General features: G+C 51.1%; 2 protein-coding genes across 2 annotated transcripts; one reads left to right on the forward strand and one right to left on the reverse strand.

Annotated features, from left to right (window-relative positions):
* Nucleotides 1–6,077: 6,077 nt before the first annotated feature.
* ABCD4 (ATP binding cassette subfamily D member 4) lies at nucleotides 6,078–31,599 on the forward strand. The gene is made up of 19 exons (XM_065403268.1): nucleotides 6,078–6,103; nucleotides 7,588–7,715; nucleotides 7,873–8,000; nucleotides 9,472–9,611; nucleotides 12,772–12,888; nucleotides 13,205–13,330; nucleotides 14,383–14,433; nucleotides 16,631–16,725; nucleotides 17,792–17,913; nucleotides 19,461–19,552; nucleotides 20,384–20,473; nucleotides 22,814–23,034; nucleotides 23,382–23,473; nucleotides 23,733–23,769; nucleotides 26,080–26,129; nucleotides 26,571–26,623; nucleotides 27,141–27,217; nucleotides 31,136–31,251; nucleotides 31,504–31,599. Exons 1-19 carry the CDS (start codon nucleotides 6,078–6,080, stop codon nucleotides 31,597–31,599), a joined length of 1,857 nt encoding a protein of 618 aa, XP_065259340.1.
* Nucleotides 31,600–33,280: 1,681 nt separating this feature from the next.
* On the reverse strand, nucleotides 33,281–50,411 carry LOC135877688 (acetyl-coenzyme A synthetase 2-like, mitochondrial). Its single transcript, XM_065403223.1, has 14 exons — nucleotides 50,099–50,411; nucleotides 48,235–48,331; nucleotides 47,808–48,007; nucleotides 46,519–46,694; nucleotides 44,448–44,600; nucleotides 39,196–39,343; nucleotides 38,398–38,535; nucleotides 38,055–38,147; nucleotides 37,458–37,570; nucleotides 36,675–36,801; nucleotides 35,824–35,951; nucleotides 34,338–34,401; nucleotides 33,611–33,732; nucleotides 33,281–33,457 (listed from the first exon to the last, which is right to left on the reverse strand). The coding sequence occupies exons 1-14, from the start codon at nucleotides 50,409–50,411 to the stop codon at nucleotides 33,281–33,283; spliced, it is 2,049 nt and encodes a 682-aa protein (XP_065259295.1).
* Between the last annotated feature and the right edge of the window lie 12,906 nt (nucleotides 50,412–63,317).

A 63,317-nucleotide genomic window follows, 5' to 3' on the forward strand; every position in this document is an offset into this window, starting at 1 on the left:
GAGAGGAACTAATTAGGGTGATACCAGGGGCTGGGACTGAGGGTAATGGGATGCAATGAAAGAAAGAAGGAAGGGGAAACCCTTGCTCGGAGAGCTGGCTCAGGGGGGAGACTTGTCCCTCCAGGGAAAGGTGAGCAGGAGGGGGAGGCCCCATTACTTGAGTAATTTCAGAGCAGAAAATGCACTGGTCCATGTACAAGAGGGACAGTCCTGCCCTGGGATAATAGAGATAGGACCCAAATGGCTTTCTCATCACTGCCTCTGATTTCCAATGACATGCTCAGGGCTTCTGCACGCTTAGGCTCCCTGCCCTCCTCGCTCAAGGTACCTGCCCAGTTGGGTTCCCTTCTCCCCCACCCCTTTTTTGCACAGGGTGCCTGCCATCGGACTGATTTAACCCTGGTCCTGGGCTCTGTTTCCTGCTCTGGGGGGGCTGTCCCTAGGGGTGACTGTGATGCACACAGCTCAGTTCCCTGCTGTTGAACAGGAGGGGGAGATGCCAGCTTATCCCAGCCCATGTCCTGTAATGCTGGGCAAGCTCCTGGCAGCAGGTGGTGGGGGAGGGGGAGTTCTGGGAACTGCCAAAGATTCAAAGTCAAGATCAAAGTGTTTCTCTTCTGATCCCCTCACACTTTCCTTCCCTCCCGCATGCACATAAAAGCATTCAACCCCCAGCAGGCTCTCTGTGGAAGGAGATGGGGGCTGCTTTTCCCCTTGCTTTTCCTGTGTCACTAATAACTCTACCCACAGTGGAGACTTGGTGAATGTCCCCCACCCCCAGTGTCAGCGGAGACCTGATGTGAGTGACTGATTTCCTCCCACGCTTGTGCCAAGAACTCTCATGGAGCCTCGCAGTCCAGGCCTTCTTTGGGTGGGTCCCAGAAGATCTCCTTGCTACCCCTTTCCCAGGAACAGGGGCTGCCAGTAGGCCCTGGGAGGAGCATGGGTGGGAGGTTAGTGGTAGACGGTGAACCACAAGGAGAGATTTGGAAGAGGAGAGCAAGGCTGCTTGGCCCCCTGGAAGAGGAACGTTAATCCAAGCATAGTGAATGGGGTGAGAAGAAGCAAAGTCATTCAGATACTAGGATGACAGGCACCAACCTATACACATAGACTTGAGAGCAAGAGGGAGACAAAGGGGGTGGGAGCACAGGGGTCGATAATAGGCCCAATTATATTTAACTTCCTCATTAATGATCCAGAAGGGGGATTGAATAACCTGCTATGACACTTGCTGATAACACTAAATTGTTGGCAGCTGCCAACTCCAGGGAATACAGAGAACTATAAAAGGGCCTAGAGATTAGACCCGTGGGCAGGAAACAGCAGAGTAAGACTCAACTTTGGAAAGTTTCTGCTGATATGTCTGGAGGAAGATAATCCCAAACTCAGCGGCGAACCTGGGAAGCAGGAATGTCTGAAAGAGACTGAATGTGGAGACAGGCAGCTTGCAATGCAGTGTGGCTGCAAAGAAGCCACAAGTACTCCTCGTTCTTTTTGCTGATACAGACTAACACGGCTACCACTCTGAAAGAAGCCATTGTCACTCTGTCAAAGAGAATGTATGGTCACTGTCCATACAGCTCTGCCTCTGTTGTGCTGCATTCAGAACTGTACCCGCAAACTGGAGGGAGCTGGAGAACAGCAACAAGAATAGTTCAGGGGCTTGAGAGACTGACTGACTGATGAGGAAAGTTGAATAGAGCTAAATCTGTCTAGCTTGGGTATGGAACATCGGGCTGAGGGGGAGAACAGGTAGGAAGATTGTGGGAGGCATGCAAGGGGTTATAACTGAGAGCAACAGGATGGACTGAAACCTAGGAAAATACAGGCTGAATCTCAGGCAATTTCTGAATGGTGAGATCAGTCAAGCTCTGCACAGAGAAGGGAGTGGCAGCCTTATCTCATGGCTCATTGAGAACTGGACTGGCCAAAGCCTTGCTTATACACCGAGGGAGGGGGTCAGCTGCTTGGGGCCAACTAGAGCTCTTCCTTCTCTAACTTCCGAATCAATAGCAAATCCCTCAGCCAGGGCCCTGCCATGCAGAGAGGATCCTTTGGAGCCTGTCGCCAGAACAGCAGATATGAAATGGCCTGTGGTGTAAACAGTGCAGCGTATCCCCAGAAAATCTGATTCCAGGACTCAGAGTAGCAGCCGTGTTAGTCTGTATCCGCAGACTAAATAAATTTGTTAGTCTCTAAGGTGCCACAAGTACTCCTGTTATTTATTCCAGGACTCACTCCCCTCCCCAGCCCTGCCCCGAGGCACGTCCTGGAATGGACACAGCCTTTGCTGGTGAAGAAGTGTGAGAAGTGGGAAGGGTGTCATAAAAGATGTAAATGTTCAGTGCTGAGAGCGGCTCCGACTGTCTAGGACACGGGCTCTGGGGGGGAGGGGGAAGAGAGTTGATAGAGAGGCCCAGAGTATGCGCTCCTCTTTTGTTCTTGATCTTGGCAGTGTCAGGAAGGGCTGGGGAAATTCTTGGAACCGATACACTAAATGGAGCTCACAGCAGGTGCTATATGAGGCAGGGGGAGGACAAAGGGGTGGTGGGAAAGGGGTTGGACTAGACAATTGCAGCCCAGCATGTATATGTGTGTCAGATCCCCTGGCTTCCAAGAATTCAAAGTGGAGTCCAGTTTATAACAACCCGGACATGAATATTCTGTCCCGGCTGGGAAGCCACTTAATCTTCCTAGGGGGAGGGAGAGCGAGGCAGATAAATTCCGGTGATTACTGACATGACATGGTTCACAAATGCCACCTCTTACAGACTGCTGTTCCGAGGGGGTGGAACTACCTGGGCTGCCATCCTCAGTTTTTGTGGCAATGACGGACATTTATTTCTGTGATGTTATAGCCATAACTAGGGTGATTATACATTCCGTTTTGGTCGGGACAGTCCCTTTTATAAGCCCTGTCCCGGATTTTTGTGGCAAAACTGAGCATTTGTCCCATTTGCTCTTGCCAACTGATGATCAGTTGGAAAGAACAAATGGGACAAATGCCCAGTTTTGCCAGAAAAGTGGGGTGCAACCCCTAGCGGGGCAGGAAGGAGCGTGCGGGAGGAGGGAGGGTTTGGGCGAGCAGCTCGGGCTGGGCTGGCCCCGCATGGGTGGGAAGGGTGAGTGGGGTGGGCTGGCCCCATGTGGGCAGGGGGGACCCTTGGGCTAGCCCCAGGCAGTGTCCCATTTTCCCTTTGGGGAAATATGGTCACCAGGAGCCATAACATTCCATGCTAGTGGGCTCAGTGTTTGACAGAGATGGTCTGTGCCCTTTGGAGCTTGACCTTTAAATATGACTGATAAAGCTGTGAATCACAGCAATTTGTGGTGGGAGGGGGCTGAGATGAGAATCAGGGGATGGAGAGAGTGATATTTGCAAGGAGACGGATTGTGTGCATTTTAATTGATTATGTAGAGTCTGATTTTTGTTGTTGTTTCTTTTTAAACTGATCAGGCTCAGGAACAGTGTCTGAGCACAGACGAGTGTGGGGAAGCAGCCAAGAGGCGTGAGCTGCGAGGAGGGATTGGACGGGACATGAGAGTGAGGTTGGTTGGTGTGTGGCCAAAGGGAGCCTGCTGTGGGCACAGGGGTTGTCTGTGTGCGAGGAAAGGCCCAAAGGCGCAGTGGGAGAAGGGATACAAAGGGATACAAAGAGAGGGCCAAGTATGAGGAGTGATTATGAGGAAATGAGGGCCTCAAGCCCAAAGGGGCTCAAATCCCTTTACAATCAGATTTTCCTCAAGCAAAAAGGTTTCCTAACCCAGAGTTAAGATGACAGTTGCAAAAACAATAATTTTAACTGACTCCAGCATTAAAGATGAGATCGCTGAAAGGCCAGGAAACTCAGTGGTAACTTAGGTTCCAACACAGACCCTATTCTGCCCCCTACTTCCCCTTCCTACCACAGACCCTCCCCATTTCGCATCAGTCTCACTCTGCCTCCCCCTTCTGCTCTTTCACCAACCTCCACTCTGACCTCTTGTGTTTATCCTTTACAATAGGGGGTTTCATCGCAGGATCTTGGGACACACGTGGGATTATACTGTTCACCACCACCTAGCTACTGTGTCTTAGTCTAATGTCTTCTTTGCTGGCCAACATGCTGTTTGCCCCATGTTGTGTGATCCTGGAAAGAGAAACCTGTTTGAAAAGAGCAACATCACAAAAGGTTCTGGTTACATGGGGGGATGCTTCTCTGAAACTTCTGAGGCCCCCCTCTATTCCCACTCCACGAGTCAGCAACCCTGCTGTTCTCCTTCCCTTCCTCAGCCCCTCTGGCAGTAACACACTTGAGAGGAATGCTTGCCACTTGCAGAGGCCTTCTCTCAATCAGTGGGGATCTTCATGGGGAGGGTCAGGCCTTTCTGTGGCTCCTTGCTCCCCCAAAACAAGTGGTAGTGCCCATTTTTGAACTGGAGACACCAGAAAGCTTTGCTGACAGCAACAGCCCAGAATGTATATGTCAGAGGTTCTCAAACTGGGGGTCATGACCCCTCGGGGTTGTGAGGTTATAACGTGGGGGGTTGCGAGCTGTCAGCCTCTACCCCGAACCCCAATTTGTTTCCAACATTTATAATGGCGTTAAATATTAAAAGTGTTTTTCATTTATAAGGGGGCTCACAGTTAGAGGCTTGCTGTGTGAAAGGGGTCACCAATACAAGTTTGAGAACCACTAGCATCCCTGCGTTGGGCTTAACGTGACATTGTGGACTCCAGACTGGTGCAGCCAGGGAAGCTCCCGAGAAGAGTTGTACCGGCAGCAGACTCAGATTGCGTCGGCAAGCCATAACATTGATGGTACCTGTCCTGGCTCAGACAGAGAGTTTGGTCAGGCTTTGTTTGAGGAGATAGGGTTTGGCCAAACCACTTCCTATTTGTAAGGAGCTGGTGCTGGAACATCAGGGTAGAGGAGTTTGTGGGTTGGTGTTGGAATTATTACTGGGAAGTTCCTGACTGGGAACATTTAAATTCCCAGATATAATGTCATGGTAACTTGAATTGTTTGTAGAGGGAAGAAATTCTCAGCCTTAGCTTTGTGTGCTAGATGGAGATTTCTTTGGTTTCTCTGGGAAAGATATGTAACTGCTGTAGGTTGTCAGAGAGTGACTCAGCTGTGAAAAATGTAAGAGATAAAAAGATGACAATCAGTGTAAGCTTGCCCTATATTCCTACTGCTTTATTGTTCTTTAAGTGGAATCACTGCATGTTCATCTTTGTACAAGGGGCTCACAGTGCAAACACGCGATGCGGTTCACGTGGAATTGACCATAGGAGAGTTATATTCTCTGGCTGTACTATTCACAACACTAGGCTTGGCAGCAGGATGTGTTTTAAGGGATTTGAGTGAAGAAAACTGTATGTTGCAAATCTTTGTGAATATTATTAGAAGAGCTGCACATTTCTACCATAACTCAAAAAGATCTCCTTTATCATGTCCAGACTTCCCTGAATAATTCATCTGAGCATGAGCCTGATATATGTCAGGGGAAATGTATTTCTGAAAAGGAGGAGGACTGGAAAAAGGAGGGGAGACCCAAAGAAAGTCCAGGTGCTACAAGGAGCCATGTGGTGACTCGATAGGGGGCGCTGTGCCCGCTAGCACCGCTCTCCCCAGTGTTGCAAACAGTGGCGCTAGGGGGCGCTGTGCTATAGGGCGCGGTGGTGGTGGTGATTCCGGACTGTGTGGGGCTGCAGTATCTTCTTATCCGTTGGGTGGGAGTGTAAGAGGAGCAGCAGCAGAGGACTTGTGGCCCTTCTAGCCGCTCCGGCGAGATGTCTATGGTATGGGATTTGCCTTGCCTGCCGCCATGTTGACCGCGTCCGCTCCCTCCCTTTCCCGGAACTGCTCTATCTCAGCTGTCGAATTCTATGGTCCCAGCGACGCCTGTCTGCATCGCGGTGTAGAGACTCTATAGTTCCTTTGGTGGGCGGGCTGAGAAGAGCATACCATGAATATTCAGAAGAATTAATGAATATTCATGTAGTGCCCGGGGCAGGACGCTGGCGAGGTGACGGTCTCGCTTGGACTCTGGCCCGGGCGGCGGGGCCCGGCTCGGGTTGCCCCGGACTCATGGCTGTCGGGAGCGCTGGCGGCCGGTGAGTGGGAGCGAGGGCAGCCGGGGGATCGGGGTGTATTGGGGAGGGATATGGGGGGCGCGTTGGTTGGTGCAGTGTGCGGGGGATATGGGGGCACGTTGGCTGGAGGGGGCGAGGGGGGCGCGTTTTCTGGCGGGGCATGCAGGGGGTATGGGGTGGGGGGCACATTGGCTGGAGGGGATATGGGGTGCTTTGGTGGGTATGCGGTGGGGGCACATTGGCTGGATGCCCCCCCCATACCCGCGGCCCCCCCCAGTGGTTGGCGGGGGCATGGGGTAGGGGGCACATTAGCTGGGGCACATGGGGGGCATAGCTGGAAGCAGGGAGGGAGGGAGGAAGAGGAGAGGGAAGTTGTGTGGTGTCCAGGATCCCAGGGGCCAGTCCAGGGCGGTGTGGGGCTGACTCAGCTGCCTGTGGGGGACTGGAAAGGAGCCTAAGTGTGTTCTGATATTACAGCGATGAGGGCCATACAAGTATCTAGATAGCTAGGGAAGGGGAGCTGGCAGAGCATGGGTGGTGAGGGGGGGTCCATTGGGTAGCAAAAGGTGGTTGCTGGGGGAAGAGCTGAGAGAGCCTGGAGGCTGATACCCAGGGTGGGAATGTGATGTAGGAGATGTGAAACTAGCGAAGGGAGTGTGACCCAGAGAGGGGGGGAATGGTCGGAGAAACAGAACAGGAAGATGGCTTTAGCCTCAGCACTTTGGTTAGACTGTAGGATCCAACTCAAGAGTCAGGTGGGCCAGTTTTCCAAGGGATTGTGGGCTTTACCCCTCCCGTAGATGGAATCATCTCTTTTTCCCAGTTCAGGTATTTCATTGGCAGGACAAGTTAGATGCATCTTGCCAGAATGTAAAATAGCCACACTTCTTGGGCATGCGCTGGAGGTAGATCTAGAACGCTGGAGCAGCAGCTTCTCTGATTCACACTCAGTGGGTGGGATCAATCCCACCATCCAACCATGGGGCCTGGATCCTGCCTGCCACATGAAGCATGATGTGGGGCCAAGCTTATCCCAGCGTGTAGAAGGGACGGGAAAGGATTCATATTCTCCAACATGAGGAGCCATCTTGGCTTCTTTCCTTTGGGACCCTCCAGCACAAAAGCTCTGCTGTGGAATCCCTGACTAATGAATTCTTATGAACACACTTGACCCCTGGCTGGCCTCGGACCAAGCAGGTGTATGTTCTATGTGGCAGCTCTGCAGTTCGTTCTCTTGGCATGTAGAGTCCTTTATTTTGAGGATCACTACACTCCTGGTGCCCCGAGGCTAGTCCCTGGCCTCTCCTGCAACTGTCACTGGGGATATGAGGCTCCTCCATTGAGGTAGAGGAAGAGTTGATAGAGTCTGGTTCCAGGGAAGCAGGCTCTGGGATGGGGTGGAGCAGAGATGGCTACTTCTCTGTAAAAGGCAGATTACATAGCGCACCTTCAGGAGGCCAGTGCCTGCTGGCTAACCTCACTCTCCTGCTCTTTCTCTCTCTCAGCAGGCCCCAGCCCCAGCTGGACCTACAGTTTCTGCGACGCTTCGGGAAGATCCAGGCCATCTTGTTTCCCAGATGGTCCTCCCAGAATGTGCTCATGTTCCTGACCCTGCTGAGCATTGCCCTGTTGGGTGAGCTAGTGAATGGCTGGTCTGGGTTGGGCTGGGGGACAGAGGGGAGGGGTGCAATTCCAGGCCTTTCATTGGGGTATGCTTCTTGCCCCTCCTCCTCCTCTACTGTGCCTCCTCAGCCCTTAATTTTCCCTCTGTGTTTCTTGTTGCCTCCCAGAGCAGTTGGTCATTTACCAGGTGGGATTGATCCCCAGCCAGTACTACGGGGTTCTGGGGAGCAAGGACTTCTCTGGGTTCAAAACCCTGACTACGATTGCTGTGATACTCATCGTACTCAATTCCACGGTAAGAGTGGCATGTGCTCGCAGAGGGCTAGGGAGAGCAAAGAGGGATCCTATGGTAAGACAGTAACCACCTCCTCTCCTGCCCGCACCCTGTCTGCCCTCTTAGGGTGGGGAGGAACAGAGAGGCACCCTATAAAAAAGGAGAGTCCTCCCTAGGTTGCAGCATGTGCTCTCAAGCCTGGGATCTGTTGGTCAGACCAGGGATCCCTTGTCAGCTTTACTCCTGGGGGGATTCTGCACTACTGCACGTGTGCATAATTAATGAGCCATGCATATTTTAAACTTTTTATGCAGAAAAAGCTTCTGCTGAAATGTTGCTGCAGTTCTGCCTTTTGCTCACCAGATGGCATTGTGGCAATAGAACACAGCAGCAGCTCCCGTCCAGCTAGGGAACAAAAAGAGCCTGCCTTCTTCACAGCGCCTGTCAGGCTGGGTCAGGAGACAGGGGCTATGGGGAGACAGACAGCGTGGGGTGCTGGGGGAGTCAGACAGGGTCTCATAAGGGCTAGTGTGGGAGGACAGACTGGGGCAGGGGCTGAATGGGAATGGAGGCACAGGGCCAGAGGGGGGAGGGAGGTGTAGGGCCACATGGTGATGAGGGGGGGTGCAGAGCTACATAGGGGCTGAGGGGGGGCACAGAGACACATGGAGATGGGAGGGTGCAGGGACACATGGGGAAGGGGGTATAGAGCCATATAGGGACAGGGGGAGGAGTGTGGGCCACATGGGAGTGGATGTCTGAGGGGGTGGAGGGACACATGGGGATGGGCAGATGTGCCTGACTGAATGGGAGAGGCTAAGGGTCAGCCAGGGTCTGCATGGGGGAAGCTTGCTAACAATCCCTCCCCACACCCCCAAAAACACCTGTTCCACACTTTTCCCACCCATACCCTCCAAGTTCACACCCAGGCTCCTTCTCAACAATTTACTTTCCTCTCCCTCAGCTCCTCCGTTACCCCTGACTCCCCCAAGTCTTTGCACTGCTTCTGAGGAGTGCGGGAAATACAGTTCTGTATTGTAGTTTAAATGAATTATTACTTAGAGTTCTGTATTAATATGCCTAGTAAGGAATCTATTTGTCAGAAAACATTTTCTGAATCTTTTTTGTTGTCTGTATTGTTACAGACATACTTGCTGAGACGTATTTTGAAATAAATAACCCAAAATAATTGAAACTGGTGTGATTCTATTGTGTTGTTTTGACAAATAAAATATGCAGAATTTTGCAGAATTTGAAAGTTGTGTGCAGAATTTTTAATATTTTGGCACAGAATTCCCCCAGAGTACAGCTTGCAGCGTTGCTCTTGGAGCTTAGTGCCCAAAGGGAGGGACTGGGACTCCCTTCTGCCCTGTGCAGACAGCTGAATGTGGAGTGGGCCATTTCGTTTTTTATTGCTGATTCATTTTGGATTTGTATCATTAAATGATTGCTCTCCCTGCCCCTCTTTCTGTCTCTCTTTGCCTCATCCCAGCTGAAAAGCTTGGACCAGTTTATCTGTAACCTGATGTATGTGAGCTGGAGGAAGACTCTCACCGAATACCTTCATGGCTACTATTTCCAGGGCCAGGTGTATTACACCCTGAACGTGCTGCGCGAGGACATCGATAATCCGTAGGCTGTTCGCAACTTCTTTCAGCCTCTTGCTTGGTGTCTCCTGAACTGCTCCTCGCTCTTTGGCTGCCATGTCTGTGTATCTGGCTGCCCTTGGTAGGGGGCCGTTTTGAGCTCTCTGTGTGTGTGATTCTGTTCTGTGGGTTTTTCTCTAGGGCTGGGTGGCCTGGGCCCCTATCTCTGTGCCTGGTGGAAGGCAGTTCCTGATAGAGAACTCTCTTCATTGCCAAAAGATCTCACTGCCTGCAGGCTGGCAGAAAGTGCTGTTGTTTCTGTTGGTGGATCTTCTTCTGTGCTGCCAGGTCTTACCTGCCTCATGCAGCCCCCCGCTGCCCCCACAGCCGACTCCCTCCCTCAGGGCCTTGCTTCCCTCTCAAAGACCCTCCTCTCCGTGGTAGGGATGTGAGATCATCCTTTGGGCTGGTGCTTTGCCCAGGGTAAATCCTTCCTCTTTGACAGGGCTCAAATATGGAGCAAGGAAAATCTGTCCACTTGAGGCTTAAAATAATGAGACTAGTTATTTGCACAGTGGTGTTGGTTACAAACGAGACCCCATGTGCTGCGCAACGTGTTATCCTGTGGCAGGGACGTTGGAACCATACAGCTGGTTCCCCTCCGCCCTCTTCCCCTCTCTCCCCAGTCCAGTTGGGACAGGCATCTTTGTTTGTTTTGATTTTAAACTACCCAGAATTTTTAATTGGATGCATGTGTTTTTCTAAAAGGTTTTGACAGCCAGGCAGGGGTCAGCCGGGGCTTTTGACACCCAGGAAAGGCTTGGGAGTTGGCTTTGTTTCTTGCAGTAGAGGCCTTTAGAACTCGAGAAGGGGGGGTATATCTTCTCTTTCCCAACCCCTTTTGGGCAGGGTCAGAGGTGACTTTGAACTTGGGAGTAGTGGGTGGAGAGTTGAATTCCTCATAGTTCATCCCAGCAAACTTTGACAACTGGCTTCTCCATTACACCCCACTGCAATATTTGCCACTGCATCAACAAGCAGGGAGAGGAGGGGTATATTAGCTGGATGATCCTGATAAAATGATGAGCAGCTAAATAGTTAATGTTGCCATTTGAATCGACATCCTTAGGCTTTTGAGAGGTCACTCCATTTAGCTGTCACCCCTCCCAGAGCTATTGTTTCAGGCTGCCTATAGATTTGTGTAGTCACTGTGTTAGTTGCACTCATATCACGGAGAGAAGAGGGGCTGTATGCATTTTTTAGTTCAGATTCTGAACTAAATATTTGTGGCAAAATAAAAAAAACAATTCTGTAGCAAGTTACATGGCTGCATAATGACGTTATGCACAGCCCTGCCTACAGGCTGAGGAATGGGTACTTCAGACTTGGATAACTAGTGGTACAATTCACTTCTCTTACTGGTGACACCTCCCAGGGAATTGAGCTGAGCCCAGAGATAGTTACAGGAAATGATTGCTTAATGGGGACCATAACTCTTGTTAATGGAGATGACTTCAGGTAATTTAGTCCTCTCAACTAAGAGGATCATGATCATTCTGTAATAAAAGTGATTTAGCACCACATCTGTGTGGGATGGAGATACAGGAGTGGCACTGAACTATGATTCTCCAGCCATGACTGGAGCTGCCGCCAACCTCAAGAAATGTTTGTTGCTGACAAAACTTTGCACTAGAGACCAAAAGTGCAGAAACAGGTTTAGAAAGTAGTGCCTAAGGTCAAGACACCTGGATGCCTCGTTAGTGTGATAGGCAGCCAGTGCAGAGCATGGATCAAAACCAAAAACTCACGCACACCCAGCTGTTCCTTCAGGGAAGGAACAGAGAGGCCCCTCACCAGACTTATCTTAGTCAAATGTTTGCTTTTAACCTTGGGATGTGCACTATATAATCAGGGCCCCCTTGGTTCCTCAGCAACATGGGACCAAATTGTATGGCAGCAAGTCCTAAATTCTGCGACGGAATGAATTTATTGTATCGCTATGGAATACATTTCATTCCCCGCCCCCAAACAAATGTGTTCTGCTATGGCTCATAATTGAAAATACTCCAGGACAGAAATGTGTCTGATGGGTTTTCCTCAGGGATCTTCCCCTGCACCAGGAGGTTAGAGGCTAAGCAGTAATGGTGAGGTGGTGTCTTGTTAGCTCACACAATGTAATCCAACTGGGGACTACCTTTCTTTCTTTCTCTCTTTCTCCCCTCTGCGCTGGGGGGAATAAGTAGATGGGCATCGTCAGGGTAACACATCCAAACAGCTCAGGGTTCTAGCAGGGTATCTGAATTAATATTACTTATATGGAGCCATAAATGTTGCTTAACAGACAAAGGAAAAACAACATTCTTGCCCCTGGTTTCCAGTCTAGTTAAAATGTAACTGGATGATAGATGGTCACAAACACTTGTGAGTAGGGAGGACAGCAGCAGTAGCAGTAAGATCAGTGTATGATGGGGCAGCATAAAACCACAAAGCTGGTGCTGTTTTGGGGTTGCAGAGGGAACATGTCAAGAGTTAAGGAGGGGAGAGTCTCCCTCCCCCGGCTCTGGGGAAGCCGTGCCTTCTGTACTGTGTTGGTTCAGGGCACCTCCTTCCCAGGCAGATATTGACAAATTGGAAGGAGTTCAAAGGAGAGCAGTGAAAGTAAGGGATTGATTTATGGAGAAAGTTTTGAAAAATATGTGTAGCTTGCATAAGGGGCCAGCCTACACGCTAAACATAATCCGTTCAAGCCGCTTATTATAGCAGCGTCAGCCTTTGGCAGTGTGGATAGGGCCCCTAACTGTGTTGTTAACTGATATGTGTAATCAGGCTAAGAGGTCTGGAAGTGACTTGGGGGTTTTGTAGTGCACATGGGGCTCCAAGAGATGGCTAAGTAGGGGCAGGGTTGTGAGCACCAAGAAGGGAGAAGGAACATTGTGCCTGGGTGTTGTTAATGGCATCTTAATAAGTCCTGTCAGGTTGTGGAACGGTTTTGCAAGGGAAGTGGTGGAAGCCCCATTACTTGCTTCCTCAAAAACTGGATTGGACAAAACCCTGAGAATAGACAATGGAACAGCCCTCCCCAGGGTGTGGGGTGGAAGCGGTGGGGGAAGGAACTAGGTGCGTCCTGACAGGGCTTTATTATCTCTTGTTCTGATTTGTTCTTGCTTTCATACTTGGCTTTAACAGTGTTGTTTTATGTCGAGCAGAGACCAGCGAATCAGTCAGGATGTGGAGAGGTTCTGCAGACAGCTAAGTTCCATGGCCAGTAAACTCATCATCTCTCCTTTTACACTGGGCTACTACACCTATCAGTGCTTTCAAAGGTAGGATCTCTGCACCTTCCCATTGGAGTACTGCACCTCTTAGAGCTGCTTTCATACCATTCCCGGGAGTGCTACGGTTCTCAGAACTTAGGGGCTGGGAATTTGAATCCTGGCACTAGCACATGGTGTGGGATTCCTGGCACTGATTTGGTGGGGATGACTCTGACTATGCGGGGGGCGGGTAGAGTTCCTAGACCTAGTATACTGGGGTTCATGTGTAATAGTGGGGTGGGTATTTCTGAGACTACCCTCCCAGTCTAGTGTGTGTGGCCTTTCCTGGGTTTGCTAGCTAACCTCTCTCCATCTTCCCCTTTAGCACCGGCTGGCTGGGCCCAGTAAGTATCTTTGGGTATTTTGTCATTGGGACAGTTGTTAACAAGGTGCTGATGAGTCCCATTGTGTCGAAACTGGTGCATCAGGAGAAGCTGGAGGGGGATTTCAGGTGAGTGGTTGGAGTCTTGCTGTCACTGACCCTTCCTTTCTGGAATTGCTCTGCTTAATGCCAGCCTGCTCAGCCCCCAGTCCAGTCCACTCAGTGTTTGACCCATATGTGGCTAATCTCCTCCCCCCTCCTCTGACTAAGCAAGTCAGCCTGCTCAGCTCCTCTGAGCCCACAACCAGCCCACTGAACCCAGCCTCAGAGACCCCCATCTGGGATCAACGTGCTAAGCCCCACCCATCCCTGCCACTAGAGTGTGACCTGGTGAGACAGCGCCCCTTGGTCTCCGTTGGTCCAGCCATCAGTGTTTTCCACTGATCCCTTGCTGCTGCTGCTGCTAATTGCAGTGAGGTGCTGTGGAGTAGAGGGAGCATGGAGCTTCTGTTAAGTTGGATCTTGATCCACATTCACCAAGGATGGTGGCTGAGACTTGAGGCATTCCTCTTCCTCCCACCACACACATGCACTTACCTTCATGATGTGCCTGAAATCCCCACACACCCCTTAGGTCTTCTAAATCTCTCCTTATGCTTCAGGGCATAAACTGGAAAGGTATTGGTCAATGACCAGGTGCATTATAAGGGTTTGACAGCTTCCTCTGAAGCATCCAGCATCCGTCACTGTCAGAGGTGTGGACAGCAGAGCAGATGTGCCCATTGGTGTGATACGGTGCAGCATGGGGATGCCGGATTAGATGGGCTCATTGATCTGATCCAGTGTATCAGAGCTACTGGGCTAGTAAACAAGCTATGGGATACTGGGCTGTCCCAGCGAGTGGGATGCCAGTGGTCCAGTGTGATTGGTGCAGAAGGGAGGAGACCAAACTAGACCCTAAACTGACCTGCTCTGATGGTACCTATGTATAGGGCAGTGTAGTGCCCTTCTGAACCTTGCTCAAGGCCTCTGGCCCTATGTTCAGGCCCATTCCTGGGCTAAGAATCTGTGAGGTCACTCAGCATGATGGCAGGAGCAGGGATGGATTTTTCTGTTGCGGGGATGTTCATTGTGTAATCCGTGGGGTGGTCGCGTCTCACGTTTTGGTTTGCGTTGTGCAGGTTCAAGCACATGCAGATTCGTGTAAATGCAGAGCCAGCTGCTTTCTACAGGTAAATGATGGGCTAACCTGTTTCTTCTCATGGATCCTTCCAGCTCCTAGAGTAACTGCTCAGTTCACACATTCCAGAACAGTAAGGGAAGGGACCTATCCTATTGCTTGCATTGCCTTGTCCTGTCCTGTTTGTTTAAGGGCCCTTGTCCCTGCCCCCTGTGTCTGGTACCAAGTCTCTAACTTGCTGCTCTGCTATGATCCAAGTACAGGGCCTGTGCTGGGTCCTACAGTTCCTTTAAGAAAAAGTGCCTGTAGGAGAGTTTCCTAGACCTGTAATTGTGCCACAGTGCCTTCCTTTGTGTTCTGCACAGCACCTGCTGTCAGTGGTCAATAAATAACCCAGGTGCATTAAAATCCTAGGAGTTGGAGAGGAACAACCCTTTCCCCTCTCCCCCTTCTTCAGGGTCCAGTTTAGGATTATTCTATGGCCTACAGACCATTTCCTGGTGCATCAGACTGGGGCCTCTTCTACTGCTCTGGGAGACTGTTCAAGGGCCTCATCCTATCCTGTTAAGATCCTCTCCTGAGATCTGTTCTAAGGTTCCCTTTTCCTAATTTGATCCCGCTACTCTCTCCTGTTTCCCCTTTGTTGTCAGCCCAGCTAGACAGACTTCAGTTCTTTCTCTCTCTCTCCTCCTAGCTCAGTCCCTCTGGCCACCTTGTTGCTCTTCTCTGAACTGCATCCACTCTGTCAATGTCTGCTGCTACTGAGGTGTCCAGAACTGAGCGTGCCCTCCCAGGTGGGACCTGCCCAGTGCTGTATGGTGTCTGCAGTGCCTCCCAGCGTTGTACCAACATGCTCTTTACCCGCCTGAATCAGATCATTACTAAAGATGTTGCATCCAACTGGCTAGAACCCTGATGCCTGTGGGCCCCCAGCTTGATAAGGTCTGGAGTGGAGTGCCTGGCTGTGGGCTATGAAGGTCAATGTTCCCCTCACCTTCTAGCCTTAGCACTATGGGATCTTGTCACTGGGGGACAACAGGGGCTGCCCCATTCTCCAGCCCTCCCTGTCTCCATTGTGTATGTGGCTCACTGGCCTGATCTGGTTGAGCACCTGTAGCGGTTCTCCCTCCATCAATCTAGCCCAGTGCTGTGCCCACGTGGTGATAATAATGGGAGCTGGGGACAAGTATCTTCACTGCTGTATCATCTAGATGTGCTGTGAGCCAAGTTGGACAATATGGTGGTAAAAGCACTGCACTGGACCTACACTGGCAGCTCCACCGGGGTTAGCCCCATGCGCCGCTCCGCTGGGGCTAGAGTTGGTAGAAATTCAGCGTGGACACAGCCTGCGTTTGAATACTAAACATTTTATCTTTTTCTGCTTTTCACCACCTGAGGGTGCTGTAAACATTGTGAATGAGTGGAAGTAGCTGTTGCAGGCCTCAGCCCAGGTGGTTTGGTGTGTAAATGGAGCTCTCTGGTGCAAGGATCTAGGCTCCCAGTGTGCAGTCAGAGGGGTGTGGATCTAAGAGTCAGCAATGACTGCGACTATATGAGCACCTACTAAAGCTGGGGTGGGAGAGGAGCCCCCTTCCAGGCTTGAAATCCAGTCTTAGTCAGACAGCTCCAGGGACATGAATGCAATAGACACAGATTCACCTGGATTAGCTGTGTCAAGTACTTCACGGTTTGGCTTCTCAGGATGTTGAAGACCTGAGCCATAGTGACCCACAAGAGACCAGTAATCAGTCCATTGCTGCTTCAGCAACGGTTATAGAGCAGTGGCCAAGGTAAGGACTGGGCATCTTGGTGGCTAGATGTCACCTCCTCAGCTCGCCTCACTGCTTCCCTTTCTGGCTCCAGGAACACTGCGGTGTTTTGTCCATCCATTCCAGAAGGCTCTTTGTTCAGGTGCATGAAGTAGCCCCACGGGCGCCCTAGTCCGGTGTTGGGCCTTGCTGTCATCACTTGCCTCTTTTTTGCCCTCCATGTCTAATAGAAATACCAAGGTGCTCTGGCAGATTCTTTCTCAGGGCCACCTGCCTCAGCTGAGGAGCTCCTCAAAGGCACATTCACCAGGCATCTGGGTATTTAGTGCTTGGCCACCACAATAACATTGCTCAGATACTATGGTGATGGGCATGCTCCAGATACCTACAATAGTCCTGCAATGCTTTCATCACTCTGCAGTGCACCCAGTATGTGATGGCTTTGATAGATCCATGGCATGCTACTGTCTTGTTTTGCAGAGCTGGGCAGGTCGAGCACATGAGAACTGACCGCCGGTTGCAGAGCCTCCTGCAGACACAGAGGGAGCTGATGGGCAAAGAACTGTGGCTCTACAGTAAGTGAAGAATTTCCTTGATTTGCAGGGGCATGTGGCAGCTTCATCAGGGTAATCATCAGGGCTGGGGAGTGAGTCCCCAGGGACATATAGGAGTGCTGGCTACTCCTCCACTGCTCCTGGCTGCAGGAGGCCATACGTATTGGTGTACTGGCACCTCAGGTGTTTGTTGCGGGGGCATTGCCTTCCTAGAGGAGAACCTAGGAGAGAATGACATTGGGTGTCACACTAATGCCTTGGGGGAGACACTGGCAAAGCCAGAGGACCAAATCAGGAAACGGGCTCTGCCGGAATCCAGACTCTGAGGGGAACAGGTGGCAGCAGCACTTGGGATTTCAGTCATCCACACTAAGAGCGTCAGGGAAACTGGGCTCTTGGAAGGGAGAAGGGTTGGTGGGAATGAACGGGAGCTGCTCTGAGGCCATGTCTGTGTAAAGCATGTCCCTCTTGCCCTGGTGCTGCCCGGAAATCTTGACTGTGATCCTGATTCCAGCCCTGCCTGAGCCAGTCCCTTAGTACTTAGGATCAAGGGCAAGTGAGTGCCTTGCCTTCAGGGTAGAATCTCAAGCTTTGCAAACAGTGGAGTGGTGTATGTGGGAATTCTGAACACTTGAGCGTTTCTGCCTTTCCTGTGTTCCTTAGGAAGGTCAGTGATGTAGGCTTCCTGCCCCAGCCAGATCCCCCGGATATTCCTTCCTGCGTCCTGGCTTGGCTGGCCACTTTGCTTCCCCATGTTTCTAAGAGGCAGCGGGGGCTCTGGCATTTGGAAACAAGTAGGCTGGGTGGATTTTGCCCTGTCTAAGGTATTCTGGCTGTGTGGGTGGTGGTATCTGGATGGCTTTTTCTCCACTTTGGTGCCCTGGCTGGGGGAGCTTCATGCCAACAGGTTTCATCCCTGTGATGTGGGTCTTTTGCTGTCTTTTGTCTTGGCCCCCGAGGTGCAGTGTGAGGCGTGTGAATGAGGGGGTGGGACTAGTTCTGTTTGGCCTCAGAAATTGGACTTGGGTTTGCCTGGGACAGAGGGTGTTCCCTGCTCATTAATTCCTGCCAATGTGTTTATATCCAGTTGGGATCAACACCTTTGACTATCTGGGCAGCATTCTGAGTTACGTGGTGATTGCCATTCCCATCTTTAGTGGTGTCTATGGTGACCTGGATCCAGCACAGCTGAGCGCTCTGGTCAGCAAGGTGAGTTCAGCACCATCTACCAGAGGAACGTTTTCCATGTGCTGCGGTTCTTCCCCTTGCACCCTGCAGGACACTAGGCCAGGGGATGTGACGAAGCACAGGCTGACCCAATCCTGAGGGTCTGGTGCTAAATCCAAAGAGAGCGATGTGCTGTGCAGGGCTGGGTTCCAGCGGAAGGGGTGGCTGATATTGAGAGCAGAGCGAGCACTGCGCTGCGAGAGGCGGTGCTGGAGGTTGGGGGGGTGACTGCCCCTCGGTAGGGATGCTGACTTCACTGGGTCACATTCAGGACATTCTTTGCCAACATAAGGGCTAGAAACATAGGCCCTGTGCCTGCAAACTCTTAGGTGTGTGATTGACTCACGTATGGAAAGCTAATCTCACACACAGGCATTTGCAGGATCAGGCCCTCCTGTTTTAAATGAAAGGTTACATACTGATGAGACAGCACGAGGCATCGGAGCAGGGCTGGGCCCATGTAGCACTGCCAAGCCCACTGCTTCTGCAGACTGAAGAGAGGCTGCAGCAGCTGGCTGCTCATGGAACCAACCTGTCCACAAACCAGATTCTTGGCTCCAAAAGCCCCTGTCTGCATGGAACTGCTCTGTCTAGAAGGCTGATCTCTCTCCCGCTTTTGTTGCCTCACTAGGCCCCTAGGGAGGGGCCTCCAAATCTGACTGGTTCCCAGCTGAACAAAAACAGTCTGAGACTGGTAATGCAGATCTAAAAGCAGCCAGTTTAGCATTCCAGGCTGTGTAGCAGAGACATGCATCCGAGAGTAGCAGACCACTTCCAGTACAGGGTGGGGGGGAAGTGGTCAGCGTGACACCGGGGAGAGGACACTGACCTCAGTGCTGGCAGGAGTCGCAGTGCAACTTGGCAGGACTCATGGACGTGCTAACCGAACAGCTGCAGCCTGTTTATTCAGAGTTCCTGGTGGTTCTTCTGATTGTTCCTCTTTCGCTTAAAGCTGTTAGAGGCTTTAACCCTTGGAGTACTGAGAGGAGCTCCCTACTGGCTGGGATTCCTAAGGCATCAGTGTGAGGCACGGTCCAGGGCTCTAGGGAGTGTTCAGGCCAGTGGGGATTCCTGTGGGGAATGAGTCCTGGTGCCCTCTCCTCCCCGAGTCCTACCACCAGGCCCCCCGGCCAGTTATTGGGTTTGCAGTGGGCTGATCGTGTTCCCTACAGGGATGGCCTTATGGGAGGCAGTTCGCTCAATGGCTGTGGGGAGTGAGAAAGGGCAGCTACTAGCAGACACCGGGAGGGATCTCCCCTGGGTCAGTCTACAGGCTGGTGCAGGTGAGCCCTGTTAAGTCTCTTGTCCGGTGCCGCTTTCTCTGTCGTTTGTCCCTCTTTGGGACACCACTCTCCTAGAGTCTGAGCGACTGCACATGCCCAACTGTGATGGCTGCCCCTAGCTGAGAATATGGTATCCCATTGCCGCTTGCTTGCTGGCTGTGAGGGCAGGCACAGCCACCTCAGCTCTGGGCGCTGCTGCCCCATCTCCATGCTAACTCTTCTCCCGGCGTGTGATTTTTCCGGCAGAATGCCTTTGTCTCCATTTACCTCATCAGTTGCTTCAGCCAGCTCATCGAGCTCTCCGCCACCTTGTCTGACGTGGCTGGCTACACACACAGGTGAGAGTTGCCCTCCCTTAATCCTGTCTCCAGGAGAGGGAACCTTCTTGGTGCCCCAGTGCAAGGCTTCTGGGAATGTCCCAGTCTGCGGCTCTGGCAGAAGTGGGGAAGCTTGTACCCTAGGCAGGGCTCCTTGGAAAGGGGTGATTGCTAATGTGGGGTTAGCTTGTACGAGGTGTCATTCTTAGTATGAAGATAGCATCCACAGACCCAAACCCAGATGGTGCTAGGCATGGTCCGTCCATACACCTAGTGCAAGACTGCCCTTGCCCCAGAGAACTCGAACTCAAAGGTCACTGCCGTGGGCCCATTTGGAACCGAGGTTGGCAGGGAGCACTTCTCTCCAGAGGCTGGGTGCTGATTGCCTATGACTGGAATCCCCTTGCCAGAAGAGGCCACTGAGGAGGCGAGATGCTGAATGGAAGGGTAGCTCTTCCTTTAAAATATGCCTTAGTCGCAGCCCACTAGTGTCCATGTACTTTCTAGTCCAGTGAGTAGCTTGCAATGGAAGGCACTGAACTGGCTGCATCTCCTTCCCAGCATCCCTCCTAAAGCTCCCCATTATGCCCCCTGCTTAGGAACTCTGGGTAATTAAAAAACAAAAGAGAACTCTTTTTTTAACCTCCTTCCATTCCCCCCACGAGTGGACGTCCTGTCAGTGGTTCAGCCTGGCAGCTCTGTAGGGTAGGACTTGCTCTGTGTCCTGTACAGCCCTGAGCACATTGCATTAAATACAGTCTGTTAAGAAGCCCAGTGAGGACAGGAGCTGGAAGGTGGGGAGAGGGCTGCGGAGTCACGTCTGTCCCTCTTGCTACCCCCTCTGTCTTACAGAATTGGGGAGCTGCAGGAGACGCTGCTGTCTCTCTCCAGGAAACACCGTGATTGTGAATCAGAAGCCAAAACCAACTGGGACTTTGACAAGTGAGTATCTGCGGCCAGCCTGAGCTTGGGATGGTAACTTACTGTCTGCAGCTGGGTTTCCAGGCTGTGGGAAAAACTCTCACGTTCATCAGGCATTTTGGATGTGCCTCTGGGATGGTAAAATAGGGTTTCCTCCAAACACTGCAGCCTCGGGTCCTTCTCCCTTGAATTCCCCCAGGGGTGCTATAAGGAGGGGCAGAGGTCTGCATCCGGTGTGCCTGAGGAATAGGCACAGATTAAACAACCATTGGGCATGTCCCTAAAATCTCCCTGAGGCAGGGAAGTATGTTCATATCACTGGAAAATCAAGGAATCTGTAGCCTTGGAAATCAACCAGCTCAATAAGAGGCAGATGCTGGTAGCCAGGTGTTTGTGAAAAAGCCCTTTGAGGTCAGCAAGTTGAGCCCCTCTACCGCCAATGTATTCGTAGTCATGTGATCTGTTACTGGCTGCCTCCTCTCCCCTCCAACTGTCACGCTCACCTGTCGCATCGTGTTTCAAATTAGTTTATAAGCTGTTTGGGGCAGGGAACATGTCTTCATGTGCGTGCATGTACATGTAGCACCCAGTACAGTGGGGTCCTGATCCCAACTAGGATTTCAGGGCATGACCATAGTGAAAATGGTAAATAAGTCTCTAGAGAGAGAGAAGCTCTATCTAGTCTGCTCCGACCCCAGCAGCCAGTGGGATTGTTCTTGATAATGTGTTCTCCAGGGCTTTGGCCAATTTCAGGCTCCCTCCGGTTCCTCACTATGGGGCTCTCCTTCAGCATTTTCCTTCTTGCTACTGTCCCAGATCATCACATCCTGTCAGTCATGGCAGCCCCTGCATTTGGGGGGTGTTTCTACACTTTTGAATGTGTTCCTTCCATTTGTGGGATTAGTACCAGTACTTGGAGGGGTGGGGACCTGACGGCATGTTCAGGGGCGTGGGTCAACCTTTCCAAACCTAGAAGTCTAAAGGCAGGCCTGAATCAAAGTGGCCTGCCTTTCACGGATGAGGACTGCAAGCCCCAAAGTCTGAAAATCCTGGCCTTGGCCTCTAACTGTCAGATGCCTCTGGCCAGCAAAGTGACTTCTATTCCTGCCATTTCTGCTGCCCCTGTGCTTCCTGATTCCTTCCTGCTGGGTTCCTGGGCCTGAGCAGGTTGCTAGGGAGATGGATGGATTTGCCTCATGCATCAGGATTGTTGCTAGCTGAGCTCAGAGTGCAGTTCCCATTGTTGTGGGCAGTGAGGTGTGAAGCAGAATGAGCGGTTTGGTTCCTGCAATCTGATAGTTTTTGACTTGCAGTCTGAGAAGATTGGGTCTGGGAGCCCCACTGAGTATAACTTATGTAATAGCAGCCACAGCCCCCCCCACAGGATCTGGGCCCTTTTGTGCTGGGGGCTGGACAAACCTCTACAAAAACAGCTTCTACCTCAGAGAGCGTACACTCTAGAGAGATGAGTGAGGGGAGAGGGAGACAGTGGGATCTAGGTCTCGTATTCATAGGAGGGTGTGTGTGTTTTAAAAAGTTATGAGTGAATCGTCCACACTCTCCATCTCTTGTCCTGTCCATCATTAAGTCGCTGATTCCTTACACGTTGTTTTCCAGCTTGAATCTGTTTAATTCTGGATTGAAGTGCGGCCCCGCTATGAAAGGGCCTTATAAGGTATGTCTACACTGCAAAGAAAACCCTGTGGCAGCGAGTCCCAGAGCCTGGGTCCTTGGGCTTGCACTACGGGGCTAACAGTAGCAGTGTAGACTTTCCCACTTGGGCTTGGAAACCCACCCCCTTTGCCAGGTTTCAGAGCCCGAGCTCCAGCCCAAGCAGTAATGTCTACACTGCTATTGTTAGCCCTGTAGCGTGAGCCCTGAATCAGCTGACCCAGGCTCTGAGACCTGCTGGCATAGTCTTTTTTTTTTGTTTTTTTTCCAGTGTAGACCATCTATGGGGGCTGTGTATTCCCAGTACAGCCTTCCAGAGCTAGCAACTGCTATGGCAATGTTTCCACAAGGGGGAACTGGAGATCACAGTTCGTGGTTACCCTTTGCCAGAGCCCCTGCTGCAGGCAAGTGGCTTGTGTGGTCCGTGCTGTGGTTTTGTGCTGGGTCACTGATTAGCCCATTATTTCACAGCGTAGCTGGTATAAATGATACCTTGGTACCCCAGTAACTGGTGCTTTCTAACTCCGAAGGCTGGAATCTGTTGAGTTTGTCAGTAGGCACCAGTCGCCATGATATCTAGGCCCTAAATATGACATTAGGGGAGGCATAAGTCATTTGAAAGGCATCTGCTCCTCACCACCTCAAGTCTCAGTCACTTACCCTTGGCTCTTTTCTTCTCTCTCTGCCTTGGTTTCTGGGCTCCAGTGGTCCTGGAGAGCAGACTGTGCTGGGGGATACAGCCTTCCTCCTGGAGCGAGTGTCTCTCTCGGTTCCATCCTCGGACAAGCTGCTCATCAAGGACCTGGACCTACGGATTTCCCAAGGGAACAATCTGCTGATCGTGGGGAACACTGGCACGGGGAAGACATCACTCCTGAGGGTCCTTGGTGGCCTCTGGGAGAGCACACGGGGTAAGGATAGTGACTCCTCCAAAACCTCATCCCACTAAAGGGAGGGCAGGAGCTGGTGCTGCCCCAGGGAGGCTGGTGGGTGGAACTTGCGCCACTTGTGGGAAGTTGCGGCCTGTGGCACTTGTGAGTGTGAGTGCTGTCACTGGTGCGTTCGAGCTGTCCCCTCTCCCGTATGCTAGTGGTGTGAACTTCTCATCAGTGCACTCTGCTGAGCACCTGACCTCTGATCCGTGGAAGCGTGATCATTACCTAGTGCTTGCATCTCACTAATGCAGGCCTGTGCACCGGGAAAGGGCTAGAAGGTGAGCTTGTGAATTGGTGTGACTCTGTCTCTTGGATCTATGCAGGGAACATCCACATGCTGACCTGCTTTGGCCCCCATGGGGTGGTGTTCCTGCCACAGAGACCTTTCTTCACAGATGGAACCCTGCGAGAACAGGTGAGTCAGTTTGGTGCAGGGCTCCCACAGGCTGGCTGCACAAAGTGTGACAGTCCCAGTCCCTAGTTGCACTCAGAGCAGATGAGACAGGACAAGCAACCCCAGTGCTAGGAAACTGTGAGCTGCATAAAGGCTCATAGGAGAGAGGACTGGTGATAGCTCATCTCCTCGTGTCTGAGTTCTGGGCACAGCGTGTGGCTGGATGAACTCCATGTCCAGCTTCCTCTGACATGGGTCTGTGTTTGGTTTGTTCAACCAGGTGATTTATCCTCTGAAGAAGATTTATCCAGTTTCAGGTGAGTGGAAATTAATTGAAGCAGCTACTAAATGATCACTGGCTGCACCTGTCCTGTACACCCCACTGGCACATTTTTTTCCCAGCCCAGCCACCTCCCTGCTGGTCCGTACATTAGCAGCACTAACTCACTCTGCTTTTGCTGCCCTTAGCGTTTCCTTGAAAGCCTTATCTGTGTCTGTAGTTCAGCTCCATGCTCTCCATACACTTCCGGGAGGAGGATTCGCTCTTGTGAACAGCCCTTTGTGAAGCCACATTGGCCGTTGCTTGTCCCTTGTGCTCGGCATCATTAAATTTAAATTTTATTTAAATATATCTCCATTAATTTATTTTATTTAAATTTAAATAAAAATTTAAATTTAAATAAAATAAATTAATGGAGATATCCTATCTCCTAGAACTGGAAGGGACCTTGGAAGGTCATCAAGTCCAGCCCCCTGCCTTCACTAGCAGGACCAAGTACTGATTTTGCCCCAGAGCTCTAAGTGGCCCCCTCAAGGATTGAACTCATAACCCTGGAATCATTGTTCATTGCTACTTATGTATGGAATCTTCTAGGGTTCCCTGCTGATTTCCATACATGTGTGTGGAGTGGGGGAAGTACTCAAATCACCCTTACTACACTTCTCAATTCCCCCAGATTCTGGATTAGTCAAACACTGAGTCTGCACCTTCTGATCAGTAAGAAGTAGGTCCATGAAGGGTATCTTAGGAGTGGGACGCCCCCATGAGAATAGGATCAGTTGATTCAAGTACTCGGGGTGCTGTGGATTTTCTGTTTCTCAGTGCTGTAGTAGTTGCCCACAACACTCCTTTGTTCTTTGTAATGTTACCCAACATATTTCATCACCAGCCCCCTTCAGTACCAAATTGTCTTATTGTCATGGTAAATAATAGATATTTCGTTAGATTTCTGAAAGCACCTTTCCCAGCAGATCTTGGGTGTGTGTGTGTGTGTGTGTGTGTTTGTTTGTTTGTTTTTAAATAAACACTTAAATATACAAAAACAAAGCTAAAAAAAAAGTGCTCCGCAAAGTGCCCATCGAAAGTTTACCCAGACCACAGGGCTACTTGACAGCCCATGACTGGACGTTCCCGCTCCTGGATTTGTTGCGTTATCCTCCTGTTGGATGGCGGGTATTTATTGCTATACCATGGTGGGCTGAACAGTCATTTCTTGTAACTTTTATTGTGTTTTATGACTGCTCCACAGAGTATAGAGCCTGCCTAGGGAGCCTATTCTAAATAAACTTACCCCCTCACAAAGAACCTGAGAAAATAGCTGGACTTTGCATTATGTCCTGAAGGCAAATGAATCCTGGTTCTGTCAGACCCATAGGAAGAGTGTTCCAGAGTCAGCCCTGCTGTGGGTGGTATCTCTTCCCCCCTTCCCCTCACCAAAGCACACCCCTGTGACCGATGTAGCCAGGAGTCAAGCCTTGTAGGACTCTATCAATTATAACCAGACTGGAGTCTGATTGGAAGCCAGTGCAGACTGCAGAGCTCCAGTGTAATGTTGTCTGAGTGAAGTAATGCCCAATAAGCTGGCAACTACATTCTGCTTCCAGATAGGCTGGAGGCATAGCCACATGTAGAGTGCATTGTAGTCGCCTAATGTCAAGGTGGCAAAGGCTAACTTCACTTCAGAGAGGCACTTGGTAGGTACATGGCTCTTCTGCTCAGCTTCCACATCAGCTCACGTGTCCATTTTAGATTCCAACTGGCTGGCTCGTTTTAGCTCTGATATAGTCCCTTCATTTGTTGGAACTTCTTGTTCCCCTCCCAGAACTCCCCATTTGCTGGTGCCTGTGTTCTGACCCCTGGGATTTCCCGGCTTGCAATATGAGGGTTAGAGCTCTGAGGCAGTCTTGCTTAAGGCACGTTTCTGTGGCAGTTGGGCACAGTCAGAACTACTGAACCCTTGGTCTCTGTGTTCGGGCTGTTTCTCCTCCCTTGTTCTCCACTGACCTAGGCTCTAGATACAGCTCTGAAACCTCTGCCTAGAGTGGCAAGTCTGTTCATGGTGCTGCTCCTGGATGTTGGTGTTTAACCTCCCCTGCATGTGGTGCGCCTGTAGGAGCTGCCTTGGGCCGAAGGTTGGAGTGTGAAACCTGCAGCTCTTCAGTGGTTCAGACAGTCAAAAGTTAGACTTTAAATGACTTTATTAAAAAATAAACAAGCAACCAGAAACACTCATGGGAAGCAGTGGGAGATTTGGGCCCCTGTTGGCCAATCTTTGGTGATCCCACGAAGGTGTTGCCCTAGCGATGCTGTTGTCCTGGACATGTTGATGATGCTCTTTGTGTTCTAGGGTCTGCAGATGATGAGAGGATCCTGCAATTCCTGGAGCTAGCTGGGCTGGTGAGTTGCTAAGGGAGCTGACAACAGCATAACTGGCCTGCGCTATCACTGGAGGCACTGTGCTGTCCTACCTCTCCTGGCAGGGCAGCACAGTGCTGAGTGTCATGTGCAGGGTGTTCTCTATAACCTGGACAGAACCCTCCCACTAGGCTCAGCAGAGGAGGAGTATTGCCGTGGAAGGTGCGACACCGGTGAGGTGGGAACGTACCAAGGGCAGGAGTGACACCGGGTTGGGAGAAGGATTGTCATGGGAAGGTGAAATCAGGAGGCACGTTTGTGGGGGAGGTGACTTTGGGAGAAGGATGGAAAGGGATTATCGAGGACAGCACTGGGGACAAAGGGAGTGGTTCTATTCAGGGCTGTATCTGCCATGGGAGGCTGTTGGTCAGAGCTGGGGACGTGCTCAGATTTTCATTAGTCTCTTTTCTGTATCATTTGCAGTCTGATTTGTTGGCGCGCACAGGGGGTCTGGACCAGCAGGTGGATTGGAACTGGTAAGGCTGGTGCAGTGTCTGAGGCTGGGTTTGTGTAGATCTCCTGGTTAGTGGAAGTGAGTGCGGAGCAGTGTCACAGAGCTGCCTGACTTCTGAGGGGAATATCCTCTGCATCCAGCCGCACGGGGTAAGGGAATGGTATTTGGGAACAGATGTCATTTTAGCATTGAGAGTCGGTTCCTGCCCCTAGCGTCTGAGTCTGATAGTCCCACATAGGCACATCTGCTCCCAAGGCAATCTGAGATCCCTGGGGCTGCAGAGCCACCCCTAAGCTCTGAATCTGACAGCTCTGGGTGCCAGGCTTGGAAAGGAGTTGGCTCCCTGTGAACGTGTGTGGGGGGGGGGGGGTGAGGGCGCTGAGTGCCTCTGCAGGAGACTGCTCTGAGACCACTGCTCTGTGATGCAGACAGTGAAGGTGGCTCACATGGTTCTCTCGTGTTACTGATTGCCAGAGGGTTCGGTTCATCGGCAAGTTGGTGCTAATTGCTCCTCGTTCTGATTCTTGTCTCTGCTGCAGGTATGACATCCTGTCCCCAGGGGAGATGCAGAGACTCTCATTTGCAAGGCTCTTCTACCTCCAACCCAGATATGCAGGTGAGTGACGGCAGGCTGGAGAAGAGCGGGTCTCTGTGCAGCTGGAGGGGTAAACCAGCAGAGAGACTGTTTAGAAAACCCCCTTTTCTTTGCCATCAGTCATGACTTCCTGTGTGTACCCTCCAGCTGCCAGATGAAGTGTGCATCTGTCCCAGTGAACATCTTTATACAGTCCCATAGTTCAGGGTGCCTGCTGGACCAAAGAAGTGGCAAATATCTGCCCTAGGGAGCTTTTGACTGTTAGACTAAACTGTGCAAAAGAGGATGAACAAAGGTGAGGGAGAACCAGGGCTCCCACTGAGACAGAGCACAAGAGATGCTCTCCTGTGTTGTCGTCTCAAATTCTTTCCCACAACCTTAATATATTAAAATCTGTGATCAGTGCCATGGGTGGAGGGGGACTGCAAAGGACAGGAAGGCTAATGGGAAGACGTGTGTGAGGAAGAGGCGTTTGAAGGCGAGTGAGACTGTATGGTGCACAGGGCCACTGAGCATGTTCGTGGCTCAAGGGCAGAACAGGAAAAGGCACCAGGCTGTTTGTGGGCAAAGTGACAAAGGGAGAGAGTGAATTGCCATGGGACGGTGTCTCATGAAGGATGGATTGAAAACACTCTTTCCCTGGAGCTCCTACACAGGTTGTAGTGAGCTTCCCCCTATTATAGGGGTGGATTGCATCATCTGTTATTAAGATTGCCTGATACTCACCATTACAAGACCCTGTTTTCAGTTGTTTATAATTTTTGCCAAACATTAACTAGTCAGGCTGAAATCTTCTATGCTGGGTGTCTGCTCGGTGTCACAGGCCTGGCTGGGCTTCCCCTTCTGGATGCTCACAAGGCTGCTGTGTCTGGACCCATGTGCTGGATCTGTGTACTTTTAAGCTCTCCTGAGTCTCAGTAGGCTCCAGCCACAGTCTCTGGCATGCTTTCCAGGCACTTCTAGGGAATGGAATTTCACGGTCCAGCTGCCCTGGGCCATACTTTGGAGCAAGGCCTTGAAGTTTGGCAGGGAGATGGCCTTGTGTCAGGGATGTGCCTTTTGCCATCCTCCAGTCAATTTAGTCAAGTTATAAGCCTTTCAAAAAATTGCAACTTGCACCTGCTCATTAAAGACTTGCTAGAGCTTCAGAGCTAGCTTGGCAGAAGAGTTGATCTGTATTGGATATGCTGTAGCCTAGGGCTGAGTCGGACTTTCCCTACAATTGCTGCTGTAGGCTGTGTGAGAACTGGGCAGTAGAACTGAGAGCAGGGAGCCTGTCTCTCCTGTGCTCTCAGTGGGATGAGGAGCCCGGGGTGGGTAAGAGACAGGAATGGGACAGGTTGGAGGGGACAAGGCAGAAGGGGTCAAATCTTAGTGGGGGAATGGCAGAAGAGGCTGTGCCCTCTAGAGCGTGTTCCTTCCAGAACCTGCAGTGGAACCCATTGCTCTGGTGTCAGCAAAGATCTGTGAAATCCACTGGTAAAGCGTTTCACATCCCCCCTCTAGTGCTGATTACACGGGCAACCTTAATCCTGCCATTTCCTGACTTTTGAGAGCTTGACTTTGCAACCTTAATAATGTACTTTCAGTGCAGATTTGTATGTGTCTGTGTGTAGTACAGGAGGTAACTTGAGTGAATGTTTTGTTCATTGTGTACCGTGGACAAAGTGGTAGAGCTGAGTTACAGTGTTGAGCTTTTTTGCCTCCATCAGGTCCTCTGGCCCACAGTGAGAGAGTTGTTGGGGAGAAGGTTGTGACTGCGCTCGCCACTAGATCACTTCCCCTCCAGGGAGAAGCTTGTGCATTAATTATTTACAGTAACTGTTGGTGATGAGCATGTAGCGTTTTGGCAGGGGGAGTGTATCTATATTCCAAGGGGAGGTCTGGCGTAGGGATTGAGTGGTATTAAGTGGGGGAGGGGGAAGAGATGCCAAGTGGGAAAAATGATCTCATCCTTAGCTCAGTTTTTTTTATCCATCTTGTTTACCAGGGAATTTCCTACATGGGGGTGAGTATTCAGCAAGGCTCCCTGAAAGCTCCACCGGGGAAGCTTGTAACCCCACTTAGTGCAACATTTCATAGAAAAACATCAGAAGTTACTTTTCAAAGGTTGAGCTCATGGAGGCTCCTCTTCCTCGGCTGGCGGCTGTTCTAACAGGGGCCCTGGTGTTCAGCAGTGCCACACAACCCACCCTTTGGTGTGGAATTGGGCTCTGGAATCTAAACTTTTGTTTGTTTCGCGCTCTAATGGTTGTGAAGATAAACATGACCTGCTCAGAACCAGTGCGGTGTTGTCTGCGTATCAGCAGGCAGCCTGAAACGGTCGCTCTGAGAGGGAGTATTGTGCGTAGGAGGGGAAAGTGAAGTGCACAGCTACAAAATGGAGAATAACTGGCTCAGCAGCAGCAGCAAAGGATCTGGGGCCTGTAGTAGATCATCAATTGTATATGAACCAACAGTGCGGTGCATTTGAGAAAAGGCAAATTCCATTCTGGGTGTATTAACAGGAGTATCATATCTAAGCCATGGGAGGTAATTTTTCTACCCTACTCTGTACTGGCGCAGCCTCAGCTGGAGTATTGCGACCAGTTCTCGGCACAACACTTTAAGAAAAATGTGGACAAATTGGAGAGCGTCCAGAGGAGAGCAACAAAAATGATAAACAGTTTAGACAACCTGACTTACGCGGAAAGGTTAAAAAAAACTTAGTCTTGAGGAAAAAAGAGTGAAGGAGGGAAGCTGATAAATCTTCCAATATGTTAAGGGCTGTTATTGAGAGGATAGTGATCATTTTCTCCATGTCCATTGAAGGTAGGACACGAAGTAATGGGCTTAACCTGTAGCAAGGGAGATTCATGTTGATATCAGGAAAAACTAACTATAAGGCTCGTTAAGCACTGGAACAAGTTACCAAGGGACGTTGTGGAATCCCCGTCACTGGAGGTTTTTAAAAAGAGATTAGACAAACACCTGTCCGGGTGATCTAGGTTGACTTGGTCCTGCTTCAGTGCAGGGAGCTGGACTAATTGACGACTTGAGCCCTGCATTTCTATGATCTGTCCCATTCATCACCTTGGGATGTTGATTCTCAAACCTAAAGATCCAAATGTACCTGGCAGCCTTGTTGATTGTTGAGTTGGATGTTTCTGCTAAAGTGAATCGCGAGTGGAAATGCTTCCAGCACAATCCCCTGCCACCAACACCTGCAGCTTGTTTCCTCACAACCCCGGCCACCAGTACAAAAATCTTTGGCATGTTGAAAACTGACAATTGTGGAGTCTGTAAAATACCCCAGGGACTCCAAGAATGTAGTAGTCATTAAACCCCTTCATTTTTAATTTCAGTGAAATGGCTGCAAAATTTCCAGTCTGCCCCACCAGCGTGTAGCTGAATTCAGAAACATTGCCACAGAATTGAGGTCCAGCTTGTGGAGTGAATGGGGCTGGGGTTCTAACTTCCCCAATGTCTCCAGCCCTGGAGGCTTTCTCATAGGGGAGACTTCCCCAGATTATAAGGTGTTTGAAGGTTTCTTATGGAAAGACAAACCCCAGTAATACTCACTGGCATCTGACTGTGCTGGAGGGGGTACATGACGCAAGCTGCATTCTTTTGGCTGGAGTAGGAGTCCTGTTGGGAAGACCAGGTTTCCCCTTCAGCAGACAGTAGCTTTGGGAGCTGGGACCAGCGGTGAACAAAGGTCCCTGCCCTGCTTCTCTGGTACCTTTTGTAGTTTGCCTAAGAGTCCCTCCATGGAGGTTTCAGTTTTGACAGCTCCATGCAGCATGTGAGCAAGGGTCTCAACAGCTGCTCAGTCCAGAATCCACACCTATAGGGAAAAGCAGGCTAGAGAGCAGGGATTGGCCGGGCTGGCTAGCTAGCCTGACTGGTTGCAGTCCTTGGATGATGCCATGTTGATGGGGCTTTCTGCTTTGCTCTCAGTGCTGGATGAAGCCACCAGTGCTCTGACAGAGGAGGTGGAGAATGAGCTATACCGCACTTGCGCTCAGCTGGGGATGACGCTAGTCAGTGTGGGACATCGCACCAGCCTGGAAAAGGTGAGACTGAGAGCGGCAGACCTATTTCCATCAGCACGGGGGGCCTGCTAGCTCCTGGACTGCATTTGGGACTGAACAGGGCAGGGAAGGGCAGGTGGAGGAATGGCAGAGGCATATGTTGTCAGTGGGTGGATGGCATGGAGTTGGGCAGGGAGGGAGAGGGATGGTGGGGTGTACATGGGCCAGCTCCTGGGGAGGAAGTGGATCCCCCTTTGAAGCCAAGGCACTCAGTTGTGTGTTGCTGAATTGCAGTTTCACACTTGGATTTTGAAACTCTCCGGAAGAGGAAGATGGGAACTAACAAGAACCGAGAGAGCGAGGCGGCTCCCAGCCAGTGAGGGATGCTGAAAAAAGTACCGAGGCTTGAGACTGGTTAATTACCCAGGAGCTGCAGAAACACCTGATTAGTAGATGTGGAACTGCAGAGCCATCAGGAGCCAATCAGTATTCAGGGAGGAGGTTGATGGTTTCTGGATTTTACTGAAGGAACCAGGGCTGTGTCTTTCCTTTTTGCCTGTTGTCCAGACTGTTTGTTATTGGGTGCTGCTGAGAGTGGAGGTTTCCATCCCCCCCAGAGGGGGCTTCTCCCCAAACCATTCCCCTGGCATCTGATCCCCTCTTCCTGCCTATCGTGATAGGGGGGAGCAGAAGGAGCCCCATTTTCTTGCTTCTTTTGAGAGGGGGGATAACTTTGGATGGAGGGGGGGGAACTCCTGGGTGCCAGGAGAAGGCATCATCTGGTGCTGTGCAAAGGCAGGGCCAGTGGTGCCTGCACTTGACTGCAGTGTGATGCTAGCTCAGAAAGGACCATGGTCTCCACAGGGACCACTATCATCTGAACGTGAGGCTGGGATCTGCTGGGATGGACAGGGCCCATGTCTCCTCATTCTGTTCAGGGCCGTGCTCAGCACATGGTAGATTAGTCCATGGAGTTTGTGTCATTTTACCCCAGGCTGAACCTCACTAGAAGCATTTTGCATTAAAATCCAGGGCCTGTTAGCATGGGGTATGTGTGGCAGCATTCATCAAGCAGCCTGAACTGGTGCCAGACAGCAGCTGCCTCCTCCTGTCATCCTGCACTAGGGCTGGCCTTACGGGTGGGCTAAATGGGCAACTGCCTAGGGCATTGGGGTGGGGGAGGACGCGACGTCCGAGTGCCACAAGCTAGTGGGCCTGGGCTACCAGAGCACAGGTGAGTGGAAGCTGGGCTGGAGCCCCTGGCCAGCTGGGCGGGTGTGGGCAGTGCTGCCCCGAGCTGCCAGCCTTTCTGGGAGGTGCAGGCAGCAGGGCTAACCCCTGCAGAGCCAGTGGGCAGCCCATCCCCTTCCTGTGGGCACAGGCAGTAGCTGTGCACCACTCTCCTCCTGCTAGGTGATCGGGGTGTATGGTGAAGGGAGACCCTGGGCTCAAACTTCTCCCTATGCAGCCGGGCAGGCACCTGATCCCTGCGCCCCATGCTACTGTTCTCAAACTCCAAGGGTGCCAAAATACAGATTCAGCCAGGGTGCCATTTTCCCTAAAGCTGACCCTGTCCTGCATGGACACCGCTCCCCCACACAGACAGTGCTGTGGCAGTGGGTTTGGAGCAGCCGCAGGAAAAACATGGGCGCTTAGTGTTCTACATGGACATGCTGGAGCTGGGAGCCATCCTGAAGAGAGGCCTCCAATCTGGGATTAACCAACCTCCACCCTCTGCCTCCTTCCTCATTATCCAGATGCGGGGAGGGGTATGGTGGCTTTTCACTAGGGCCTTCTACCTTCCGCTTCCCAGGGAGGAAGCAGGGCACCCTTCCTCACCCCCCCTGCCTGCCTCACCCTCACTCTTACTGCCCCCAGACACGGTCACTTCTCAGAGGAGCGGTCTGCTTTGGAGGTCCAAGGTCTTCAGTGCTGGTGTGAAAAATAAAGGTCTAATCTCAACTGAATTACTGGTGCCTGTTGATTGGCTTTTTCTAGGCTACGTCCCAAATTAGATGGGGGTGGGAGGGATGAAGAAAAGGGGAGCAGAGAGTCTCTGACTGCACTCGGGTTACTGGCCCTGCTCCTCCTGCAGGAGGCGCTTGTGCCCCTCGATGATCTCCTCCACGGCTTCGTGGTCATCTAAGGTGGTCAGGTCCCCAAGCTCATCTGCCTTGTCCTCTACAATCTTCTTCAGGACACGGCGCATAATCTTACCTGAACGGGTCTTGGGTAGCCGCTTTGTGACCTGCGGCAGAAAGGAGCAGAATAAGGGCTGCAGCCCTAAACTGTGTCATCTGGGGCTGGGAGCAGTGGGGAAGGGGTTTCCGCCATGCTGTTGGGACAGGGTTGAGGGCATACAGGGTGCAGTGCAGGCAGGAACAGGCCTGCGGGCTGTTACCTGAACATATTCAGGACTTGCATATTTTGCAATCTTCTTTGAGACTAGCTCCTTAAGTTCATTGCTCAGCCTCTCCTGAGAGACATCAGTCCCCTTCTTCAGCACAATGAACACATACGCTCCTGGGAAAAGATGGAGTTACTCATCCGTGCACCAAGCCATGGTTCAGGAAGATGTCCAGTGCAGGGCTAAGCACTCTGCAGCTGGCTGAGATGCAGCCTGAAGTATGATGGGGACTGAGATGGTGTGTCTGTGACCTAAGTGAATCTTGGATCACCAACACCTCCCTCGTCCAAACTTTCGGATTGAAGTGATCTCACCAAAGCTGAGACTCTTCCTCTACAGGGCTACGGTTCCTCTCCTCCAATGAGGTTCTGGGACCTCCCTCCTGAAGATGTGCTGGAGGGAGTCCTGTGTTGCCTGAAGCTGCAAACCCCTGCAGTGTAAGGCTACCCAAGACTTACCCCCTTCCAGCCCAAAGCCATGTGGCTCTTGCGGTGACTCCCACCCCACTTTCGGTTGTGCCCCATAAAACTTACCGTGTGTACCGCAGGGGTGAGTGTATTAGAAATACCAGACAGATGCTGAGTGTGGTCCCTGTGTCCCCACTCCCCCATACGAGTCAGGTATGCAGTCACCCTGAGAACGGCTCCTCCTCCCACCACTAGCCCTAGCAGCTGTGAAGCCCATTACAGAGATTGCAGTAGCAGGAATCAGAGCCCCTCACCTTCTCCTTTGATCTCATGAGGGAAGCCGATCACGGCTGACTCTGCCACCGCTCTGTGCTGATTCTGGAACAAAACAGGTCTGTATTTCACTTCAGCAGTCCTGGCAGGCTGGCTGCAGCCCTGGAGCCTGTCCTGCCCCCACACTAGCATGGTGCAGCCAGCTGTAAGGCAGAGAGAGATGGGGAGCTCCCAAGGTGGCCTCCATGCCCTCTTCCTACTTACCTGCCACACAGTAGTGTGTAGGGAAGAGGCCTGACACCCCTGCTTCCTCTTCCAGCTCTGGGCTTACCTCTGTGAGTGGCAACTACCCATTCTGCTCCTCCCAACCCTGCTGCAACAGGACCCAGTAACCTGTTCACAAGATCTCACTGGGTAGTCCCTGCTTACAAACCCAGGGATGTGTTTGCTCCAAAGAGCACGGAGAGACTCCAATCTCATAACAATGGGGGCCTCCAAGGTTTAGATCAGGGTTGGCAACCTTTCAGAAGTGGTGTGCCAAGTCTTCATTTATTCACTCTAATTTAAGGTGCCAGTAATACATGTTGATGTTTTTAGAAGGTCTCTTTCTAAAAGTCTATAATATATAACTAAACTATTGTTGTATGTAAAGTAAATAAGGTTTTTAAAATGTTTAAGAAGTTTAATTTAAAATTAAATTAAAATGCAGAGCCCCCCGGACCGGTGGCCAGGACCCGGGCAGTGTGAGTGCCACTGAAAATCAGCTCGCGTGCTGCCTTTGGCACGCGTGCCATAGGTTGCCTACCCCTGGTTTAGATGATCCCCTAAATTTGCATGATGCTCTGAATCTTTTCTGATTCACCTAGTTATAGCCTGAGCTCCAAATAAACCTTTATCCCTCCCTTGAGTGCAAGGAGAGAGCTGGGGCCTGTGCTGTTAGAACAGCTTAGTTGTGATACTGGAGCTAAATACTTTGCCATCTAGTCTGATACTGCTGAGGAAAGTGGAACTTAGCATAGTGCAGCCATGTGCTGGGCCCTTTGACAGAAAGGTAAGAAGGTCTGAAGTGTTTGCAGGGGGAAGGGGTTGCCCCCTACCCAGTAAAGCAGCAGGGCAGCTGCAACATACTCATAGCTGTAGCTAGCTTGATAGAACTTGTGATGGGAAGAGTCCTAGTGAGACTTCAGAAATCATGGCTGCATGTTATGATCACTATCCCAACTGGGCAGCTCTAGAGTTGGTTGGAAATCAGAGTGGGAGTAGTAGAGATGAGAGAACTGCCCCTTCCACCCTACCTGCTCCAGGTAGAACTCCTGCCCCATTCCCTACAAGGCCTCCTGCTGGACCAGAAAACTCAGGCATGACAGCACGGTGCTATGTTCACTCAGTGTTTCATGGTTTCTTTACTCGGAAGCCCCCGTGCCCCTACTCTGCTCCCTGAAGAGGCTCTCCCCACCTCAGCTCTTCGTACTTGCTTATAAGCTAGGGGTCAGGTGTTTACCACTTCCTTCTGCCCAAACCTCTTACCACAATATCTTCCAGCTCTGCAGTGCCTAGCCTGTGCCCGCTAACGTTGATGACATCATCCAGACGTCCTGTCAGCTGGTAATATCCTTGGCTGGTACAATAGGCTCCATCTCCCGTGAAGAAAAATCCTGTGATGATCAGAACCATGAGAGTCTCTCACAGCTAGCCAATGCTAGCTGCACCCTCTTCCCCTGTCCCATTACCTCCATGGCTTAGGTACACCCCTCCCCACATCAACACCATCCCCCCTGTATACTGTGCCCCCCGTAAACTCATGGCAAAGGGACTTCCCTACCCCCAGTCAACCTCCTGGATTCTCCCAGCTCTACAGCTCAGGGGCATTCCCTGTTACCACCCTTAATTCTGGGGTGCATGCTCCATTGCTGGACCAGCCCCATTTCCACAAGCCTGGGACCCATGCCACAGTGCAGCCCTCCATGGTCTGGACACTTCTCTTCCCTTCTCTCATTGCTACAGGAGCTGACATTATTTGTATTACAGATGCAATTGGTGGTCCCCACTGAGATCAGGACCCCTTTGTGGTAGGTGCTATATATACATAGTAAGGAGCTGTCCCTGTGCCAAAGAGCTTATTTTCAAAATAGATGAGACAGACGAAGGGTGGAAGAAAGGAAGAGCCACCTCCATTTTACAGATGGGGAACTGAGGCACAGAGAGACTATGTGACTTATCCAAAGCGTTGCAGTGAGTCTGTTGGAGCCAGGAATTTAACCCAGATCTCTCATGTGCCAGTCTAGTGCATTCGCCATAAAACCCCTTATTCATGTGGCTCTAGTCTCCAATCCGTGATCAACTGTGCATCTTCCTCTGTCCTTCCCTGCAAATCCTACCTGGGTAAGGCATCAAGTAGGTTTCCAGAAATCTCTTGTGGTCATTGTAAATGGTCCGTGCCATTCCTGGCCAGGCCTGAGAGATGCAGAGGGCTCCAGAGACATTGTTCTGTGTTACGATGTTTCCCTGGAAAATAATACACTTTGTCATGACTGGGGCTGAGGGTAACCTCCATGCTTGGTTCTGGGTCTAGTTTTACCTGCCACACCCCACCACAACCTTCTGACTGGGAGAGACATGGAGAGCAGTGCGGGAGGATCTAGTTCACACCACCCGCAGGGAGGTGATGTGCAGCACACTCTGCTGCTTAACACCTGGTTCTGACAGAAGCCAGTTCTCACCCAGGCCCAGCCTGTTCTGTGCCCTTGTCCAGATCTGCTTCCCCTGGTGTGTTCCAGGCTCCCTGGGCAGTGGCATATAGCTACAGCTATGGCTGTAAGTCTAGCATGGCATCCATTCAGTTACTGAGAAGCTGGAACCCACTGTTCCAGAAAATACCTTTGTAGCATTTCTGAGGCATGTGTCCGAGCTCCTCCCAGGACAGGGCACTATAGAGAACGGTGCAGGAACACAGGCTGAGATGGCAAGGGGTTGCTACCAGCTCCCTTGCTGCAGTTGCTCAAAATAGGAGGATCTGTAGGGAGTGGGACATGACCTGGGGTGGGCGGGGAGGGGAGACAGGGTCCAGTTTACAAGTCCTCTACTTCCAGCCTCTGCCTGCTGGAGGGGACAGTATGGGAACGTTGGCTAAGAGAACCTCTGGACTGATGGTTGTAAGTTACCTTGTCATCCAGGAGGGCAGGACTGATCCCAAAGAATGGTCTCATGGCCATGCCTGGAAGAATCTCATCTCCGGGGCTGGATGGACGGGGAGAGATACAGATGCCTCCTGTTTCTGAGGTAAATGTAATGGTGACACCCATGAAATTAGGTCAAAGCGAAAGCCATGGAACACTGCTAAGAAATCCACCTTCCCCCTAAGCCTTGCATGGTTAACGGCCGTGTGGTGGTGAGGGGATCCAGCTGCTTCTGTGCCCATACAAGGGTTGCTGTAGGCAAGGCTCTCTGCTGTCTGAAGGTGGCTGGAAAAGATTGTTAATTAGAGATGGAAAGTCTTGCTCATCTAGTCCAGTGCTGGATTGGTCCCTACCATCTATTCTCCAGGCTAATTTTAAATCCTATCATTTATTTATCTGTCTGTCCTGTGGTGGGTCCAAGAGGCTCCTTGTGCTGGGCACTTGGCTGTAATGTGCCATGCACATCTATGGTGATGTCTAAATAATAATTACCCCCAGCTGAACAATCCCAGATGGGTATTACACCTGGGGAACTGCGTAGGTGCCTGTAATGGGAGGCGAGGGGTCTTCTTTGCTTCTTACCAGTTTGCCACCATGTGTCAACTACTGGGCACCGTGCATCGCCAACCACGTTGAAGTACCACTCCCATGCTTCTGTGTTGATGGGTTCTCCCACTGCAAGGGGAAAGAGAGATGAATTATGTTTAAGGGACAATTCAGAAAAAATTCTCTCCTTCCCTTTTCCTCCGACGTACTGGTTTTATCAAGATCATGGACCTGGGCCAACGAATAGGCCTTCTCCTTGGTGGAGTATTCTCTCTTACTGCAAAGTACTAACCAAACACATACCTCTAATCCAGCCCACTACTGAACTGAGTCTGAGAGTGGTAGTCTGGTCAGCCCCGAACCATCACTTGGTACCAACCTGATCCAAGGGTCTTGAGGGAAGATCTGTCGTATCTCTTTACCCACTCGTCCCCATATCTCAGCAGCAAGCGAATTGCTGTGGGTGCTCCATAGAATTGATTAATTCGTAACCTCTCCACTGTTTCCCAGTAACGCCCTGGAATGGGAAACTGGGCCAGTTACCTCTAGGATTGGCTCATCCCAATATTTTCCTTGCTTTCATACCCCTGCTGTAGCAGTGCCATGGCCCTCTCAGCCAGGCCAACTTAGCTCAGGGTAAACCCAGGAGGAGCAGTGACTCTTTCCTTTCTTGAGAGCCCTTCCTGATAACCATCTCCACAGCTCTCTCTGCAGCAGGGAAGGGCACAGCTAGCATCCCCCTCAAGACCCTGCCACACATGTAATAAACAAGAGACTACTCCAGAGAAGGAGGGATTTGCTCTTCTCCTTACTGCTCCACCCATGAATAAGACGGTTCCCTACCACCTTCCCTGGGATATGAGAGGAATTCAATGTGTTCTTCAGCTCCACACATGGACTCAACTCATGCCATGATGTCAGGAGTTTTTGGTATGTGGGCTGAGATGGGAATTAATTTCAGGCCTCTCTCTCTTCTGCATGGAGCGGCCAGGGTCACTTCCCTGCTTGCCAGAGATTTCAGAGCAGGGTTACATTCATGCATTTATAATAGCTTCTTACAGTTCTGGCAGAATGGCTGCTGAGTGTTTTTGAAGAAGGATCCTTCCCTCAGCCCCACAACCTCTTCCTGCTGCCCTTCCCTGCACCTGGGGCTCTTCTGAACCTCCTCATTACTCACCAGGATTGGGGTACACTGGAGTGCTCTCAAAAAGGACAGTGGTACCTCCGTTGCACAGAGGGCCATACACCACATAACTGTGCCCTGTGATCCAACCGATGTCTGCCACGCAGCCAAAGACGTCCCCATCGTGGTAATCAAACACATACTGTGCAAAAAAAGAAGAGAGCAAGAGCTGTAGCCTGGAGACAGGGCCCCTCCTACCACAGAGGTTGCCAGAGCAGCTCTTGTGTGGGAGAGATCTGTAACTAAAGTCTCCTGTCTCTGCCAGCCTCGTCTTCCCCTTCATAGATGCCAAGGCCAGAAGGAGCCATTGTGATCACCTCACCTGCCCTCCTGTGTAACACAGGGCTATAGAACTTCCCCCAAATAATTCCTAGAGCAGGTCTTTTAGAAAAAAGATCCCATCTTGACTTAAACATTGCCTTTGATGGGGAATCCACCACAGGCTTGGCAAATTGTTCCAATGCTTAATTACTGTTAAAAATGTACACCTTATTTCCAGTCTGAATTTGTCTAGCTTCAACTTCTAGTCGTTGGATCACGTTATACTTTTCTCTGCTAGACTGAAGAGCCCATTATCAAATATTTGTTCCCCGTGTGAGTACTTACCGACTGTCATCAACTCACACCTTAACCTTCTCTTCAATCTAAGTAGATTGAACTTCTTGAGTCTATCACTATAAGGCATGTTTTCTAATTCTTTAATCATTCTCGTGGCTCTTCTCGAACCTTCTCCAATGTATCAACATCCTTCTTGAATTGTGGACCCCAGAACTGGACACACTATTCCAGCAGCAGTTGCACCAGTGCCAAATACCGAGGTAAAATAACCTCTCTACTCCTACTTGAGATCCCCTTGTTTATCCCAGGATGCCATTAGCTCTTTTGGCCATAGTGTCACACTGGGAACTCCTGTTCAGCTGATTATCCACCATGACGCCCAAATTGTTGTGAGTCTCTGCTTCCCACCCTCTCTGCTACACCCATCTGTCACAGCTTGTCCCAGTTTAGCCCTTAAGTAGGGACTGGCCTATTCTGCATTTGTGCCGTACCCAGCACAATGGCACCGTAGTCCTGGTTAGGGCCCTGCTGAAAAAGAAATAAATAACTAAAGCAGCTTCAGTCCTGTGCTGAGGAAAGGAGCCAGGGTCTTGATGCAAATTCAGACAAGCCAGTTCCCATTATTATTGGAGTCAACACTTGAGGACTGTCAGGAACTTCAGAAGGACCTTCCACAGGTAGACTTGGCAACATGATGTCAGATGAAATTCACTGTTGGCGAGTGCAAGGGCATGCTTGTTGGAATGAACCATTTGGACCACTCCTTCACACTGCTGGATTCTAAATTGACTGGGCCCACTCATGGAAAAGAGCTGCTCCTGTGCAAACTAATTGTTAGGCTGTATAATGAACTGAACTGACCATGTGATACTGCCATTAGACAAATCAACAGTAAGTTCATAGCTGGAGTAGTGTTCAGCGTTGCTCATCACTCCACAGACAGGTACAGTAGAAATAGAAATGAGCAGAGGCCTAGGAGACTTCCCTAAGAGGCAAGACTATTTAGTTCAAAGAGGAGATGAGTCAGAGGGGATGTGACAATGGTGTATTAAAATACTAATTGGTCTAGGGACGGTAGAGCCGGTGCCTGTGTTCCCCCTTCTCAGAAGATCAAGAAGACACTCACTCGATGAAAGTGAAAAGCAGCTAATCTAAAACGGAGATAAGGAAATTATTGGCTACCAAGTGTAATCAGTTTGTGAAGTCTCCACCCCCCCAACTCCCCCGCAAGAGCAGTTCAACTCTTTGAATAGTCAAGCTCTAAAAAGACCACTATGGGGTTTCATGCTTCTCTTTCTCACTGACTCCAGATCCAGTTTGCTCAATTTGCCAGTAAAAGAAAAAAGTCTCTTTGCGATTGCCAGCCCTCAAACTCCCCTGTGAGTAGGACTGGGTTCCTTCCACCTCACAACACTGTCTAATAAAGACAAATAGTTGCACTGCTGCTCTGCAAGCCAGAATAGATTCCAGCCTCTCTCTTCTTGTGGCGTTGGCTCTGCAGGGTTAGCAGGCGGACACCCCTCTGTCCCACTCAGGGGCGGCTCTATGTTTTTTGCCGCCCCAAGCACGGCAGTCAGGCGGCCTTTGGTGGCATGCCTGCGGGCGGTCCGCGGTCATGCGGATTCGGTGGTGTTTCTGCAGGTGATCTGCCGGTCCCGCGGCTTCGGCGTACCCGCCGTCGAATTGCCACCGAAACCGCGGGACCGGTGGACCTCCCGCAGGCACGCCGCCGAAGGCCGCCTGACTGCCGCCCTCACAGCGACCGGCAGGCCGCCCCCTGCAGCTTGCCATCCCAGGCATGCGCTTGCTGCGCTGGTGCCTGGAGCCGCCCCTGGTCCCACTCCACAAGGTAAGCCTGGCTCTGCACCGTCACAGGGACCCGGAGTTCAGACTGTGCTATTTTCCACACCCTCCCATTTCCTTGGATGTCATGCTGGAGTAGGGGGTGGGACAGAATGTCCTAGAGTAACTGGATAGCAGGGTTCAGAGTAGCAGCCTTGTTAGTCTGTATCCATGTTAGTCTGGATAGCAGGGCTGGCCCTGAGAGTGAAACATCTATTTTACTTGGGCCTGGCTCCTCTCACTCCATTTCCCGTCTGTTTAACACCAAGCAAGTTTCCCAGTATAATGTCTCTTGGAGCCCTTTCTTTCTTGGCCGTTGTTCTGAGATCCGCCATTTCCTACAATACTTTAAAAGCCTCTCGTCCCTTACTAACATCCTGTAGCTGCCATTAGGTGCCATTAGGTTTGCTGTGGCAATGCTCGAGTAGCTCCCCGCAAAGTGGGCCCCCTGACAGGAGGGTGACAGATGAGGTTTCCAGGGGTGAGGAAGGCTCTGGTGTGTTTGTAATGGAAACTCGCTATCCTCTGTGATAGTCTCTGTTTAAAGTAACAGAGTATTCAAGCAGCAGCAGTAGCTTGCTGAACCCAGCTGGGGAAAACAAGCAGGAATTCATTCCAGCTCTGGTCATGTTTTCCAGAGCAGCTGGAGCTAAAGTGGCCGTGTGTTGGAATTGGACAGTGCTGCCTGCTTCCCACATTCCTGTCCTGGGACAACATCCCCTGCTTTCAGCTTTCTGTTCTCATGAGCTGCCCCAGTATTGCCAAGCAATAGCTACACAGCGTGCAGTGGCCAGCAGGACAACTGTGCCAAGCCAGGGGTCTGGGGAGGGTTAAGCACGTTGCTTTGTTCTGTGTCAAATCACTGGCTCCCGGATTTCCACACGTCCCCACCCCTGGCACACAGGGCATTTCAGACCGAAGTCACCAGATCTGGCCTCACATGAACACTAGATGCACCAAGGCCAGGACTGGAGCCCTCTGGTAAGAGGGCCTGGGTGGAGGTATGAAGATCCCTGGATCAGGTTTAGGGAGAGCTTGCCCACGGCTAAGGAGCCCACACTGAGCTGTTTAGAAAGGGAATTGTCTCATGAGAAGCCAGAAGGGTGGCTCTTGTGTAACATCAACAGGCCCTGGTGGTCAGCAGGCAGGATAGAACCTGGGACCTCTGGAGCTTAGTGCATGAGCGTCTACTGCATGAGCTAAAAGCCATATGGCCGTTAGCCAAGGCTGTAGAGCAGACTCATAAATCACTCTCTCTCTCTAAGTGGTCTTGGTGCCACTAGATGGGACAGAACACCACACAGAGGAAGTGTGTGGGTTACACTTGGAAGCAGTTTGCTTGGGGAACTGTCTCAAGTAATGGGCTTTTCCCCACTTCCCTTGGGGGACTGTTCTGCAGCCCAGTACTGTGCTGCCTCAGGAACACGAGTGTGGCTCAGCACGTGAGTTCCCAGCAGCTCTGTCTCCAGCTCTCTCTCATGGCTACACGGCAAAAAACAACCACCCCGCGGCAGTGAGTCTCAGCGCCTAGGTCAACGGGTGCACGGTGCTCATGCTACAGCACTAGAAATAGCCATGTAGACATTCATGCTCGGGCTCTGAAGCCCGGGGAAGAGGGTGGGTGTCAGAGCCTGAGCTCCAGCCTAAGTGGGAATGTCTACACAGCTAGTTTTGTGGTGTGGCACAGCGCGAGCCTGAGTCTGTACACCTGGGCTCTGAGGCTCGCTGCCGTGAGGGTTTTTTCCCCTCAAGTGTAGGTGTACCTTCAGAGGGCTTGCCTATGGCACCCTAGTAACTGGAATAAATCTGGGAGATTGCTGTCTGTTTTAGGGGCTTCCTCTTCCTAAAGCTACCTCTGCTCCATTGAAGTATGGACCCCTCTCTTTAGTGCTCTAGGGGCTCTCTTCAGGAGCAGAGCTTTCACTCTCATGTATGCTTGGGTGTAGTTGAATCTCAGAACACAGGGGAGAGGGGTCTTGGAGATATCTCTCTCTCTCTCTCTCTCTCTGTAAGTATGTCCTGTATTCCCCACTGCAGGCCTGTAAGCAAATTGCTGGCATAACTGCAACAGAACTTATGCAGAGAAGGAAAAGGCTGGGTTATTTCTGTAAGATACCAGCCATTTCTTTCTCTCCATCCGCTGGAATGAACTGGCTGGGTGTCTGAGCAATGCTTTTCTCTGCGGGTGGAACGCCCTCCCTGAACCGATTGGCTCAGGGCGTGGCGAGGACAGAAGAAGGAAAAAACAACTGTTTAGACATAAATGACTGTAAATATAAAACCTGTTTCAGAGTAGCAGCCGTGTTAGTCTGTATCTGCAAAAAGAACAGGAGTACTTGTGGCACCTTAGAGACTAACAAATTTATTAGAGCATCCGAAGAAGTGGGCTGTAGCCCACGAAAGCTTATGCTCTAATAAATTTGTTAGTCTCTAAGGTGCCATAAAACCTGTGTCTTGCTGGTGTTTGCTGCTCCTCCCCCCCTTTCTACCTCACTTGTCATCTTGGCAGCTCTTTGGGGCATAGACCATCTCTTCCCGAGTGCTGGAGCAGTGCCCAGCACAACAGGGCACCCAGGTCTACTTGGGGCCTCTGGGCGCTACTATAAGTAACGAATAATTGACCTGCTCTAGAACATGCACTGGTGCCCCCTGTTGCCTGGACTCAGTCCTGCTGCACTCCTAGTAACCATCTTTCCCTCCAGCAGCTGGATCCCTAATAACATTAGCAGCTCCCAGATTGTGCTTTAGCTCAAGTAGTAGAGATGTGGTCTTGTCATCATAGCTTGGTAGTTCTGCCTGTATGCCTTGACCCGACATCCCTGGTGTCTGTGTCTAGGCCTCGTTACCTTGTGTGTGATGGCAGTATAGAGCAAGTATCCTGCCTGGGAGTGGACCAGCCCTTTGGGTTTGCCAGTACTGCCTGATGTGTAGAGAAGGAACAGCAAGTCTTCACTCTCCATGACAGCAGGCTCACAGCATACATCTTCTTTCATCATTTCCTATGACACAAAGCAGAGAGGTTCTCACTCAGCTCCAGGATCTCCTCACAGCCCCCAGATTTCCCTCCACTCTCTCCACACTTGCTCTGACTTCACATTTCATTAGTCATTTACTAAGCCCAGAAGAGCTGAATGGAAAGCATTATATACGTCAGAGAAATGAACCCCACTGTGGCTTATTCCTCTGCTGCCCGGTGATGGGCCAACGCTGCCTGGCAGGGGGATAGCATTGTGGAGGCCGGGCCAGCACTCTAGCAATTCAGATCCTAACCCCTCTCCCCACATTCAGGCTCTTTAATCCTGTTGCTTCTTCCTGCCTACATTTATCAAGTCCATCCCTTCCTCTCCTTCCCTATGGCTAACATCTTGTCCAATTGGTCAATTCTCATCTTGCCTTGGTCAATTCTCATCTTCATTGCCACAGCCTCTGCCTCTCTGGCTTCCCTGCTTCCCTGCCTGATCCTCTCCAGTACATACCAGAATGGGTGCTGCCACCGGCCATGCTGCCCACCTTTCTTCAGAGCCCTTCAGTGTCTTCCTTTCACCTTCCACATCTGGTTTAAGTTTCTTCTCCTCCTCCCCCCCCCCCCCAAGGCCCTACAGAACGCTGCCCCAACAGTATCTTCGCTCTCATTTCCTCCTATGCTCCTCTATTTCCTTAGCCTCCTAGTCTTTGCATCTTCTTCTATGCTGCCCTTAAGCTTTGAATTCCCTCCCGCTCCCAAACGCTCACCCCCTCTTCATTCAGCTGGCTCCTTAAAATGCAGAACTACGCTGAAAAGTGACTATCAAAATGGCACCAGTGGGGCCAGTGTTCATTGTTTTTCACTGTTGCCAGATCAAGTGTGCTGTGTTCAAGTAAACGGAGGGGTTCTCTTCCACATGCTGGCACCACAAACTCCCCCTGGGTTCTGAGGGTCAAGCTGGCTCTTGCTGGCTCAGGCATCACCACCAGTAATAACAATTCTGCAGTTGGGGCGCACTTAAAAATTCTGCTGATGCGCTGTCCAGAATAGACTCCAGCTCCCTCTCCCAGGGCTGTGTAGGTTCTGTGGAGCCAGCAGGAGTAAAAGGCTGTAATCACTGAGCCAGCAGCTCTAACGCCGAACCCAGCCAGGGAGCAGATCTGCTGAGTAGGAAGAGGCCATTTGTTCACTGTCACTTTTCTGACCATAACAGAATTCTTCTGAGAAGCCTTCTCAGGTTAATTAGGTTATTTGTTGAGCACAGACAGTGAGCTCCACTCTGTACAAAACATGGAGGAGGCAGTTGTTTTGAACGCAGGAGCTAACGACAACATACTTCTTCAGAAAGAGTAAGTGCCACTACCCTGAGGTCTGGCCAGCATTGGATGCATTGTGCTTAACTAAGAGTGTAAACACCAAGAGAGACAGCCCACGTCACTGTCTATGCCTTGTATAGCACTGACTGCAGTCAGTAAATGTGGCTGTGGGCCCCACCCAGACTGGAACAGCAGGGGTACTGCAAGCCAGGAATGAGGTGCATAGACAAAGATGTGTGGGGAGCCCAGGGCTGGAATAGCAGGGAGTGCTATAGGCCAGGTCTGAGGCACATGGGCAGATAGTTTTCAAGGTCTTGCCCACATTATTGCAGGCTCTGGTTAGTACTGCCAGCCCCTGATGTTACACAGAGAATATTGCGTCTCCAAGAGCTCCCCACTTTAACTCATTCATTCATTCTGGAGAGCAGTGAAACTGTTATTGGGAAGGTTCCTGGCCTGGGCAATAAGCTTCGGACCATGACACTGTTACCCCAGAACAATGGCCCCAGTGCATCTAAGTGCAAACACGGTCCTTTGGGCTGGGCTGGAAACCCACCCCCACCACTTCTCCTGATTCACTAGAGCAGATGCCCTACCCTGGGGGGAAGTTGGTGGTAGCTCCATATGGCATCTCACCTCCTCCAGCGGCACATCCAGTTCTGACATGGGAACCTTCTGCTCAGTCCTCATGGAAACCAGAACTCGCTTCACCAGCGGGCACGCACGCACGGCCTGGTCCACTGTCTGCTTCAGCTCAATAACCTTGCCCCCCCTCAGCCCCTGGTTCACAGTGATCACTGTCTCTGACTGCGCTGAAGAGGGCAAAAGAGAAGAAAACAAACAGCAGCATGATCAGCCCTTTACCTCAGCCCAGCTGCCCCTCTGCCCTCTTGCCCTCCATCATTATTACCATGATGTCTAGCCCCCACACCTCCAGCTCCACACACACATCTAACCCTGCCCTGCCCCGCATGCCTTTTCTCTCTCTTTTCCCCTCCTATCTCCAGTTTTCATGGCCTCTCTTTAAAATAAGAGCAGCAGTTTTAAACTCTTTCTTTCCCATTAATGTGTCCCATTAAGTCACATACAACCTGATGAGAGGGAGCATTCCAGGCCCTTGCTCCCTCTGATGAGGCAGAGAACTCAAGCCTCCATGCCAAGAGGGGATGGCCTGACAGACCCTGCTGCTCTAGGAGCTTATTTTTAAAATGCTGAATTTGATGAAGCTGGGCACAGCATCCACTGGACTGGAAGAGGCTTCTAGAGAGACCTAGTGAATAGCCTTGGATCAGGGCAGGCCCTCTACTGGGATATTTAGTCCTCTCCTCCCTGCCATGCATCGTCATGGCAGGATTCCTTAATCATCCCTGACAGGGCAGAGGATGTTTCTCCTTAAAGAGCTCCGCTGATGAGGAGCATTCCAGCACTGTCCCTTGGTAGCATGTGCCACTGTTGAGCTTAGGGTTAGAGAGCATCTCTGAATATTGAACCTGAACTTCCCCTGCTGCATCTTAAGCCTCTTCCTTCCAGGCCGCCCGTGGGAATGAGTGATCCCTGTGCAAACTGTTTCATCTCCCTCAGTTGACTTCCTGGCTGCAGCTTTTATTTTCCAAACCGTCTCTCAGGGCAGGGCTTGTCTGTAGCTACAGCTTGTGGGGAGTTGTGGCGATGTTCTTGGGTGGCCTGAGCATGTGATCCCGGGCCCACACGTTTCCTCCACTCCCTTAGGCCACTCTCTCCTCCATGGCTGGAGGAGTAAGAATGCCAGGACAGGAGGAGTTTGCCAGGAAGCTTCAGGCACAATCATCATACCCTCAGCACCACTGGTCACTGAAGCTGACAGGGGTTGATATTGTTCTCCAAGGGGACAGGATGAAGGGACAATTTGTGCACAGAGCACTTATCGGTTTGAAGAAGGCGCTTACCATCCCGGATCCTGTCAGCTAGAGCCTCGGAGCTGAATCCGGCAAATACCACAGTGTGTATGGCTCCTATCCGGGCACAGGCTAGCATGCTTGCCACAGCCAGAGGGCATGGGGGCATGTAGATGGTGACTCGGTCACCTCTTTTCACTCCCTGTCGTTTCAAGGTGTTTCCCAGACGACAGGTCAACTCAAGCAGTTCTCTGTCCAAAGAAACCAGCTTGTAATTAGAAGCTCTCTCATCCCAGAAGTCTCTCTGAACTGGGAACAGATGGGGTTAGCTTCCCTTCCCTTCTGGTAGCCCCGCAGAGCTGGAGATGAAAGACTCTGGTTCCTTAATCAGATAAGTAACCATACCAGCCCTCTGTGCTCAATTCCTCCAGCTCAGGATGGGGGAATTGATGGGGTAAGTACAGAGGTAAGTACTGACCTGTATGTAACCCGGACTTCTTTCCCAGGCTCATCTTTCTCCCAGATCAGGGCCACTTTGTTTGGGGCTGTGTGGACATGTCGATCCAGACAATTCACTGAAAGAGAAGATTGACTGTCATTACAGGCTCAGCTATTTTCAATTCTAGTAAAGCCAGTGCTAGTGACTCCATTTTCTGAATACCAATCAGGGTGGCTGCATTGTAAGTTTGACTTTTATTCAACCCATTAAACCACATCATTGCTAGCACCAGCCATCAGGTCAGAAGCACCACCCCAATCCCACTCCCACACCTTCTTACCCACCACACCCATGACCATCCTCCTCATCCTTACTTGCAATCTGCACATTCCTAACCAGAAACTTCCCCCAAACACCCTGAGTAACCATAACAGCCCTCTGCACTTGTCCTTGGCGGCTCTCTGAGTGCCTCATGAATATTAACTCAGTCATTTTTCAGCAACCCTGTGTGGCAGGTAAGCAATCCACAGAGAACACTTCACCTCCCACTGAAATGCAGCTGCCTCTTTAGTGAAATGGGGCAGCTATTAAACAGTGACAGCAGCACTCCAGAAGGCAGTTTAGGACAGGAAGTGAGGAGCACTGCAGAGGGAATGTAGGGAAGCAGAATGCAATCACCTGAGATGGAATAGGGCCAGAACTCTGGGGGTACTTAGAGTTCCCGGAATGTTTAATGACCACAAGCGGTCAAGACCTTGGTTTTAAAACTTATCTCAAAGTGGGCTCCTCTGACAGCACCAGTGTTGCCAACACTTGTAGTTTTATTGGGAGTCTCATTACATATGTTGTTTGTTGTAGAGCTCCAGCTCCTGGAGTTGTGATTATGTGAGACTTTCAGCTTTCATTTAAAAAAAATCAATTTCTCTCCCTCGTGGTTCCAGATAAAAGCTTGAAAATGTGACCCCTAAAGGCTCAAAAACCAGAAAGCAAATAAAAAAAGAACCAAAACTTATTATTTTTGAAATCTCATGATTTTGGGGGGCCTGACTCATGATTTTTGAGTGGTTGGGGTTGGCAGTGCTGCTATCTAGCACTGTGAAGAGGCACTCGTTGATAAGGGAAGCGCACTAACTTCTACTTGATGACCCCAGTAGCACATGGGTGCACCTTTGAGGACTCCCACAAAAGGGTACTGACCAGGCCCAATGACACTTAGCTTGTGAGAGCAGCTAGGCTCACAGCACATGGTGGTCCAGCTGTATTCACACATGCTAATGAGACACACTCACTCCCCTACAACCAATCACATTCCTACACACCTACCACACACAGCCGATTGGACCGTTCCTGGCAGGAATCCTCTGGCTGAGCTTGTGCCTGGATCTGAGAGACCATCCCCCATTTGAATCCTTTTACCAGAATGTGCTGCTCAGCTCTACCGCCCTAGTTTTCGTGAAAGTGTTGGATTGAGTGGCACCGTTGAGCACCCCCAGACTTGGGTGTGAGGAGAATAAGACTGGGAACAAACACGCCAGGGAAAGTGGGGGTCAGAGGCAGGTGCTGTCTCACACTCACACCCTCACTCTCTGACACACTTTCTTCCCTTTCCCTCCTCCCTCTTTGGTGTCTGTTCCTCAGACTATTCCTCTCAGTTTAGGATTTCCACATGCAGGGGAAAGACAGATCGGTGCACTTCCAAGAAAGTGTCTAAAAACAGAAAGCTAATTCTTGCTGCCATAGAACTTCCCCAGTAGCCACTGGCTAACGGAAGGAGTTAACGGTGTGTGCATTCCCAGGAACAGATTCATGAGACTGAAAAGGATCCATCCTGAAGATGCTGGGACCAGATGGGTTCCCCGAGAGGCCAGCAAACGGGAGTGGGGGGGTCTGGCTTCCTGCTTACCTGCTACATTCAGTTGTCCTCCCAGGAACCAGGACACCCAGCCCTGCTGTAGATTACAGTCTTTGACAGAGTGAAAAGGATTAATCCACATGAGTCGGCTTCTCCCTAGAGCTCCCCAGAATTCATCTACCTGCTCCACTGACACCTTGTACAGCCCTGGGTGGTCCCTTGATCCAGCGAACGCTACAGCTTCCGGCATATATGCAGTCAGGGGCCCACCGCTCCAAGCTCTAGCTATTCCAGAAGAAAAGGGTCCTCTAGAGGACTGACAGAAGACTTTTAGGCAGCAAGCCCTGGGAAGCAGCCAGGCCATGATCCAGGGTTGCAAGAGAGATCCCCAACTCTGCAACAAGCAGGAAATGGTTTTCAGAACTGTGCTCTTCTTCTTTAGATACAAACTCCAGGTTAAGTGCTTTCACTATGCCCTGGAGCTGTGGCCTTGAGCCGGAAGGAGTGGGGTGTTAGCTGGGTCTCTCTCTGTTCATCAGATTATAAATCCGCACTCAGCAGAGAGCTCACGAGGTGCCCCGTCTCTTCCTGACGCTCTCTCTCGCCTGTTCCAGATGGATACATGCAAAGGAAATTCAATCCCTTTTAAGGGAGGAAAGGGGGTGGGCTGTAGGAATGTTTGACTGGAATAACCTTCATGCTAATCTGAATTCTGACAACTGCTTTTGCACTGAAGCCAGAACTGGCTGGTGATTGTATTCTCAGCAGCTGGAGCAATCCAGGCTGGCCTGTGTCACCTTACACTTTCCCTTTGTCCTATCACTAACCTGCCCTTGCTTAGAGGTTGAATGGAGCAGGTTGCCTACTAGGTTGATCTGACCCCACCCAAGGCTCCTGCCTATCTGCTCTGCTTGAATTCTTCTCCCAATCTCACTTTGTGCCTCCCCCACTCATGCTGCCCCCTGTACCTGAAATTATTTCCCTTCCTTTATGTTCCAAATGGCCTCACTCTCCTCAGTCAGAATCCTCCTAAAAATACTCTTCCAAAGTCTTTCAGCCACAGTCCACCACAGAACTATGGGTCTACTATGAGTCTATGAAAACTCTTTGCTGACTGAGATCGCACCTGCAGCTGGTCACCCAAGGGGATCTGGGCTGTTTATATACACTCTGGGGCGGGGACTGTGCCTTCCTCTTTATTGTCATTGCTATTTATGCCCTGCCACAGAGTGCACAGAGTTTTACTGGTGACTGTAAAAGTGAGATCCTTGTCCCAAGGGGCTTCCCGTCTAAAGTTGGACTGAAGAGACACAGCCAGATTCTGATCTGCACCTCCCTGGAGATGTAACGCCAAAGGCAAGGGCTAGGCAAAAGTGACTTCAAGCACAGCTCCTGGAGTAAGTTACAGCAGCCCCTAACTTAACAGCAGCATTGTATAGCTGCCCAGGGATTGTCCCACAGCCCAGAATAGCGAGAGCTCAAACCACCCTGGCCACTCCCCCTTCTAGCCACTAGCTGCACCCCAACACACCCCTGCTGAGAGCAGTGTAGGGCCCTGTGCTGCTCTTATGCTAGGGGAATGCCCCCCGACAGGGGTTTCCAAACCCTTTGCACGAGTGGACAGCATCAATGGGCCATAGTTGGACAAAAATCTAGCCTACAGTGAAAGGATAACAAACATGAAGGGTGTGGAGAATAGCCCAATAAAGAAAAGAGGGATCCCTACCCTCAAAGTCCCAGCTTCCTATGCAGAATGAGAGAAAAAAGCTGGTTGCCTCTGAGATGGTTTTGTTTGGGTTTTTGGCATTCTCACTGCAGGGGGTGACATAGCTTCTAGGATTTATAGAAAGACAAAGGTTTCAATGAGTAGAGCCTGGTCATTTGGTGCAAGACTAGGGAAGCAGTTTCAGGGATTGGGAGAAGGGGATGGAAGCTTTCCTGGAGGATGGGGAATAGGCGGAAATGAGCCCAAGATGGTGCTAGAGCAGAAATGCCCCACAAGGAAATTTGAAAGGGAATCTGTGTGTCCAAGTGACAGCAGAGGGGCAGTGAGATGAGATATAGGGAGGCTAGCGAGGAGGCGGTGGTAGGAGTCAGATGAGAGAGAAGGCCAAGACATGGAGCAGCTTTGAGTGTTCATGGTGGAACTCAGAGATGTTGCAAAGGAAGAGCTGCCAGGATGTGCTGACAGCCAAGGCCCTGGATATGAGTGAAATTATCTGGCCCATAATATGCAGAAGGGTAGACTAGATGGTTTAATTGTTTCTTCTGACCTTAAATCTATGAAAGGGAAGAGAGGAGGCAGCTATGGCAGTCAGGTGTGAATCTGGGTATTGGGAAGACAGTGGAATCCCAGTGATTGCAAAGGAATGACTGTGTGTACAGCACCAAATGCATTGGCAACAGCCCACAGTCCCCACAACAGTGAAGGGGCCTTCCCTGATGCCCTAAGTCCCCAAATAGTCTCTGCTAGCACCATGAGGGGCTGAAGCCCTGTCAACCACCTCCTTCCAGGTGCATCCAGGCTCCCAGGAGGCAGAGAACCAGCAGCATGAACACAACAGGGCTACAGCTTCACTGCCCCAGAAGCCCCTCTGATATCAGCAATGCCAAATTTTTGTGCTAGGAAAATGGGTTTGGGAGGAAGAGCTGGGGAAGAGGCTAGAGGTCAGAGTCTGTAAGAACAGAGCTGCAGGAAGAGGGCAGCTTTATGTAGACTGCCTGAACTAGGGGAGTCTGAGGCATCAAGCAGGAATTACAAACACAAGAGTTAAAAACTGCCCATAGGCTGGAGAAATATGTGAGCTGGAGTAAGAAGGTGGTCAGAGGGGAAGTGAATGTGTAATTAAATGGGCAGGTGGAGGGAAGCAGAGAGGCTGGGCTGAGCGATTGTATCTTAAAGAGATAGGCACAGAATGGGTGGGCTGAGTGACTGTATCTAAGGGGCAGGTGTAGAGGCCTGGCTGAGTGACTGTGTCTAAAGGGGCAGCTGTAGAGAGGCCTGGCTGAGTGACTGTATCTAAGGGGCAGGTGTAGAGAAGTCTTGCTAAGTGACTGTCTAAAGGGGCAGGTGTAGAGAGGCCTGGCTGAGTGACTGTATCTAAGGGGCAGGTGTAGAGAGGCCTGGCTGAGTGACTGTATCTAAGGGGCAGGTGTAGAGAAGCCTTGCTAAGTGACTGTATCTAAGGGGCAGGTGTAGAGAAGTCTTGCTAAGTGACTGTGTCTAAAGGGGCAGGTGTAGAGAGGCCTGGCTGAGTGACTGTATCTAAGGGGCAGGTGTAGAGAGGCCTGGCTGAGTGACTGTGTCTAAAAGGGCAGGGACAGGGAGGCAGAGAAACTGGATGCAACCTTAGCAAGGAGCATGAGAGTTCCTTTATGTAGCTTCTGTTCCCTCCTTGCACTGGGGCAGGGCTCTGTGATGCACCCAGCACACTTGAGGGGATCGGGTTTGAGGGAACATAATAATAATCTCCACGGGCTTGTGCTGGGGCAATGCAGGGAGAAAGACTGGGAGTGGTTCCGGGAAGGAAGGCAAGGGGCAGCTGCAGCCTCAGTAATTCTTGACTGGAAAAAGAGTGACCTCCAGTGGCTTTTTCAGGTCACAGCACGTGAGTATTTCCCACTGGACTGGCTCCAGGATTGGCAGAGTTAAAGCACATGGAACACAAACTAAGCCCCTCGGGCAAAAGGTATTGAGGGGGACATGTCTGGCTTGCCCCCTTGTGTTTTCCTGTGCTGATGATTTTCCCTTTCAAAATGGCCAGTCTTGGGCTTTAGGACACCTACACTAGTGCCAACCCCAAAAGTTCAAAAATCATGTGTTTGACCCCAAGAAATCATGAGTTTTAAAAAAGAAAGATTATATTTTTTTGTCTCTTTCAATTTTTGAACTCTCCTTGCCCACTCCCTCTCTGTGTGTGTGTGTTTGTGTGTGTGTGTGTGTGCGGACGCACATGGGATCATCAGTGTTTCCAGATCTCCCAAATGTATAAAGTGATTTTTGACACACACACCCCTGTCCCAGTGCACGAGCTCTCAGTGGCTGTTTGAGGGTGTGGAGCTTCCAGCTTCTCCCCAAATCTGAACAGGCTAATTAAAGCTGTTGTCCTCTCAAAAGCCCTACATCAGTCCATCCTACAGCCCAGCAAATAATGATGCATCTGCCCCCTACCTCCATTCAATTTGGTTCCACCAGCCCCCACATTAATTTTGTCCCCATATCTGCCTGTGCCCCAGCCCCCATTCAGCTCTGATTGGCTGCCTTCCCCACTTCCCTACCTCCTGGGAAATAACAGCCTATCAGAGGGGAGTTTCTGATGGGTGGTCTGAAATTGCTGTGAAGGCTGGAGCTTCTCCGAGACTTGCTCCAGCAGCGGGCCAAACTCACGTTACTCATGTTACGGGTGATGAAGTTGTGAAAATTGGCATCACTGCTGTTAGGTCTCCATGCACAGGACTAGTATACATCAAGGCAGGCAGGTTAACCATTTAGCCCCATGGGAGTGGGATGTGTCAGGCCAGGTCATCTCCCCATGCAAGAATTGGGTGTCATGCCAGACCTACTACTGCTATAGGCATATATGCCAGTGAGTAGGTCCATTTTTCCCTTGGCGATGTCAGCCCAGTGTGGAAGTCTCCGACACCAGGGAGACTGGGGAGCATTGAGCTGGAATATCTCCATCTTACAGGCCTGGGTGGAGTAGGGCCAGACCATCTCCCCCTGTGGATCCAGGATATGTCAGACTGGGAGTAGGGGGCTTGCACCAGGTAAAGCCCCCATGTGGGCCTTCTGGGCTTTAGATCAGGTCATCTCCTCTAACAGGATGGGGGGGGGGGCGTCAGTCTGCATTGTCTTCCACCCAGGGCCGGCACAACCCATTAGGCGACCTAGGCAGTCGCCTAGGGCACTAACATTTGGGAGGCGGTGACCACGGCGGCCGGATCTTCGGCCGCCCCGGTCGTTGGCGGTATTTCGGGGGCGGGACCTTTCGCCGCCTCTGTCGGGGGCGGCATTTCAGGGGTGGGACCTTCCGCCGCCTAGGGTGGCAAGAAAGCTAGCGGCACTCCTGCTTCCACCTGTGGGACCAGTAGGTCAGGCTAGGCCTTCTCCTCCCTGTGAGAGCAGCTGGCTGGACCATCTCCATACACAGGAATGTTATGTGCTGGGCTGGGCTTTGTTTTCCCACAGGACTGGAGGGTCATTGAACCAGGCCACCTCCACCTTGCAGCATTGGGTGATGTAGGGGCCATCAGGCTGTGGTGGCTCTGTGTCACATAATGTGCCCCTCATGTAACTATGGGTGTCAGTCCAAGTTGAGCTCCTTCCATGGGACCAGGGATATTGGGTGGGGCCTTCTCCTCCGTGAGGGACCGGGGGAGGCCTGTCCTCTCCCACATGAGCAGGCTGTGTCAGGCATGCCCCGACTCATTGCAGGACAGAGAGGTGTCAAGCCAGGCTGGCTCCAGGGCCGGCTCTGGCTTTTTGGCCGCCCCAAGCAACAAACAAACAAAAAAAAAAACCCGGGGCGGCCAGAACGGCAAAGCAAAAAACGTGCCCCGGCTAGTGTGGGGGGGTGGGACACGGGGGGGAGAGAGAGAGAAGGGGGGCGGCCAGGGCTTCAGCGGGGGGCTGCCACGCGGCTCCGACTGCTGCGCCGCCTGCCGGGAGGCTCCGCGCCGCTCCGGTCGGCTGGGAGGGAAGGACGCGGACTGCCCTGCCGGGCTTGCTGCATGGCACTCCCGTCCTCCGCGCCGCCGCCCCCTACAGGGCGGCCGGAGCAGAACAAAAAAAAAAAAAAGTGGCCGTGCCGCCCTAGGATTGGGCGGAATGCCGCCTCGAACAATCTACCGCCCCAAGCACCAGCTTGCTCGGCTGGTGCCTGGAGCCGGCCCTGGCTGGCGCCCCCTGTGAGTTGTGCCATGGTGTGCTCAGCACCTACCTCTATGGGCGTATTGAGCTGTGCCATCTTCCACCCCAATTCCATCCCCCTAACCCATGGGACAAGTCACTGGGCCAGGCCATGTCCTATGGTGGACTGGGGTTATGGGATCAAGCCAGGCCATCTTCCTCAGGTAGACTCGGGGGTATTGGTCTGGGTACTCTCCCCCTGTGGTACCGGAGTGAATCTCTACATTCCATCGCATCTAATTTATGCCTCCTGCCCATGGCAGGAATGATTTTATCTCTGAACATGAGAGCTGCCGGCTTCTTTCTGTTTTTCTTTTCCTCAGGGCCTAAATAGACAACTATTTTTAATGCAAAGGTTTTGTTTTTTTATAGAATCTAACCAATTGCTTTGCAAGGGACAGGAATGAGGAGGGAGGAACATGAGGGGGATCCCCATCCCCCTGCAGTAGGGGGCTGTGACAAGCCCAGGTAGGGTTGCCACCCCTCCAGGATTGTCCTGGAGTCTCCAGGAATTACAGATTATTTTTTTAATTAAATATTATGTCCTGTGATGAAACCTCCAGGAATACGTCCAACCAAAATTGGCAACCCAAAGCCCAGGCCAGTCTTGGTGCCAGGCCAGACATGCTGAAGGAATCAATGGTGGAGCCCAGAAGGTTAATGAACCTCTAATTCTTCAGTCTTCATTAGTGGGATCCCTTGTGGCTCTTGTTTCCCTGATCAGTGGAAATCTGACTTGCCTGAAGCGCTGATCAGGTACCAGTGAGGAAGAAAGTCTGTCCACAGGGAGGGGCTGCCTCCATAGAGAAAAGGAGCGGGGGTGGGGGAGAGGGGAGTGTCTTGCCTAGCATCAGAACCATTGGCAGAGTTACACGTTAGGGCTGTAACCCCACCAGGGCCGGCTCCAGCATTTCTGCCGCCCCAAGCAAAAAAAAAAAAAAAGCCGCGATCGCGATCAGCGGCGGCAATTGGGGAAGAAAAAAAAAAAGCCGCGATCGGCGGCGGCAGTTCAGCAGCAGGTCCTTCGCTCCTAGAGGGAGTGAGGGACCTGCCGCCCCCGAATTGCCGCAGGTGCTGCCCCTCTCCCTTGGCCGCCCCAAGCACCTGCTTGTTAAGCTGGTGCCTGGAGCCGGCCCTGAACCCCACTGCATAAGTCCCTCAAAGGAGGACTGATTGTCATTGTTCAGATCCTTGTGTGTATACAACATACCAATGACCCTGTGACAAAAGCAAAACACCAGGATTGTTCTTTATGCAGCAGGATGAGGCCTTGTCTACAAGCGAGACTTACACTGTCTGCTCGTCAGTCAATTGTGCACAAATGGGTCAGTGTGTCCGCACTAGACATAAGCAACTCAGATACAGTCCTACCTCATAGTCACATTGGCACTTTCTTAAACCTAGGCAACACCGAGCCCCATCTCCACCACTTGGAGGTGTAAGTGTTCAGAGCAGGCAAACCTTCCTCTAGTTTTCTGCCTGAGTCCCCTCTCTGCCCTGCTCCCTTGCACTTCCACTACATCTGTCCCCCTCTGCAGTGTCCCTCCCATCAGTAGAAATACCCTCCTAAGCAGCCCCCATCAGGCAGTATTGCCAACCCTAAATATTCAAAGAATCATGATTGCTTCCCCCAAAATCACTAGATTGCCCCCAAAATCATGAGTTGTTTTTTTTTCAAAAAAATATTATATTGTGGTTTTTGGTCCATCTTTGATTTTTTTAACTCTTCCCACTCCCTCCGCCCATCCCCACTGTGTGTGGCGGGGACAAATTTAGTGTTGCCAGTGCTCCCAAACAGCTAAAGTGATTTGGCCCCTTGCTGCAAGAACTATTGTGGGCTGCCACATAGTGTAGAGCTTCCAGCTTCTCCCCCAAATGAACAATTCAGTGCCCCCCAACCCCCCATCTGCCTGTCCCCCAACCAGCAGTTAATTCTGCCCCTCTAGCCCCACATCAATTCTACTCTCCACAGTCCCTGTATCTGTCTGTTCCCCCAGCCCCACAGCATTTGTGTCCCGCCCCCTCCCCCGCCAGCCCCACCTGCAGCACCTGGGGTTCTTCATCCTCCTCTCCCAGGCTGGGGGGGCATATGCAGGGGTCCCCTCTCCCCCTTCCTGGTGTGGGGGGCAGCTCTAGGGGTTATTCACCCCCCTCTCCCCCTTCCCAGGCCTGGCATTGGCAGGAGGAAGGAGCAGAGTGTTGAAGGACCCATTGTTCACAAGAGGGAGGCTCTCCCCCCCTTCTCATGAAAACAGTGTCTCCCGCCCCTACCCAAAGAATCCTTTGGTGCCTGAGGGGAGGGGTGAGAGCTGTGGCTGCCTCCTGCAGCAGCCCTGATTGGCTGCTCTTCCCTATAAGGTGAGGAAGTGGGGAAGGCAACCAATCCCTGGCGGGGTGGGGGTGGGGGGGTGCTTTTCCCTCATCAGCCGTCACTGGCTCCAGCAAGGCCCAGTTGGTTACTGGCAAGGAGAGTTGGTGATGCTGCCTCACGGCCTTGCCTTGCGGGGCTGGGGGGTTAATTCTAAGGGGGGTAGGTCTGGAGCGGCCTGAGCTGGCTCCCTGTGTCACCCCCATTCCTTGCACAGAGAGGCCTGGAGAAGATGCCTAACTTCCCCCACTACAGCTGGGCTAGGTCAGACTTTACTGTGACAAACCACACTGGCGCCAGACCACATTACAGCTCCCTGGCACCATCAGCCTCCCTTACTGGGCAGGAGTTACCCGCCCCCGCAGAGGGACCCTAGGCTGATGAGTGACTCACAGCCCTTCTTTCCTGCTTTCAGAGATGAGACACCCAGGAAGGAGACACAGGTGAGCAGGGAGGGGAATGCATGATAGCCATCATCTTGGCTCATACCAGGGACCTCCAGAGCTGAAGCGCTAAAGAGTCAGGCTCTGTAACTGGTGCCTGTATTAGGCTCACATCCTCTGTGGGTTGGGGATGTGGGATATACCCTCACCAGTGAATTACAGCTATAGGTGCCTGGAGATTAGACACAGGAGGTTTGTTGGGGAGTGGGCTATGTGCATTGTGGGTGAGGTATAATTTGATGATAATTATTGGCATAATGTGTCATACAAGCAGACTGAACGGGAGGGTGGGGGGCGGATGACATGATAACAGTTTTGAAGGTTGTTACCAGGAAGAGGGTGAAAAATTGTTCTTGTTAACCTCTGAGGCTAGGACAAGAAGCAATGGGCTTAAATTGCAGCAAGGGTGGTTTAGGTTGGTCATTAGAAAAAACTTTCTGTCAGGGTCATTAAGCACTGGAATAAATTGCCTAGGGAGGTTGTGGAATCTCTGTCTTTAAGAGCTTTTTAAAAGCAGGTTAGACAAACACCTGTCAGGGATGGTCTAGTTATTACTTAATCCTGCTGTGAGTGCAGGGGACTGGAGTAGATGACCTATTGAGGTCCCTTCCAGTCCTACACGTCTATGATTCTGTGACTGGTCCCCCATGAATTCACTGTCATTTTTGTCAGTTCCTGATGCAGACACTGGTGCCATCTCTGCATCACTTTCTTTTCACGCCAAGACAGGGCCAGGGCCAGGGCCAGTGCATTGGCTACACAGGGTTACCTAGTTTTTCTTTATTGCCATTTAATGGAAAGTCTTTAAGTCTTTCTGATAGTTTGAGGAAGCCTGTCTCTCACACCCTTGGAGTTTGGACACAGGAATAAAAATGACTATTTCAATCTCTTCTCTGCCTAGCTGTTCCTCTCTTCATTTGTGTCTCCAGTTGCAGAGCTTCTCCCTCTTGCTTGTGGGCACTGATTCTGTATTTGGTAAGAGTCCGTGGAAGTTTGGCACTGTGGTTAGGTATCAGCTAGTGTGGGATTGTTTTTTTTAAATCAGTTAGTTCCAGTGATTTATATATTAGGTAATAAAGCTTTCAGTCCCTCTTCTCCTCATGGCCAGGGCTTTCCTACAGCCTGGTGAAATTTAGAGCAAGTTTCAGGCTGCTCTCAGTTACACTGAGTGACTGGCTTGGTGTCCAGACTTGGGGAGCTTTGCATTTAAAGACACCTTTGCATCACTTCCTCCTGAGGTGCAGTGTGTGTTCTCTAGCCCCACTGGTGGCTTTATCTCTGAGTAGTACCCTGGATCAGCTGGATCAAGGGATTGCGCCAGTAGGCCTCATAGGTCACTGAAGTGTGTGCTGAAAAGAGTGGGCTGACGTAAAAGCCCAAACTTGCAATTTCCATTTCAGTTCAGTAATACTTTGTTGGCATGACAAGCTCTGCCTGTGATGCCAACGTGTGAGACGGACCCCTCTGCACGTGCTCTCTCGTGCCTTTCTCAGTTGAAGGCCTCTGTTTGCATTCAATTGTCTTTTTCCCTACACCTAACTTGGTAAATGGAGTCGTATGTTCCCCCGCTCCACAACCCCAATAGCAATTGAAGGTTTTGTAGCAATGGACGGTTCAGTCCTGGGTGCCAGATTGAGTCGAAAGTGTCACCAACCTCTTTTATAAAAGAGGCACGTCTCCCCCATTGTGTATTTTTTACATTGGTGAATGAGCAATGAAGGATAATTAAGATATGCCCAATGGTTTTCTCAGGGAGGAAGGACACTGCCTTGACTTCATGGATATATTGTATTGGCCAGTTACCATACCTTTTTATTGAGAGTGCTGCAGAACAGGACTTCTGGTTCCATGTGCAGTTGTGAAGCCCCATCTAAACCAGACTGTAGCTATCTCTACACGATGCCTGGTATGTTTGCTACTTTGGCAACGCTCCTATAGCTTGTCATATCAATACAATACTATTAAATTGAATGGCATGTGTGCCAAGTGTGCTGTGTACACTTAAGTGAAGTGTGGACAAGTGCAATGGGTGCATGCAAGTCGTGGATGTGCGCAATGTGTAAGCATGGCATTGTGTTGGTACGTCAAGTGTGTTCATGTCTGCAGGGTGTAGGTGAGGTGCATGGGTGTGCAAAGCAGAACTGTGCCTGGGTAAGTATGAGTGTGTAAGTACAGGTGTGTGCAAGGTGTGTGCAATCTGTGTCTATGAGGTGTGACCATGTGTGTGTGTGTGCAAAGTGTAAATGCTTGTGAGACAGAGTGTACATGGCTGAAGTGGGATGCGTATGAGGTGTGAGAAGTGAAATCCTGTGTGTGGGGCGTGTGTGTACACTCAGGGTATTGGAAGCAGCGCTATGTAAATCTTGAAATATGGAGCCTTAGAACATACACCACTAGCCCCCTTCACAGGAGGCCCCCAAGCTTCCATACATCCTACATGATGTCCAGGAAATAACTCCCTTGCATTTTGGCCTTTGAGTGTAAGATAGTCTGTGGCGTTTGGGAAGCAAATTGTAAATGTGGCCCCTGAGCACCAATCTCGCTGCAATATGATGCAAGGGTGACCATGGCCAATGCCATGTCAGCCTTATTTGGTGCTGCTTGAAATGTGCTAGTCTCTTGTTGGGGGGCCCAGCTCCCTCTCTATGCATTACAGAACTGAGAATTCATTGGGCCACATTTGGCACCCTATTGGAAATAGTGGGTTGTGAACAGAAGTTGAACATTTTTAGGTTCCATTGGCTCCGGCACAAAGCAAATTCTTTGGGCTGCTCCATGTTTTTATTTTATTCCGCTGGGCAACATTTAGCCCTCCCTTATATATATATACACACACTCTCTCTTTCTCTCTCCAAAAGACGATGATTCCTCCAAGCTTGTTGCTAGCTTTAGTTTACCTTTATTCTTGTTTATATCTTTACAGAAAATGGCACATAACTCACAGGTTCTGAATGACTAGAAGTTGTTACAGTTCCATACCTCAAACACCTCAATACCAAATTCTTTTCTCACTGTATGTACAGTATTTACACACCATGGGCTATAGTCTAACACGTCAAACAAATTGGAGACAAAGACAAACAGAGGCTGCATGGAAGGGAAGGATCAACCTTTGACAGAATAAAAACAGTAGCTCTGGGGAAAAGCAGCTCACAGCGGAAAGCAGGACAGAAAGGACAGGTGTAAGTTGCTGTCCTAGAGCCTTCATGGAGGGTGGCTCCTCACCAGGATAGGTGGAGAATGTTATCTTGGAGCTGTGATGTCTGGCTAGTGGGCTTTGTTGGTTGTTAGTGACAGGGCCTGTGTGTATTTATGTGGGGGTCTGTGTGTAAGGCATATGTATACCTCAGAGCGTTTATGAGCATGCCTGCATATCCGTGGATGCGGCCGGAGCTCCCTTTGAAACTCAGAGACAGAGCTGGTGAAGTATAGCTCAATAAATACCTAATTTGGCAAACGTTGTTAGATACAGAACCATTTATTCAGTGAATATTTCCCCCCAATATTTGACCCACTCCACACTGAGATTCAGAAGAGCCTGCAGGCCTCTCGCTCTCTTGGCATGCCCTGCTGTTCCAGAGGCTGTAGCCAAGTCTCTGAGAATGAGCCTTGTGGAAACAGGCTGGAACCAGGGCATGCTTGCAGCGAGGACTCTGTTATTAATCCATATGATTAAACCTCAGCAGTTTATGCTGGGGAGTGGAATGTGCTGACCAAATATTTCTAGGGAGCAGTTTGAGGCAGCCTAGATTACAGCTAAAATGATATAGTGCATGGACCACAGGAGAGAGATCACTTGATCAGTACCTGTTAGGTTCACTCCCTCTGGGGCACCTGGCATTGGCCACTGTCGGTAGACAGGATACTGGGCTGGATGAACCTTTGGTCTGACCCAGTACGGCCGTTCTTATGTAGCAGGGTGCAGCACCAGGGGCGGAGCCTGTATTGATGAGGGGAGGAGCCGGGTCTCAGTTACCTGAAAGGGGTGAAGCTGGGAGCAACACTTGGGTACCTGTGAGATCCTGGATACCTGTTAGGCATGATGTCAGGTGTAGTATGTGTTCAGGGTGCCTGAAGGCAGGAACCTGGTACCTGAGTGGGTTATGAGTCTTCGGCATGCCTACAGGGGGAAGACAGGTGTAGGACTTGGGATATCCCCAAAGGGAAGGGGTGGGTCTTGGGTACCTGAGGTTGTAGGGATCAGCTCCTGGAAGTTAAGCCTGCTCTTCCCCATCCCCTTGGCTTCTTACTGGAAAACTGAGACCAAAATCAGCTGTCCAGCACACCACCCTCCCTGTCTCAGAGTGCCCCGGGACACCCCACCACTCAGTCAGGAAAGACACACATGGAATATACAAACCACCATTTAAATAGACTCACTGTTTTACGCAAACACTTCCATGGATTTGTCCCGCAGTGCTTTAGGTCGGAGAAAGAGTAAAATGGTCCCTGTGAGGGCAGCGGGGCAGCCCCACCCACATCAGGTCCTTGGGTGCCAATGGCCAGGTGCCATAAACACACTGGGGAGGAGCACAGTAGGAGATGGAGTTC

Source organism: Emys orbicularis, chromosome 4, assembly GCF_028017835.1.
Source record: "Emys orbicularis isolate rEmyOrb1 chromosome 4, rEmyOrb1.hap1, whole genome shotgun sequence".
Classification (NCBI taxonomy): Eukaryota; Metazoa; Chordata; order Testudines; family Emydidae; genus Emys; species Emys orbicularis.

Bases quoted from the DNA above. Each gene is read 5' to 3' on its own strand.
- ABCD4 (XM_065403268.1), top strand. From the start codon at position 6,078: ATGGCTGTCGGGAGCGCTGGCGGCCG. The intron at 20,474-22,813 runs GTGAGTATCTGC...CTCTCTGCCTTG, and splicing joins ACCAACTGGGACTTTGACAA to GTTTCTGGGCTCCAGTGGTC. The intron at 26,624-27,140 runs GTAAGGCTGGTG...TCTCTGCTGCAG, and splicing joins CAGCAGGTGGATTGGAACTG to GTATGACATCCTGTCCCCAG.
- LOC135877688 (XM_065403223.1), bottom strand. From the start codon at position 50,411: ATGGCCTGGCTGCTTCCCAGGGCTTGCTGCCTAAAAGTCTTCTGTCAG. The intron at 35,952-36,674 runs GTAGGATTTGCA...TGATCATCACAG, and splicing joins CTACTTGATGCCTTACCCAG to GATTTTTCTTCACGGGAGAT. The intron at 34,402-35,823 runs GTAAGAGGTTTG...GTTTTGTTCCAG, and splicing joins CAGAGCTGGAAGATATTGTG to AATCAGCACAGAGCGGTGGC.